Here is a 63,905-nt window from a genome sequence, read left to right on the forward strand (position 1 = left end):
GCTAGGAGCAAAGGCAAGGCCCGGCAGCGGCAGCCCTGGCACGACGAAGTGACAAAAGTCAGGGTAAATGGTCAAAAGCAAAGTAATTTTGTAAGATAAAAAGCAAAAGGCCAGAACATTTGTTGGAACTGGGTTTTTTTCCATCCTTAAAAAATACGATTTTGAGATCAGGTAGAATGAAAAGCAAAAAAAAAAAAAATAGAAGACTTTATCCCGTGTCTTCACACCCTGGCCTTGGCTTTCCAATAAAGAAACAAGATTTAGACATTTCTGAGGGAAACGAACCTGCTGTTCCCACAGGCCACCCACGACGGGCATTCAGCAACGTGAACGTGTATGACCCAAGCTGCCCTTGCATGAACTCCTGCGGTCACCCTGTCCTTCCCAAACACAGATGGGACAGGAGCCAGCACAAAGCAGGGAGGTTGGGCAAAGAGAACCAAGACTTATACACTTGACAAAGACTTAAAAGAAAAAAACAAACAAACAAAAAAACCCCAACCAAAACCGAAACACAGGTTACACACAGTTCCAAAATCTTCAGTGAGTTCCCTCTGTGCTCCCAGGGACAGGTGCTGCAGAAGACTGCGTATCTGCCCTTAGGGAACAGGTTTGCTGAGCGAGGTGGTGCCAGCTGTGCACAGCACGTTGCTGTTTATCTATGACTCAGCTTAAAACCAGATGTGCCCGAGTTAGCTTTGCAGCCACGAGCTGATGAGCAGAATTCTACTTTACATTCTGCGAAGGGGCTGCAGCTTTCACCCAGCTCAGGGCTGCCCTGGCTAAACTGCCAGCAGTGCGCACGAGACCCAAGTACCAAAAGGTTACTAGGACAACCAATGTGCAAACACTTTTTCAGCTAGTTTAATGATGATAATTATTCCCTGAGCTAAAATAATATGCTGCTGTGGGTGTAAAATTGTACTGCTTTCTTTGTGTGTGCTTTTAAGTGGCGAAGTCAGAAAAGAATCCCCCATTCCCGGGAATAAACCAAATAAAAATGATTAAAAGAATCCTAGCATATGTTAGTGTGCAAAAATAAAAACAGAGGAAGACTCCAAGCAGGTCAGTGACAGTGGAATATGTGTTTCCACAGGGAATTTAATTACTGAAGCTAAACTCAGCTATGTGCTTTTGCTCACAGCATTCTTGTGGAAGAGCTTCGGCTGACTTGAGAGCAGGCATTGACTGGGCAGACATATGTCAAGGTCTTCTCCGCTAAAAACAGATCTGCTAGAACCATGAATGGTAAAATATGTGGAAGACAAAAAATGCAAGGGCTAGGTCAGTATTACCTCCAACAGGTTACATACTGAAGCTCTTGTAATCTGAAGAATTGTAACACAGCCCAGTATAATGACACATTTATCTAAAAGACAAAAGTTTATGTATTTTGTGTTGTACTTGCTGTAAATTTATTACTTTTTTACAGTTGAAAATATAAATACAAGAACATTAAATAAATTTACAAGAAACAGTGCAAAGGCAATTAGCCAAATAGTTAAAGCATTCACAGAAATGCATTCCAGCTACTAGCATTCCAGTACCGTCTTTTATTGACATGCAGTTAAAACCTTGTGGATAAACACAACAAATACTTTAAGTTCTCATTTTAAAAGCATATTCAGAGTAGTCTTGGACATAGGTGACCAAAAGACCCCATGTGTTGCATATAGAACCACAGGAGGGTTTGAGTACTGAAGAGGTTCAATTGCTGAACTACAACAAAGCCCCAGACAGGAGGCATTTAACGGATGCATTTTGTTGAGAAGAGGGTTTCCAGGGCTCCCCAACAAGTGCTCTGGGAAAGCAAAACCCTTGCTTCCCTCCAGCGAGCATCTGCCTCAAAAAATTCCCTTTACAGGGTCTGGCACTCCGCAGTGCCAAAAGTATCCAACCTTTGCCCAAGAACACAAGGGAAAAAAAAAGGAATGGCCCCAGCTGCACACCTCTGTGAAGAAGAATAGGCAAAACCAGGGCTCATGCTAATTTCTGTTCATGAAAAATCTTTGCAATGTTGTATAGGCACTATTTTCTTTCATCTGTTGTGCATGAAGAGCCAAAATCCAGCTTTTTCAGAAAAATATCACAAAGTGAATGAAATTCTGCTTCAGGAATTACTTAGCAAGGGGCTCAGGATTTGGCTTGCCAACCAAGGGCCAAAGTACAAGCAGAAAAACTCATTAGAATAGCTCAAGAGCTGCCCCTTAAAAACCAGCCACACAATGAAACAGACAATTTCTCAGCTACTAAATACAGTAGCTAGCATGTATTCTCTGCATTTTTTCTTAAAAAAAAATAACACTTCTCTACTTTATCACTGCAAATGATAAATGGCAGTGTGTCAAATCTCTGGAACCACCTGCTGAAATCAATGGCAAAAACTCCCATTGACTATCTCAAGCCACTAATATAACTCAGTTGTATTTAATAACCTACTGGCTTCTTTATTCATCGCTCCCTCATTCACGGCACTCTATTTTATGATACCCAGTTTCTATCCTTCTGTGGTGTACTAAGAGGTCGCTAAAGGTTCAAGATGGATAGTGTTTGTATTTACAGTTCTGTATCTAGTGAATATATTTAAACCACTGTAAGTGATTTCACTTACTGAACAAATTAACTCTGGTATCATTCTATGTTGAAGTTAATTATTTCAATTAAAGACAGATGCAAACTTACAATAAAAGTCAAACCAAAATACCAATTATTTTTCTATACATACGAATATTTAAATTTATATTACAAGAAATAAATATAAAAGTATCATTAAGATGCTTAAAAGTTGGTATTTTTCTGCTTATTTACATCACTATAGAGTTTGCCACTACAACATACAAAAAGTTGAAGACAGTGTAGCTAACATTTTTAAAGATAACATCGTTTGTACTTACAAGTTGTAACTTCCTACAATTATACAATACTACTATGCATTACATCCAGATAAACTTAGTTGTAATGAAAAAAAAGTCTAAACAAAACTTTAAATGTAAAAACAGTAAAAAAAAAACTCTAATGAAGAATCAAAATGGAAATGTGCCAGCTGTAATTTGACATCCAAAATACCTTGTCAAAATAGTAGTGTCCTTTTCTTTTTTTTTTTGGTTAATAATTGTCCTTGTCAATCCATGGCTGCCTTGAAGTTCCAGTACCATATATTAAATAAAATCAGTTCTTGGTCTGCTCACATTATGTAAAACTGTTAAAGTAAATCTCTACTTCACACTGTAAAACAATGTGCTGTTTAAAAGGAAATCACATTTTCTCAATAAAAGTTAGGCTTCCCCTCTTTGAAGTCCTTCTGAGCGAGATACGGCTTTTTTGGCTGCCTGTATCATCCTTTTCTTGAAATACAAGTTGTTTGCCTGAAAAGTCATGGAGACACACATCACCATTCTGTACACTGAAAGAAACACCATTCTTCTCACTGGAAAGATGGCCTGTTGAAACAAAAAAAGTGCATCCCCTATCAGAAAGGTTCAGAATCAAGTCTCCCATGCTTTTTCAGTCACTGGGGGAGTTCATGCACTCTCGTTTTATCCCTGCAACAATTTAAAAATGTGGATTTTTCTGTACATGTTCTGTGTATGTGTCTTCTGTGTGAAATCAGTAAGAGATTTGAGAGATGTTAATATATTTATGCACGATAGGATTCCATATTTTAAGCAGTGAAGGACACAATGCTCAGAATGCAGACTTTGACTTGCCACAAATATCACTAGGTAAGATGCAAAATCCTTCTCATTCTAGTTTTGCTTCAACATGTTAGGTTTAAAAGGTTTCTCAGGTTTGCCATGCATCTGAAACAAAAGTGGGGAAAAGGCTATTTTTTTCCTTTGAAAGGCACTCAACTTGCAGTATTTATTTCTGGAGGACAATGAGAATATGCTCTAGGTCCAATTACAGGTCTGAGCCATATTTAGACTGAGAAACTTATGCATTGAGGTGAATATACAATGAGTACGTGTAATACCAAAGCTGACTGCAGCTATTAATGAAATGTTCCACAAATGCTCAATTCACTGAGTAGAATCTCCTACCTCTACGCACCATGTTCTAGATAATTTTTATGAGAATTGGGACTTATTTTTTTATTGTAAGCATTTGTGCAAATGCTTCTGGTTTTATTTTATTTTTTTCCAAAGCAGTCAAGTTTAAAAGATCTGCCAGGATCCTGGTATCATAAATATCATACCATTAGGAGTAAATTATAAGGAATACCACAATGGGAAAACCAAAACCAGAACTTTCTTTTAGGAGGGGATCATTTTGTTAAACACTGACAAATGAGTTCACAAACACAGATGCAGAGCTGTCATTTATCGTTTATATCAGAAACAGCATTAATAAAAAACATCCAAGGTTGCTATTTGTGTTAATATTTACAACACTTTGTCTACAAACATCATCATGATTCAGTAGATTTCAGTAAATCTACTGAAAAGACACAACAATGAACATGGAAACTGCTTGAGGTTTATGCTTTTGGGAGGAGGAAATACACTGGCGCGAAACCTCTAGGCAGTGAAAGATGACTGTATTACAGGGATCAAAATCTGATCCTCACTAGTACGCCTGGCTTCAGTCCATCAAATACCTCACCTATCCTGGAGCAGAATCCTGTTTTGGCTCTGTCCTCCCCTTTCACTCTCTTACTGCCTCAAGCTTCTGAACACTTCCAGAAGGGGAAGGGCCACGTTACAGAATGCTCCTCAATTATTTCTTGTTGGGGTCACCAGAGGCAGAAATATTTCGTGACATCTCTCCCCTGCACTTAATCCCTCCCGCAGATTCTGCTGCTTGAGTGACTGGGCTGGACTGCTCTTCTCTGTTCTGCTTGGGCCAGGCCCCCAAGCACGTAGGTTTAGTATCAGTCTACCCAAACTAATCTTTCACTTTAGGCAGATCGCATACCTTTCAGCAGTTACCCTACTGATTCAAGCAGATGTCAGTGTATCAGTTGCATCAAAGTCTCATTGGCAAACTTTTCTTTAGAATGAGAGACGGCATTTTTTAAATAAGACGTGAACGTGTATTTCTAGCTGATAAAGCTTACTACCAGTTTGAAAATCTAATGCATATAATTTAAACATCTCAGGATGGGAGTTTAAGGGAATGGGTTTGTGGTGATGGCTGTCAAAGATTACAAATTCTATGCCAAACTACTGAGCTGCCACTGGACCCTCAAAACGTAATCATTGGCCCAACAGATTACGCAAAACCTCTTAAATATAAAGTCTAATATTTAATTGTTAAGTTAAAAGGCCATCAAGCACTAAACCAGGTACAAATGTAAACAGGGTAAGATGAGCAGCTTTTTTAATCAATTCAAATCAGATAAAGACTGAAATGACAGAAAATCTCCATCCTTGCTGACACTGTAATTGTGCATATATAGTTGTTTAACCCCCTGCCTGACTACAACTGTTTTGTTTTAGAAGGAGCATGCAAAATAGCTGTGCCGTAACATTAGGGCAAAATCTGAGAAGAAAATAAAGCTATTCTATGAACAAAATCAGAAGGGTGGTTTCTGTTCCCCAGTGAGGAAATCTGCGGGTTCAGCCATGTGATACCTAATGGTAGTTTCCCAAACATGCAAACCTGTAAGATAAAAACCGAAAACAAGGAAATATTAGTATGCCATGAAAAAATGGAGAGACACAGTTCAAGCCACAGGCTGTATAGACACCCCAAACTCAACCATGGCAAGTCATTCAATCCTGTATCTGGAATAGCATTTCTGCAGAAGTAGTGAAGCCAAAACCATTAAGTGTTTACAGCTCAGTACATTTATGACACAGGTCTTAATTTCTGGAATGGTTTTTTTTTTTGGAGCTCACTTTTTACAATGAAGTATTGCAATGTTATTTTAAGTTCTAGCTGTGTGTCCTGGTTTGAGTGACACAGGACTAATTTATCTTCTAATACTTGGGAAAACTGCACTCTAGTGTCTGAATTTGTGAAAATATTTACTTAATAGCCAGCTATGGTGTGTGGGTTTCAAGGTCTCAGTGTTTTCAGGCTCACCAGATGCAGGGATGAGGAGTGAGACCCAAGCACTTGACCCAAGCTGGCCAACACGATTATTTTCTACCATGAATGTCACATTCAATATAAATTAGAAAGTTTGCTGCGAAGTGCTCTCTCCCCTTGATGGCAGCGATGCAGAGAACTTCTTGCCCTGGTGCCAGACCCCTGAGCCCTTCCCTTCCAAAGCCATAGTGCTTGCAGTGTCCAACATTTGCTGTCCGCTGCTGGGAGTGCACAGCTTCCGACTGATATAATTGGCTAAGTATAATCCTCGTATATTTATATTGCTATCAGGATCAATATTGGTTTGTTAGTGTTATTAATCATCTATTCTTATTCTATTAAATTTGTTCGTATTTCAACCCCTAGGTCTCCTTGTTTCTTCCCCATTCCCCTTCCTGGGTGTGTGGGGGGGCATGACAATAAACTGTTGTGTGTTTCTCAATCCATAACACTGTGAGAGCAGGGAAATCAGATACAGCAAATTAGAAGGTCCCATGTTCCTATCTAACACCAGTCAACTACCTTTTGGAGGCATTTGCCCAGCTCTTCTGAGATACAACTGCCCCATGTTTGGAAGATTTAAGTGTCAGGAATTGCCTCAAAGAGCTTTGCTGGGAGGACTAACTCTATCCAAGCGTAAGTTTAGCCTCTTCTTGTGGAAGTCCTAAAGACCCAGAAGAATTATTTAGTCAAACAAACTATGCAGGCAAGGTATCATACAACCCTTTTGATATGAATAGAGGATGTGGTACAGGGTTCACAGCATTCAAAACATACAATAAGGAGATGAGGTGGGTCATCTGAGGCATCTGTGTTTATGAGTGTAGAGGAACAAAGCTCTAGAAAAGTTCTTTCAACTGCTTTGTCTGAGAAGCTGTTGGCACAGGATATACAGACTCTCACACTGGAAAGATCTAATTATATGAATAAACTAGGACAGAACTGGAGCACATCACACAGAACTGGCATCACTCAATGGTTTAGACCATCAATTTTGCATCATGTTCTAAAATACTACCCAAATCAACAAAAACTTGTTCCAGAAAGCCACAACAGGACCATTCACTCAGTTGCTACAACAAACAAGTTCAATAAAACATTTCTGCTATCTTTTTTTCTGTTGAGAAAAGTAGCCAAAATGCTTTTGTAGCTGTGTATAAGCATGTCAAACGTTGCATGCAGAGGTGGCATCTTTCATCAGAGTAACTAACACAGCTGGAAAAAAAAACAAACCTCCGACAAGACACAGAGGGTTTTGTCCCTGAAAATTTCTCTCTCTTTGAAAGGTATTACTTCTACCTAAAAATATTGCCTTGCTTTGTATTTGATGACAGTGAGAGTTACTGGATTCTGGTTCTCAACTGACCTGTTAGATACAAAGTATGTTAATTATTGCATTGTGGGGTATGCAAACAGAGAGGTTTTCTAAAGAAATGACCAAAAAAAAAAAAAAGAAGTAATTTTACAAGCTCAATTTGGAAAGCTGTTCAGGGCGTGTCAAAATGCCATTTCCTGAAGTGTTGTGATTTCTTTACAATATGCAGCTAGTACATCCAAATGGACAGTAACCTATTTAAGGGTACAGCACATACGCATTCCATAGCTTTTACTCTGTACATCTGAGAGATTATCTGCTGAGATAATCCCACTGATTATCTGCTGTCTTCTGACAGCATATGCCAGGAAATGAGGACAACACAGTCTCTGTGAGAGACTCTGTAGAACTCTGTGAAGTTCTACAACTTCATACTAAACAATCTAGCTGATCGCATGACTTTTTAGCCTCAACTCTTGATCAACTGGGAAAAATACCTTAAGCACACAGGAGTAATGTCCTGTAAATTTTGCTCAATTTAGGCTTTCATACATTACAGGTTTGTAAGTTATTTTTCTCTTTGAAAAATTGACTCTCTTTACTGAGAGCTCAAATCAGCAGCATGACATGTGACCAGCAAAAGTGTGAAAAACTAAATATGTCCACTGGAAAAGGATAATTTTTTAGTAAGTACATTCAGTGGAGATTCATATCTAGTTTTCTCAACTCACAAATAAGCCACACCAATTTGCAAGTGAAATTGATTGGAGTGATACATACACCTGCATTTCAATTTCTCAGGAACAGAGCAGAGTGTAACAGTTCAGAGGACAGTACTGAGTTAGAACAGGAAGGATAGAGAATTTTACTTCTGAAGAATTGTTTCCTGCAACAAAGATGGACTCCTGTTAGGCAAAAAACATCCTTAAAAACCCCACAAGGGAAATAAAGACCTATAGAGAAATTCAGTTTCAATACTTACTCTGTAGCCAGCAGTGAGGCAGCCCTCTCAGCTGTGCTCTGTTCACTGAGGTGATTTTGTAAGTTACAGTCTCCATTTTCTCTTAATTCTCCTCTCATAAGCAGTTTCCATGTGAACATTCTATTAATGTTCTTTCTCATATTACTTCCTACGTGATTTCTTTCACACGTTCAAGCTATATTATTATTCTATATTTCTTTCTTCTTCAGGCAATGTTTGTTTTAATAATGTTTAAAATATGAACTGTTTTAAAACATGCCTGAAGTTTATTGTCATATATTCAGGTGACAAACAAAGTGTCACCAGCAGCTTCTGGTAAGTAATTGCTCTAACAACAAATATTACCTACTACTTGATATATAAATCAAGAGTTTCCACTGAGTAGGAGAAATGGATATTTTAAAAATTTGTCTGTAGTCCCCTATAACATTTGGGAGGACAGTCTGAAATATTCTGACCCTATACTTATGAATAGTATTTTGTCAGCACTTCATTTTACATAAGCATGAAAGAGCATAGCGCTTCTGTTTTAAGACATAAAAAAAAAAAGTTTGAGAAATACTATTTTGCATTATACATACCATTTCCATTTGCGTGTACTGAGTAATCATTATTCATTAGCAGTGTTGTAGAGTTAGTGGAGTTACTGTTTGATTGTAAGGAATTGGAAGAACTGGATACTCCTTGATTTACAGTCTGCTTCTTTAAACCATTAGTAGCAGTTCTACTCCAGTCTACAATAGATACATATTACAGAAAATATCACAACTCATAAAAGCAAAATACAAAACCAGATTCAATGATGCAATTGAATTAAAATAAAAACAAGGCTCTACCCACTCTCCTCACAGTATTCTAGACAGAATGGTATTCTCCTAAGCATTGTAATGATTCTTGATATTTAAAATTATTTAAATCTAGTTCATTTTTCTCTTGGCCCTTTTTAAAGACAAGCAGCCATAGTTTTATGACTGCAGACCAGATCAGAAAGATAACAAAAGTAGAGTGGTCCTCAAAGTGTATAAAAAGTATATGGCTTTATGAGAAGTTAACTACTGAATAACAAAATAACTTAAAATCATTTGTAGGGTTTTTTATTTAAAACTATGCTTCACCTTGTTTTTGTGGAAGTCATTGGTAAAACTACAGTTGACTCAGAAGATGGAACAAATCTTGCAGTTTCTAACTACGATCAAAAGTCTTCTGCAAAGACATGACTATACTGCAGTGGAAGAGATCAACTACAGTTAACAGCTTAATGCAACAGCATGTAGGCATGAAAGAATTGCATCAACTACCACCTTTAAAGAGGACAATTTTGGAGCTTTATTATACCTTGGAGAATACATTAGACCTGCAACTACAGCAACATGATTTATTGAATTTTTTATAAAAAGTATTACAAAGTACTAGGAACTTAACACTGAGTAGAAATATTCAGAAGTTTAAAAAAAAAATAAAATAATATTTACCAGAGTTTTCAGCCAGCCTGAATTTCCCACAACAGAGGTATCTTCTCCACTGTTTACGGACATTCTCCTTCGTTACACAATAGAAGATAAAAATGAAGAACCCTGCAAAGCAATAACATTAGAGAATGTTGCAAAATTTACTTTGCCACTTCTAATGAACAATGTTTTGGTTTTCTTTCATTTCTTTTAAATTTCTAATCAAAAGTAATGACGCAATTCTTTGGTGAAAATGTTTACAACTCTGAATCCTGAAGAGTACTTTTCCCTTACATAGGTGAGAAGAATCATACACACAAATGCAAGAAAAACACATATAACCAAATCCACAAAGTGCATAAAGTTTCCTTTTATCAAATAAGAAGTGAAAAATTCTGTGGATCATGAAATTTACTTAACGCTTTTGGAAAAGAATTCAGAGCAATGCCAACAGAGAGTATGATACAACACTGTCAGGCTCTGCAGCTGTTAGCACATGGTGTGACCCTGACCTATCTTTTATTAGCAGCTAACCTGTTACCACCACCTGTAACAGAACCAGTAATGCTACAAAATTTTGAGAGTTCATACAAAGAAAATAACTTATATCTAAAATAACAATAAATGGTACTCCCTTTACCACAAATTCAGAGCCAAGGATTTTCTAGAAGGGATAGGACTCATCCCTGTCTTTTGGCAGTGCCACATTACAGACTCATTGTCTGCTTCTCATTCAGTTCTAACTGACAGAGGGTGGGACCTAACTTTTCCTGCTTAAAAGTCCATCGTCATTGTCCCCCTTTAAGGAAAAGTGGCACTCAGTCTTGGCACAATTTTCTAGATCCAATGTGTCCCTGAGAACAGATGTTAGACTTACAATGAATAGAAAGTAACATGAAGGGAAACTAAATGATGTGACAGGTACAGATGTGCATCTGTGTTATGTTTGCTAGTGAAGCATGTAAAATCCCACTAGAAGAGATTACTCTTATCTTTCTTTGCATAAATATCTTTCTTAACTTTGGCTTTTAGGATGAATTTTTGAATGTAACTAAGTAACATCAAAATTTTCACAGCACCTAACTTAAAACTGGGTAAACGGGGAACTTACTTTCAAATAACAGATTACTCTGACCACACAGAATCAAGTCTTGTGTTAGTTGAATAAAATCCCATGCAAGACCTGGGAAGATGTGGGTTCAACCCCTCAAGTTACCAAAGAGTTGGGTATTCAAAAATCAACATAGCAAATAGGGAAAGGGGTATGTACACTGACCTGCAATTTCATTGCTTTAGTCTCTCTGGGAAGTCATGCAGCCAGAGGTTTGTTATTTGCCATTTAAGCAGAGGTTTGGATCCAAACTTCAGTAGGGCAATTCAGGTATACTTAGATAATTGCAGGCACCTATGCTACCTCATATTTATATGAAAGCTTTTGCAGCCTCTTAGACTCTGCTTTTGGATATTTCCAGTAGCATCCTGGTCTTTGCAAAGCTTCATGCCTTCATATCTACTTCCTGTATGTTCTACAGGCTATGCTTAAGAGTTAGACCACTAACTTTTAGGTGTTGCAGCCTTGCCTGTCTCAATGGCCCTTTGTTGAATGTCACACCTCACCCCTAAGCCTTAGGGGTAAGTGGAGAAATGATACAGTTTTCACTACATTAATTGCAATATTTGCGAACAGTTACGGTAACTGAGTATTTACAATTGATCTGTTGAGTAGAGAAATATAGTCACTTCCAGTAGTGTCTGGTTTGCATACATTTTAAAAATTGTAATACACTATACATATAAATAGTAGCTAGCTCTCCTATATCTTACTGTAACATAACTGTAACTTAAGATTACAGTAAAGCAGTATCATCTCTAATTTAATTAACATGTTAAAGTACGTATAAAAACTACATCTTTACTGCTGAATCAAGAAAATGCTGTTTCCAAATGTTTCGTCATTATATTGTACACAACAGTCTGTCACGTGAAGGATAAGCTTACCTTGCAAAGTGTTGAAAATGGTAAAGAGGTAAGTAAATACCTCATTTACAGTGAAGAAAGCAAATCCCCAAGTAATTCCCAACAAGAATGTGAGGCCAGCAACACTCCTAAGGTCTTGAATACTGGTTTTTCTTTGAGCACCAAGTTGTTTTTTCTTTTTGATACGACAGAGCTGGATCAGCACAACAATGAACATGCTGATATTGATCAGGAATATCAGGCAAAAGTATCCCACAGCAGTAATATAGAAGACAATTCTATTTTTAATCCAGCAGCTAGAACACAAGAACAGTTTATCAACCATTATCAGAAACAGAAATTAAATAAAATAAACATGAGATAAAGGTGTGGTTTGTTGCACGTGCAAACTATTTTTGCCTCTTTAGTAAAAAGTATTTTTTTCGCCGAAGGGTAAGAGCTTTCATATAGGCAATAACCACAAAACACATGACATACTGTAGAGCTATACCATTTCAAAGCTCTTCCATTCATTCCTTTCCTTCCCCACCTTTACTTTAAAGATAATCAATTTCATATGACCTCCCACCCACCCATCCCCCAAAAAGCACCTCCCTTTAACTCACAATTCATCAGGTCTGTTTATTGAAACCCTTCCAGTGGTTATAAGTCCATAATTATCTGGTGATACTGCCAGCACAATGGACACAACTACTGCTGGTAAACCTAAAAGATTATGAGCAAACACATAAGTGAAAATCATGACAAAGACAGTATTATGATGAATTGAAATTATTATATTTTTCTGTGAAATCTACAACTTGTTTCTGAAATTAAGTCTGTTGAATTCTGTTGACTACTAGCTGTCTGAAAGAATCGAAAAACTGGAGCATTCAAACTGCTCAGGAGTATAGCTTGCAAAGAAACAAGAGGAGTACTCCACAGCTACTTCCAAACTTTTCTGATTGAGACAACAAATACCATCATCAAACTGATTTAAAACATCAAATACAGGATACCTGATTTTCTTTCTTATATCTGTTTTAAGAAAACAATTCTATTGATTTTAGTGCCTTCACTCATGTTTACTCAAGTGATCAGAGAGGATAATCAGGTCCAGAATCTCTTCATCCTTTACATAGTTAGATCTATTTTGCTGCTTTTTTTGTAAGCAACTGTGCTACCCCAGAATGGAATATATATACTTCTTGGCATTTATTTCCAAACAGAACTGACTCCATCCATCTGGTAAATGGAAATGGAAGTATGCGCATTCAAAACTGGCTCTCCTCTACTTGCGCAAGGGAAATTCATTATCAATTTGCATTGCAGCAGCCTCAGTTCTGCAGTCGGGGGGGAGTTCCCTCCTTCAGAAAGGTGGACTATATAGGATAACGTTTACTGATAATGCTTAGTCACTGCAAGGTCATAACATTTAATGACTGCTTCCTTTTCATTTCTGAACTATGTCACATTCACTGAAATACTTGATAAGAAGATTTATCTATTTGGCATCCAAAAGAAAAAAAAACAACCAATAAAAAATACATACCCCAACCAACAATGCAAAATTTAAGAATGTATTTCCGTACATAGGTATTAAAGACTTTCACAAGGGCCAGGTACATGTGGAAAGCTTCTAGGCCCATCCAGGTGAAGGAAACCAAGAGGAAATAGTGAAGAAACACTGCAACTGCAATGCACAGGCCTCGTGTATCATACAGTGCAATCCATGAGTCAAGGAGGAAAACTAAGTTGAGCAGAAGTAATGCAGCACACAGCTGAATAAGGATTTTGGAGGGGTAGTCTCTCCGGATTTTCCTGAAAAAGCAAATTAGTGAGATGACATCGATTGTCCATGGCTTACTTCCTCTCTTCTAGTCCTTAGTGCACAAATGCCAAGAAAGAAAATTTGTGTATTTTCATTCATATATAATGCTTCATATAATAGATTTATACATGAAGAGAGTAACTTACAAAAGATTTCCAATTTAATGGTCTGTATGAATAAAGTTTGTTATAAGGTTACATAAATACAAACAATAACTTGGATTCTTAGAATTTAGCACCATGATTTTTTTTTTTACATTGTACGTTGGACTTCTCCTTGTTACAGTACTTCCCAAAACCAAAATGTGATGGTTCTTTATTCCTAAACTAGATTAGGCTTTTTACTGGGCTTCTAAAGCCTTGATAGAGACAAGCAAGTCCTTGATGACGGGATAATGAGAGAACGTGGGCTGAATAACTTCAAGGAGGATTTCCAAAACATAGCATGGAGGATTCAATAGCTAAGGCTCAAACATGAGAAATGTTCCATCAAAGAACAAAGAATATAAATGTGTTTAAAAATGCTATCATTCTGCACTGCTCTATATATGTTGTATCTTAAGCACATTCCTTCACACTTTTATTATGATAATCCAGTATAAAATATTTGAGTGCTACATTTTCACTTCTTACTGCATAAAGCCTCGTGGTTAATTCACTTGTCCACAAGTTTAACATTCCTGAAGACTGAATCAACACCTTCCTGGTAAACTAGACAAATTTGTGCATTATTAACGGTGACAGAATCCATAACTATTGGAAAGGACTTTGCAGTTAAGGCTACAAGCAATTGAAGAATAACGGGAGCTTAGTTGAACAGGTACTTACTCAAAGGCTATGTAGGTCACAAGAGTAACAGAAAGAAAAATTGCAGAGAGGCCACAGCCTATATAGGATATAAAAGTCAGTACCAATTCTTGTGTGGGATTCAAAGGAGTATTGCCATATAAGTTCTAAAAATGAAACAGAAATTAATTTTAGAAAACATGTTTATTAAATGGAAAAAGATCAAACAACCAAATGCACCTTTCCCTCTGCAATTGGGAAAAAAAAAAAGGAAACAGTTATTTTCATCATGGATCTTATAAAAGGTTAACTGAAAAACAGAAAAGCCAATCTAGTCCTGCAAGGAGCAGGGAGTTGGACTACATGATCCTTATGGGTCCCTTCCAACTTGAGATATTCTATGATTCTAATTGTGAAATCCCATTTGATTAAAAATTAAATTTATTTTATCCTAGGTTTTGTTTCCCACAACATAAACAACTGCCTAAATGTAAAACCTGCAGTTTAATAAGCACTTAAGGAATTTCTTACTTCAATGGAACTCATGGGCTCCCATTCAACAAGCAGCTTAAGCACGTGACTTAATTTTATGGTTATATGTACTAACACTGAAGTGAATAGAACCTCAGTAGTATTTCATAGGTGGGATGTGCTTACTGAATCCTCATTTGCTAAAGATAGCACATGCTTAAATATTTTCTTGAATCAGGGTAAAACTGTGTAATTTTTTAAATAATTACCATCAAAACTGCGAAGCTTGTGAGGTGGTTGCATGAACAGACTGTTTCATTTACCCTACTTTCTTTAACTATGCAACCTTCATATGACCAGCCTCCATGTCCACCTGTTAAAGAAAACAGCTTTGTTATAAAAGCCTTTATTTATATTAACATGAGTTAACATCGCTAAAACAGCATGATATCTTGGGTGGTCTCCATTACTTACCATTTTTATTGAAGTCCCAAAAAACGCATCTTACTGTTGAATTATCCTGTTCGGAAGGTGAAAAAAAAAATGTTTTACTAAACTATGAGTTTATGATAAAGTAATTTATGAATTATCTACAAAATGCAGACAAGCATAAATACTGTACACAGCAAGTATACTTGTTTTACATTAATGGAAAACAAATTTAGGTGCATAGAATGGATTAATATTGCAGTAGGCATGTCAAAATATGGTGAAGAAATTTGAAATCACTATACAGGAGCTAACTCTCATGCTTATGCTAAGATTCTGTTTCTGGCAGAACATTATGAACGATGTTTCATTGCCCTCCCACACTATACAAATTCTTGGGATTTCTAATACTTCCTGATTTGCTAAGTATCAAGAAAATGACCACACAGAAAAGGAAAAACTCTTTTTTATTTGCAAACGTTTGATCACTTTTATATTATTATGATGTTTAAGGTTTACATATAGATTTCCCACACACACATGAAAATCCTAAAAATAGTAGCAGTAATTCAGTATATTGCTATGAATACTAATACTCCTACAGTTATATCTCAAAACTCAGTATCGTATCAATACAAGTAAAGACTACACACTAAGCCAGATCTAGAAAAAAGCTTCAGGTACATTAGTGGAATCCCTACATTTTTCATTTCATAGTATTCCATTTTAATCCTTGATGCTCATTTAAGAAAGAGATACTGTATATGAGCCCTAATACTTCCAGATGACACAAGCTTGTGTTCCAGTTCAAGGAACAACATTCTCCCTAAGAAAAAAAGACTTATATTTCTTTCTGGCCATGCAGAAATGTCATGACTGCAGCAACTCCGTAGCAACTCCCACCATCAGGCTTTCATCTGAGAGTTTTTATTCTTTGAAGAATAAAAGACAAGGCAAGGTAGGAAAGATAAAAACTGCATGGATAATTGATAGAGCAAAATTACCTGAAATCATCTGGAAACAAAAATTTATACCACTGATAAATAAGCAAAGATGCGTGATTTTGAAAGTCCAGATGGAGAGACAAAATGTCCACACTACTAAAGCAGAACCAAACAATCTGTATTCTTAGTACAGTATTTCTTCTACAACAACTCCAACGGAGGCAACAAAATCATACTTTAAGTCTGCCAAAATGTGAATCATACCTGATTAGGTTTGATATTCTGTAAAGTGACAGTAACATTTGCCTTTAAGTTGCTAATTGTGAGGTTAGAAACACTTGACGATATAACATTGCTGATTAAAGTTGCATTCTTCAAGGACAGATCCTGAAACAACAAAAAATAATTAGATTTTGAAATCTTAAAGGAAACAATAGTAGAGTACAGCACCTGCAAACTCCGTTATTATGCGGAGTGAGCACTGGACAAAAACTTTTTAAATCAGGAAGTTTTGAAATGTGTTTTGTAGGAAAAAAAGTCCATTCATATTTTATTTTGCTCTTGGCTTGAGTTTAAAACCATAAGAACAGAGGACCAAAAAGATACCTGGAACACAGTAGTCTTCTTAAAGAAGTTGAATATAATTCTAGAAGCCCAGTCCAACTCTTCAGGAGGTAAATTTGTCAGCAATGAGGAAGGAAGTGTGATTGATCCAAGATTATTTAAGTCATGAATTGCATTAATACCTAGAGAGATCTGAAAAATAAATGCAATGTTTATGCTTCGTTTCAGTCACTAAAAAAAATTTAAATTGTGACATTTTCAGTTTAGAACTTCAAAATACATCTCTCTCTAATCACTGTCAGGAACTCACTGATGCTCTCTCATTCCTCTCCTGCTCCAATGAATAAATAACATTTGCAGCCCTGAAAAGGATGCGGCTCATTTCACATCTGCCTACCATTGAAAATAATCTGTCTTTACCCATTTGCTTACAGGGACTGAACACATCACTGTGGTGGATAATACTGATTTGAAAAAGGTGAAGAACAACAACCTATCTAAGTCTATGCAACTGTGTAGGGAGAGGAACATTTCACAGCACAGAAGCCTGCAAAGGCAAAGAATTCTTATACTCCATATGAAATACATCAGAATTCAGAAAAACTGTAAATAGCCGTTATTTGTCAATAGGTTTTTAAGTACAGTAAGTTAAGCAGAACCTAAGAACATAAACCCTAACTTTACGATCATCTGGCAAAAATGACAAAAATAAACTGGATAAGCTACAATTCAGGTATCTCAAGAGTTTAGTGATCTGACATTATAAAAAGAAGATCTGAACTTTCACCGAGTTTTCTGTGCTGTACTTATAGGACAGAGAGCTTTGTTTACTACAAAATCTCTAACATTTTTTTGTTGCACGTTAGTCACTTTACATACAAATATCATCATCTCAGAGTTCCTGAGAGATGAGAAACACCAGCAGAAATGAAGAAAGAAATTATCTGTGTATCCAAAGAATGGTTGTAATGGGAATAACAGTGTGAGCTCTCTACAGTGCCCTAACAATATGGTTTAACTCTTCTGTTTAGACCAATGATCTCCAAACTTTTCTGATCATGCATCCCCTAAAATTTTTTGAGCATGTACACCAAAATATATCTATCTGCTTGTAAGTTATATGCGTGTATTAGGTTACTAATATATTATGCACATTGTAAAACATACACAAAAATAGAAATTTTAAAAGGATGAGATAAAGTTTAAACATTATTTTTTAAGGTATATTTTTATTTATTAATCATTAAAAATATTTTCTTCCCGCACCCCAATAGACTGTCATGTGCATGCCCTAGGGTACTCTCCAGTCTGGAGATCACCAGTTTAGACAGCCACCTGTCCTGAATGAATTCCACAAAAGCATTCCTGTTGCTCTGGTTTGAACTAGACTATACTTGTTGAAAATTCTGTCTATTTGATTGCCAGTGCCATGAGATTTCCAGAAAATGACTACTTAGCAAATATCTGTTTTTCAGCACTAACACCTTCTAGTCATCTCACATTCATGCACCACATATTGCTAAGAAAATAGAAAAGAACTCAAATGTTAATATTTCATATCATTTTCAGTATCACAGAACAGTTCCAGTACTATTTCTGGGTCACCCTTCTCTGAGAGGACAGAATGTGCCAAAATTTGTCCAGAACTTTCTATCTCTCCTTGCTTAAGCCTCCAAGGCTGGTATTGTCCAAGTTATTTCCTCAACCAGAAGGGAGGTTTTAAGTGAGACAAAGTGGATCCAAACTTTCTAAGCACTCCTTTCTTGGCAAGACCAGCTAGCCATGAGTGACAAGTGTATGAATGTCATTATCCAAGCAACATACTTGCTCTTTCCTGGAATCCTCTGCAATTAATCTCCTTGTAACAGATTAAGCCATCTGGCAACACTCCTTGACAGATTTCAGCACTGTCAGGATGAGTGATTAAGTCACTCATGATTTAGGGTTTTTGAGGCAAAGTTATTCCACCAAGCAGTCTGTCCATTCAGTGTTCTGGCTGTACCCTCTCTAAAAGCTTATTAGTCGAACGCCAGTTTCTGCTAAGTCTGTTGCTTATTTGCACCGTAATAGAAAATGAAAGGAAAAACTATGGAGGACTTCAAAAACAAAGTATTTTTTTCTCTGAAACCAACACGAACAAAAGATCCTGAAACTGTGACAAAAACACAGAACAAACTCATGTCACATATAAATGCAAAACCATTAATACTTAACAATAAATGTTTGAGAATTTGCAATTATTTAGAATTATCATTGTTTAACCTGGAGATCAGCTGAGTCCTGGACAGCAAAAGACATTTCGTTGGAGCGGATACTATTGGTTTTGACAACTGCCAGAGCCAAGGAAGGGGAGGCAAAATCAGCAGACGTTTCTGCAAAGTTCAGTTTTAAGCCAATATAATCCACCAGTTTTATAATTCTGTTAAGAGAAAGAGATACTTAGTATTGCCAAACACATAAACCCCAAATTCTCAGGCAAGTTGTGGTTATGGAGCAGTGTGTAATATCAGCAGACTCTGCTCATGTTTTGTGGTGTCAACACAAAAAAATACACTGCTTTCCAATTTCCACATATTATAGTAGAGCTGGTAACACTAGAACAATACCCCTTCCATTTTTCGTAAGTACATTAAAGAACAAGAAGTATTCCTTTGGATTATGATTATAAAAAAATGAAACTTGCTGAAACCAATTTATTAAGACAGTCAATACAACACACCTTTAATCTATTGCCAGAATGACCTACCTGTTAGAAATTCGGGGTGGCAATGGTTGAGAAGCTGTCAGGACTTTGCTAACCTCACTAATCATCCTTTCTACATCTTTTGGCTCTACTTTTCCAGCTGCTAAATCATTTTCTATTTTGGATACGATTTGCTCAGCTGTGGTGCTATTAATGGTGGTATATACAGAAGTTGTGTATGTGGTAGTTGATAGTATCTTTCCTGTGACAAAAGAAAAGTTGTGCATTTATTTAAACATTGTGTTCAACAAATGAAGTAAGCTTTGAGAAGCAGAAAAACTAAGCAGTTCTCTTGACCAACAAACCTTATCATAACCTGTAAGGTCTCTAAACATGTTATGTGAGACAGAATCTCTTTTTCTCCCTATCAGCTACTTTGCAGATAGCAATACTTTAAATCTTATGAAAACATAAAGCAAGGTTTCAAATGGCCAGCATTAATTCCACTTTTTATTGATTACAAAGTTCCTCACATCAGACCATTAGTGATGTTAGATAATCTATTATTTTGTATTTTTAGCCACTGGATGCCCGAAAGTAGAATAAAATCAAGATAAGGTCAGCAATTTGAAAAGAAGCTTATAAAGATGTATATAATCTTCATAGGAAAATACATAGCCACTAAGAATATTCCTAATCAATAATATTTTAAGGAAGATCCAACATTGATTGGCGATATTTTAAATACTAGTTTAGGAAAAAAAAAAAAGCTACCTGGCTCTGTAACTAATTTTTTTCTGATAAGGAACCTGTTGGGAACTCAGCATATTACCTATGTATCATAGTTACCAACCAATGTGTAGGGTGAGGTATCACTCATCATGGCCAAAGACATCAGAATATATTTCAAAATAAGTATACACCTCGTGAGAGTTGTCTCAGGTTTTTCACAGTAATTGGAAGGTCACAGCTCAGATATATCATCTTGTTTAATAAAGTTTAAAAGCAAATACAGCATATCGCATTCAAATAAAAACATTAAAATGATCATTTTACTTGTCATATTTACCTGTGCTCCCATTAGGCAGGCTACCATGGCCATCAGCAGTAAAATGAGGATGAGAAGCTGAGACAGAATGGTTGATAGGACTAACAGTAGGGGTCAAAGTTATTGTGAAAGGAGTAAGGGGAAGAATAGGTGCTGCAGTAATGTTTTTGTTAAGAGAAACAGGTTCAGTCGAATCTGTAGCAGGATGAATTTGTGCAATAGATTTGGTGGTAGTCTCAAAGGGGGGAATTGCTATTGGAGGTTTGGGGGGAAGCTCAGAAGAGGAAACCGGAGAATGTTTAGTGAAACCTACAGAAGGAGAAATTATTGTAATAGGCTTGGTAAGATATGCAGCATCAGATTTAACTGAGAAAGCAGCATTAGTGACAGATTTTGTTGCAGGGGTGGAAATAGTGACAGATTTATTAGAAGCTATGGAAGGAAAAGTTGGCATGGTAGGTTGAGGAAGAGACCTAGAAGAGGGAAGTGTAGTGGTAACACTTTTGGAAGACGGGGAAGTTTCAGTAGTAGATGTGATAGAAGTTTCAGAGAGAGGATTTTTAGTGGGAGATGTGGAGAGAGTTTCAGAAGAAGAAATTTCTGTGAATGGTGGGATCAGCGGTCTAATTGTGGGACTATGTTTGGTAGAAAGCACAGTGGGGGAAATAAAAGTATTAGATTTGGGTAAAGTCTTTTTAGGGAGAGAAGGAGAATGAGGGAAAGGAACCCATATAGAATGAGGTGGCACTTGTATAGTACTGTAAAAAAAAAGAGCACAGAAATGTATGTTAAATTTAACATTGTTTATATTTTAAAGAAAGTTATTATAGAGGAATATATATGAATGATATGGATACTACTAATAATGTATATTTTTAAATCCATCAGATTGGATGTTTCATGCTCTAGTAACAAATATGAATTCCATAACATTTTGAGGGTTCTTACATTGTATTTTGCTGTATTTATTAACTAGTAAGTCCATAAATACTACTACTGCCTTTGCTGCCTATTCTGGAGATGACCAGATACTGAACACAAAAGGGGGAAAAAAAAAGGGGGGAAAAAAAGGGGGAAGATGAGCAGCACGGAGGAAAAAAAAAGCGGAATATCAGCACTTGGAGGCGTTTGCCGAGAGCCCTCGCTGAAGGAGAATGAGGGAAAGGAACCCATATAGAATGAGGTGGCACTTGTATAGTACTGTAAAAAAAAAGAGCACAGAAATGTATGTTAAATTTAACATTGTTTATATTTTAAAGAAAGTTATTATAGAGGAATATATATGAATGATATGGATACTACTAATAATGTATATTTTTAAATCCATCAGATTGGATGTTTCATGCTCTAGTAACAAATATGAATTCCATAACATTTTGAGGGTTCTTACATTGTATTTTGCTGTATTTATTAACTAGTAAGTCCATAAATACTACTACTGCCTTTGCTGCCTATTCTGGAGATGACCAGATACTGAACACAAAAGGGGGAAAAAAAAAGGGGGGAAAAAAAGGGGGGAAAAAAGGGGGGGAAAAAAGGGGGGAAAAAAAAGGGGGAAAAAAAAGGGGGAGGAAGAAGGAAAGGGAGGGGAAGAGGGAGGAATGGGGAGGGAACTATATAGGAAAATGCCTGTCAGATTGTTCTTGTGGAGTCTTTCTGGCTATTACACTGCAACTCAGAAGCTGACTCTTAATGAGTTAGGAAATTTAGGAAATAAACAAGTCAAATGTTGTATTTATACTTACTACATTTGTAATTCTTCAGCACTCAAGGAACAATACTTCAGTGATGAACAACAGCACCGTTCTGAGATGACAAAGAAGCATTAACCTAGTTTATCCTAAAGCATAAAAATTGCTAATACTGTTAAGTAGGATATTCAAATAAGCATGTCTTTTATGTTTTTTAAACAAAAGTGTATCTTGCATAACTGATTTTGAGTCTTTTTCTGAAATGACATTTGCGAAACAGATCTTCACCAGTCAGAATAGGGCAATACTCCCAGATATTTGCTCGATGCCTGACAAGTACAGATTTCTCTTTTTGTTATTGGAAACAAACCAAAATGCAAAGCTACATCTTTTGAAACAGAGACAAATGGTATGAGTCAGCACTCCATACTGTCATAGTATCACTAAGAAAGCTTGGCTACTTAATAAACTTTTCAATTCGGATTGCCATTTCGTAACACATTTATCTTCTCAAGTAATTTTACACCTAATAATTTCAAAGTCTGCTTTATTAATGTAGTCAGCAATTTTACACTGAAGTTTTTTTAAACATATCTTCCTCTTCCCCACCCAAAAATCAGAAGGCTGCATTTTGATGTATTTGTATTGTTCAACAAAAATTATTTTTATTTAAAAATAAGTAACAATCTTTTCTTTTAGCTACTTGGAGGTCACGTGTAAAGATATGATATTCAATCCGAAAGGGTAACTGTGATGAGACTGTGTTTAAAGCATAACTTACCAAGTTGACTTATTTCTGCTTTGTCTGTTAAACTGCTTATATTCTCTCTCTCAGCCAGCTTCATTATGAAATTGCAGTGTATACTATAATGAGAAGAAAAATCTTTAGACTCAAGAAACAGATCTGCCTTATCTTCACAATGCATGAAACTAACATCAAACGCTAAGTGAAAGCATATTAGCACAAATGCTAAGTGTGAAAGCAAGTTTTTCCTACGCTCTTTCAGATTTGGGGATATTTTTAATGCGCATAGAAAATTATATCAGGCTAGATAGAAGAGTCATAGATCAGTTTGAGGCAGCTTATTTTCTCTTTTCTCTATATACAGTGTCGATTCTTAAATGGGGTCTTCCCTAATTAATGTTAGCCATTAAAGAGTCGATAATTTTGTAAAGATAGTAATGTAATCTCCAGTGTTACTATAAACAAACTCCAGAGAGGAACTATCAAGTGTCCTAGGTAGCTATGTCAGTGTATATGAAATCTCCATCACCTGGGGAAAGCCGGTGTTCTCTCTTTTGAGTTTAGAGAGAACTTAAAACGACCTGCTTAAGCATGTAACTACACATTCACAATTACGGTTCGATTATGTGAAACCCTGCCAAAATAAGCAAACCTACAGTAAGAATTCTTCACCTTCAGCACACTCAAACACACAGGTGAATGAAAAGGCAACATATAAAAGATCGTGAAGTTTCTTTCCAGCTAACAAGAATGAAAACAGTACCCTAAGTACTGCCAGTACATGACATGACGGTGTGATCTGACTTTCTGCCTATTACCATTTGAGCATTTTGGAGTCTTCTTCCATCCTAATCCAGGAAGATAACCCCCAAATTCAAGTATTTGGGGAAATGAAGTTCCACATTTTGTTTTAGAAAATGGCGTTTCCAAACTGATCAGTTTAAAGGACCAGCAATTTAGGGGTGAGTAGCAGTTAAATTGACATTTATTTTCTACATTCCAAGGTTTCCAGGAGCAGCCTTGCCATTCTTATTCACCCATGGCTTCCAAACTCTGAACTGGTTACATTCTCAGGCTTCCCCTACCCTGAGGATGGCTGGTTTCCCAAGCCAAAGAACAGCAACTTGGGATTTCTGAAGCAATTGCCTCATAAAGATTGCATTGAATTCACAAGCTCTGTGAGTTTGACAGTCCCAAATCCCACAGCCTTAGTGGTTAAGTTGCTATGTGACTCAGCTAATACAAAGATGCAGAAGAAATATGGCAGGCAAGCCTGTGCTTCAAAAGATTAATGAAAAGCAATAGAGTTTGTTTTTAAAAAATAAAAATCACTAATGCTAGGAGAATAATGGGATCAGAATGTCTTTGTCAGTTTACATATATTTCTCCAGCCTGTTTCTCAAACTTAACTTCCTAGAAAGTTTGTTTTTTCTTCTGTTTCATAGCTATTCATACTTGATATATCACAAGACAATATATGAGCTTTCAAATATATGAGCATTTAAAAAATTAACAACAAACCTCTGGTTTTCTGCACTGCATTCCATAACAGAGGACTGTAATGACAAGTGAAAATAGAAAAAGATTGTTTTGTCAGGAGGAAACAGGACTAATACCAACATAATGACATTATCAGAAATAAGTTGAAAAAGTTTTCTGAACAGTAACAATAATTGGTAATCTTACCTCACTTACTGCTTGCAAGGTTTTGTTGAACTCTGAAATTCTTTAAAAAAAAAGTTACCATTATGGAGGATTTCTAGTTATGTTTCTAAAGGCAGTTACAACAATATAATGAAAAGTACAAGCAACCACTGAGAAAAAAAATATTTTTCTAGTTGATCAGTGGTTTTTTTTAAAATCATGCCACTTCTAACATTGTAAAACCACTTTCCAAAGGATTGCACATTTTAAAAGTTGCCTTTTATTAGTGACTCCATAAACGAAGGTTAAACTTCTGTCATCACATATTTTAACATCAATCCACTTCTTTAAAAGTTATTGAAAAGAGCAAAAGATAAATCTTAATGTTGTCTTTTGGCAAGCAAGCATTTGGAACAGAATTCTAAATTATACTCAGAGTCACAGCAATAGAATGAGTAAGAAATACGGATTTCATCTACAAACAAGACCTGTTGGCCAATTACATCTTTTTGATTTTCAGGGTAAGTTTTGGGAATAGCGGTAAATATTCACTCATTTAAACCTCTCCTTATAAAGACTGTGAAAGAAGAAACTACACCAAAATAAAAATACAGGTGTGACTCCAAGAATATGTATTAAAAAGCATGCAGCTATGAAAGTTCTCTTAGTATTTTCCTACGAGACAGACTGAAGCCCTGAAATTATAAAAACTATTTATTCAGGAAGAGCAGCAGCAGACTGGCATTCTCAACAATCCACAGCTCATGTTTCTCAGGTGGTATTATTATTACTACTATCATCAGCATATAAACAACAAGGTCTTTGGGTCTTGTTGAGCCCCAGGGAAACTGGATGACCTAAAAGGAAATCAGCAAATGTACCATTTCTTAAAACAAACTCCACTGGTGCATAAAACAAAACTAAGACTACTCTAACCAATATGAACTTTATGTTAAAGAACAATAATTTAAAACTCCTGAAATTGTTAATTTATGAAGTGCAGGAATAATGCAAAGTGAAGAGTCTGCTAACTACATGGAAGGTCTGGCTTCATTTTTTTCAAATATAACAAAGATTTCAATCCTTATTCAAAATTACTTACCTCAGTTCTTGTGCGGTAGCTGCTGGAATTGCAATTAATTTTGTAACTTGATTGTTCCTGGTTATGTTATTAATCTGTTAGAAACACAGATTCCACGGCTAAGTAAAACTACTAATTTTTAGCCTTAAAAGACATATGTTCATTTCAAACATTTTAACAGTCTGAAATTCCACAGATAAGAAGCACATTTTCTCATTAAGACACTTTAACAAATATTTACCATGACATTGTTGTCATAGCTTTTGGAAGGAACGGGCTCATCTAGCACAGACCAAATAACAGGATCTGATTTGTGAAAGATATGGGCAAGTGGATAGTGACTTCATTCTATCTCATGTTGGAAAAAGAGGAATTTGGCTTAGTGTGCAACAAAGACAGATTAGACCAGCCACTAAACAAACTTTCTAACTGTAAGTGCAGCAATGGGACAAGCTCTATAACAGACATAAGTAACAGTAACTTAGAATCCTGGGAGTAAGAAGTCAAGAACTGAGGTAAAAGACATGGTAGGAATGATCTAAATATGTATGATCTAGCCTTAGGGCTTGGGGATAAACTGAAGTTTATCTAACCCTTTATAGATCCGCATTCGTATGTTATTCTGGTTGCCACCATTATTGGTTATTTTTGCATGCACGCAGCGAGCACCATGATGAAAACATCAACAAACATATATGGTATTGACATTACCTAAGAAATATTCTGCTAAAAAGTAAGAGTTCCAAGAGACACGAAGCCTGTTTTTCTAGTAGCTCTAGGCATAATGTTAATACACTAGGATGGTTTCAGTAGGCATTATGACCACTGAAACACAACACAATGTGGAGGTGACTTTTGCCAGAGACCTACCCCTGCCCAAACTCAACGCTCACTGTGCACCTGTGCAGTAGCTCTCTGCAGTGATTTTGCTGACTACTGTCATGCTTGCAGAGACTGGCGTTTGAATTCTCAGACTGAGTACAGACAGCAATGTGTAGGAGAAAGATACAAGGTCCTTTACAGACTCATGTCCTTTTTTCCCTCCCTTCACTTTTCTATCTATAACTACTAAACATTCTCATCTTCATCATATTATTTCAATATTGAATAATCTATACTGTCCTTGCTTTGCATGACATCGTTCTCTTAAACCTCTATTGTGTTGTGTAAGTGCACACGCTCCTGTCACCTAGGCCTATTGCAAAATTAATAACTGATTAACCACATGCCAAAAACCATAAAACGATACCCTGTTTATGAGAGTCTCAACATGAATTACTCCCAGGGTGCAATCCAACTTAATTTATGCCCACACTGTTGCCATCTAATGGTGCTCACTTTCTAAAGTAAAGTGCCTAAATTAATTTCCAAAGGAAGATCCTGTATTCAGATTCTTAATTAGGCAGATAATTAATTAGATCCAGATTCTTAACTAGGCAGTTCCTCTCTCCAGACTTGCCAGGGCTTCCCCCTCCTTTCAGTGGCCACATCAAGAATATAGGTCCTTACTGTAGGAAGTTTACTTAGCCGGAGTTCTAAAATACAGCTGCAAAGCAGCTCTGAGAGAGAGCGAGAGAGAAGATCCATTCACTGCAAATATTAACTTGTACTGCAAACTGTATTTGAAATAAAATAAAACTATAAAAAACATAAGAATTATGTCAGTGTATCAGTATTTTAAGTGCAGACAAAGAAACCCATTTCAACCTTCCTTACAATAAACTTTTAAAAAAGAGACTTACTATTTCTACATTTAGTGACGTGTTACTTTCTTCACTTGCCTGAAGTTTTACCTTGCCCACATAGAACACTAAAAACAAAAGGCAAAAAGGTTAAGAAAATCAACACTAAACCACATGACACAAATTTTTTTGAGAATTTAAAAATTCACTGTCTTATGTTACAACCAAAGGGAAATAAGAACACACTAGCTTTTCTAATCATTCACTATTTTTGCAAATGTTCTTCCATCTCTTCACTTACTATTTCCACAAATGAACTGGTCCAATAACTTCATTATTTTCTGTATGTTTATTTTTGCTGGCTGTCTCTATATTCCTTTTGTTTCTTTTTGTTTGTTTGTTTTCCAAAATAGAAAAACTGCACTGCACATTACTATTAATATAACTCCAACTCCCATAACAAGAATAAAATGTGTGGGTAAAGGCAAAGTGATACTCTGAAAATTATTCCCTCGGGGATTAAAGAACTTTCAAGATACCATAATTCAGAGCATCATTCAACAGTCCTTGAGAGCTGGTAGGCCCATTTTGGAGACAAAAAGGAACTTCTATGACACTTCTTTTCCTGCAGCCACATATTCAGCACAGACTATAGAGAAAGACCTGTACAAGAATGCATACATGACAATCGTCTAGCGGTTTACTGTGTCAACCACTAGGGAAACTTTGGGAGGGGGAGGTGTGAAGCAGATAATTATTCTGCCTCTTTCTAATCTATAAAATACTCAGCATATGGCTATTTCCCAGAAGTGACTTCATTTTCTTAAGCATTTGTCACAGAAGCCATTTATCAAAGTGTTTTGGAAGGCAGCAACACGTATCATTTTACATTTTTATTAACACACATAAAGGGAACATCACTGCTATTTCCATTTTCCTTTGTTTGTCTGTTCTGTGACATTACATTTTTAAAATACTTCCAGGCTTTTACAATAATTTTCCTGAACACTGTTTCAACTTCTGTTCCTGATACAGTTGGGCACAATATGGCAGATATTAGCGTCTACCATAGCTTACTCGTTTTGTCAGGCTTGTAATTATTATCTGCAACTGTGTATCCTCTGATAAGAAACCAAAGATCAAAAGGACAATAGACTAAAAATTACTTTTAAATTAAAAAACCCCACATTTTATTTTTTTTAGAAGTCATACAAAATCTCTCCAAATTCGCAAGAAAATTTATTACAGAGCTAGCTTTTACATAGCAGCTAAAAGTTGCCCCATTACCCAGAACAGAAAACAGTTGGACATGTTTTTCATAAGAAAAAAGGGAAAAAGAAAACCACTAACCTGAAAAATTACAGACAGGTGTTATGTTGCATAAAATGGTTTCTCCTGCTATAGTTTTATTTGGGAAAAAAGAAATCTAGTGAGTAAAAAAGTTGAACTTAAACCCAGTACTGACAAACATGGATATTTACAATCATTTCAATGCTTTAAATGGAAAGGCCTCTACATTTTAAAAATATTCCACATACTGTCTAGCCTTCAATTTTCTAGGGCACTTACCATAACATTTTCCAAGACATAGTATTCAGAGTGAGACATGCTGGTTTTGATTAATTAATTTTGTATAATTTTCTGTAACAATTTCCACAGAAGACCTACATGCAAGTGGTCTCTTTTTTTAAAAAAAAATCCAAATAAAACAGAAATCAGCATACCATAAATAAGCTCTTCAGATATCACAGTATTCAATCACTAGGTAGCACATTACCTGCTTCTGAAGATCCTACTACAGCTACTTACAATAGCATGAAACTAAAACTGTTCTACCTGATAGAATTCAAACTATGATGACACCAAACATGTACACTCTCATGTAGTAGAACATGTTTTTAGTTAGTTACAATAAGCTTTTGGCTGCTCCCATATTTTTAATACTACCTACACAGCAAAGAAGTAACCCTGATCCCAAATTAAGGATACTGTAAACAGATGGCTCTGTTGTATAAAATCAAAATAAAGGACCAAAAAGATATTTGCATCCAAGACAAAACTCCTACACTTGTTCAGAAAAATGTGGCAGCACAGCTTTCCTTACTTAAGCAGATAGATTGGCCTCCATTAACGGAAAAAGAAATGCTATTTTCTCTGCTGCTATCATTAGCTAGTACCAAATGAGAAGGTAATTCTTTTTTTTTTTTTCACTTTTTCTGTGGTACAAACATTTGCCTGTTATAGCTTAACACTTTATCAATTTTATCATCATCAACAAACAGCCATCAGAGGGTATGGATTGTGAGCCGGTGGCAATATCCAATTTATCAGAAAAAAATTATTTTTCAGACATCAATTTAGATTCAAATAAATTTTCCTTCCCTTTTGTGTTGCCAGTTGTCAGGGAAATAGTTATGAAAATTGTATTAGCACTTTTTAAAAAAAACAACAATCCTTAAAGAAACATAATGTTCATAAATAACTGAATTTGTCAAAATTATTAACTACATAAAGAACACTTACAAAAAACCAACACAAAATCCAGGAGTGACACAAAAGCAAAGAGTAACATCAACCTCTTTTTCTTTCCAGAGTACCCATTTGTTTGCCACCTAGCCTTGCCTAGGGTCTCTGCATGCCACCAAGATGCACAAAATAGATAAGCAATGTGGAGGGTAAAAGCCTGATCAAAAACCATTAGTCCTTCCAGCCCCCAAAGATCATCAGATAACATAGCTGCAAACTTCCTGCAGGTCACATTCATACAGTCAAATTATACTAGCCAGTATGACTCCAAGCCAGTTCTTCTACCACTTGCATTAACTCACTGCAAACACATTCTTATTGGTCTACCAGGCTCCTACATGGATAATAACAAAAATTAATTTAGCCTTCTGCTATAGACTGGACCTGTCCTGAGAACATCATGACTGCATTCAGTCTTCTTCACTCTACTAAAAAGCATGAGGATTTTTTTTTTTTTAAAAGTAAACATGGTCCCTGAGATTGTGTTTCTTCCATCTTTGCGGTAACTTGCTGCTCTGACTTACAAAATAACCAAACTCTGCTATATGTGGCGATCTAGGCAAGCATTGCAGATTTAGACCTTCTACCAGACTGGAAATGAACACAAAGTAAACCAGACTGCTAATATGACACACCATAATACCAAGAAAAAGATCCTATTAAAAATATTTGGGAGCATATTTCCTGAACTCACACACACTTAAATTTTGAGGATCATAAAAGAAGATTAGTGGTGATACATTAATCCTACCTGGTGTTACGGCAGAATAATAATCAGTGATGTTAAGAGCTTCTGTTAAAAAAAATTAAAAAGTTATAAAATTAAGTATTCACATTTTAACTTCAGAAGCCTATGAAACACGTCACAAAAATAAGTTTCCTAATTTCTACTTTAGACTCTGTCTTCCCAGGAGAAGTGTAAACACATGACCGTTTATAAGGGAATTAAGTTACTTTTTTTTTACTGCATAAATGAAAATGCAGCATTCAGAGTGAGATCCATCCAATCAAATGTTTATGTCCCCATATGAGCCAGTCACTCTAGGCTCCCTATTATTCAGTGGAGAAAGTGGTGCGTTGAAGGGTTGATTCCCATTTAACTTATTCTACATGGGCATTTCATGTTCTAAAAATGTATCTTTCTCTCCATCAACTATGAAGAATAGCAGGATGTCTAGCTCATATACAAACATGTAGGAATCTGTACTGATATGGGATGAACCTCCTTGTTTTCAAATGCAAGCATCAGGAAAAAAAGGGGTAGCAAGTCCTTCTGATTGAGTCTTTACTGATACTGTTTGACAAACTCATTGCAAGAACACATATCATGTAAGTTTCTTTAAAGAATGGGGTATACATTTTAGTTCTGCAACTTTAAATAGTATCAGAAAGTATAGAAAACATTATATCTATTGATATAAAAAAATACATAATTGCTAAAAATAAATATGCCCGATTTGGGATTTGGTAAGTAATGTAATATTTTGAATAAAAAAGAATGGTTAACAGCTCAGTGTCAGTTAAATGTGCTTCAAAACCCTACCCATGCAGACTTAAAATACAGATTGGAGATAAATACAAATTTTCAGATCATGTAAGAAAACAATTTGAACTAAACAAATCCCAGTTATAAAAAAAAGCAAACTTTCATGAATGCAACAAACATCACCCTTTAGACCTTTCTCTCTTCATGCTAATTCTCACCTGCAGTTTGTGTAGGCTCCTCTGAAGTCATATCTGAGGAAAAAAAAATAATAACAGTAAAAACAAAAAAATAATTAAAAAAATCTAAATCTAACTAAATCTAAATAAGAGAAACATTAATAAAATCTTGCCTGAAGGATTAATAGGATAGGTGATAAAAGTAACAATAGAAGATTCTGGAAAAAAAAGACAAAAGAAGTAAAAACTGTATTAATATATTATTTTATTTCTGTGAATTTCAAAGGAAAAAGATCAAGTACACAAAACTTTGAACAGGAACTGAATATTATTTATCTAAGTTCCACTTAAAGAAAAATTGCAATGCTTGTTAAGAATGTTCACATTATTTCAAAAATCTGAGTATCTGAATATGAACAGCTGGTATGAGTTCCTTCAGATAAGTTCCTTTTATTGGTTTCATTCTTTCAGAAAATGCAGGTGAATTTGGCATATCCAATAGCAATAACTGCTTAGCCCCAAGGATCTTTTCCTGCAGGAACTCAGAACACTCATCAGCAGAGACGACACAGAGTTTGGCAAACTGTCTCTCCAAAAAATCTATTTGTGCCAGTAACCATACATAGAGTAAGGATGAAATTTTTTTCAGCCAAATCAAAAGAAAAAAAAAAGAAAATTACATTAAGGCAATAGAAGAAAATTTAACAATTGCTCAGGAAGGACATGGTTAGTAAGCGTATTTTAGGTGTCAGTGCAGGAATACAAAGCGGTTTGTATCACTCCAATATGACAACTTAGTGACATTTTTAAAATGGGTCAGAGCGGCTTCATAACAGAAGAACATTAAGCTTTCCAAATTTCTTTACTAAAAGGCATCCCTGTCATTAGTAGAAGCAGTATCTTAAGTATAATAATGAAAAGTTGGTGGCTCTGCATACAGTTGCATAACAAGAAAAAAAAGCAATCCACTTCATGACATGGAAGGGGAAAGCGAGCTTTGCTTTCTGATATATTTATTTCGACGAGCCATTTTGAACCTTTTCAAAAGTGCCCTCTTAATTCCATATGCAGAGTAAAAGCTAAGCATATTTGGTTCTTAAGTAACAATGCTGATGACAACTGATTTTCTAAGGCAAGTAACAAGCAGCCAAAATATGAGGAATCAGAGTGAAAACTAAGTGCTGACTTCATCTGTATTAGTTGGCTTGGTATAAACTACAACAAATAGAACAAATATTGAATTGGCTGCAGTTGCTAAAGATGAACCATTCCCAGAGAAAGACTATCTGTAACGAACAAAAGCATGTGTACTTGTGTCTCTATTACTTCTTTTCTCCAGAGCACAATATGTCAGTATACATTAAGAAAGAAAGCAACTGGCTTTCACACAGCTATTTCTGTGTGTCTACATTCCTCGTCTTTTTTAAAAAAGGCTATCATAGATGATATTTATCACCTCTGGTCCCAGAAGTTATTAGAGTCTTGTGTGTGTGTGCGTGTGCTTCTGCATAGTATACCACACCGTATGAAATGACATGCACATCTGCTAGGGTGGGAGGAGATGTAAAGGAGCTCTCTCACTACAGTGCTCCTCCTCTGCCATCTCTGCAAGCCGTTCACTGTTTAGGCTACTGGGCGAAAGGTTTTTGATCAAGCAACTTGCACCTACTTCATCCTCAAGCATCACTGCCACAAACCACGAATGATCCTATAAGGTAAGCTATTTCATTACAAAGTAGAATGAAGAAGTTAATTTTTTCTTAAAAAAATATACAAACAAAATATTAAATGTTGGAACTCATTTATATTACAACTTTTCTACATTACCTCAGATAAAAGCAAAAGATTTATCTAACAAGAAATAGCAAACATGCAATAATCAGTAAAGTCCTAATTTTCTTACCAGAAATAGTCGTTGCACCCGATTCTCCTGAATTTGCAGCTTTTGTTTCAGACAGAAAAAAAAACAAGAGGGGAAAAAGGGACCATAATGAAGTTTCAGACACATATATAAAACCATGCTCGGCAGACTTTCATTATATTATCAAGAGTTTACTGCATTCACCAGAAGAGGGCAACGCCTGCTTATCAGAAGAACACTTCCAGGTTGTCAAAAAAGACAGCTGTAACTATCTTTTATAAAAACAATAACAGTTTTTATGAATTCAAATAGAATGCAACTGAAGACGATTTTTTTCAACAAATAATGGGCAGTTTGCATTGTATAATGTTAAGAAAACAAAAATCATTGACCCAAGATACATGCCATGCTAGTCTGATAGCCGCATGCCTACCCTGAGCGTCTTGCTAATTCTGGGAATGGGAATCAAGCCTACATAACAAGATGGCTGTACTTGTGTATGAAGGACTCTCACACTTTGTATAACACTGAGACTTGCCATTTAAAATGTATCCCATACATATCTGTTCTCTTTTTTATCCTTCAAAAAGCAGGGTTACAAAAAGCTAATTCAAGTTTGAACCTCTGATCTTGATAGGAGCCAGCCAACTATTTATATAGCAAACACTAGCCACTAAATCTTTGATGTTGTTACAGTCAGTATTTTGATCAAAAAGAAATTAGGAAATTTGATATCTGGTTCACATAGCAACTTCAAAGATATCCCTTTCATTCACTGAGTGAGGTTTTTGACAGTGCCACAGACAAGTCAAGTCACAGTTATCACAGAAATACAATCTAAAGAAAGCTGGCTGCAAATATGAAGCACTATTTAAAAATATATGCTTAAGGTATTTCAACATCTTCTCTCAAAACTCAAAATTCATCCTATTATGTTACTTACAATGCACTAATTATACTGTAAAGCCTTTCCTATTATTGTAGAAGAATTAAGTCAGAGATACCAAAAGTCTCTGCAGAAAAACAGATTTTTTTGGTTAGACATAGTAAACAAGGAGTTCCTGAAACTCTAATCACTCACATGATTCCTTGCTCAGACTATTTTGCTTGCCTTACTGAAAACTAGTAATACCTTCTTTCCAAAGGATAAATGTAAATATAATTTCTTCAATGAAAGGAGAATCGGAGTCAGCTCAGTGACCTTATTTTCATTTTCTTTGGAAATTTACTGATGCTATTTGCACCATGAAATATGCTGATAAGCCACAGGATGAAATGGATAATTAATTTGCAAATATTTACATATTCTTAACTATCTCCATAAATTAAAAAGTAAAAGCAGCAGCAATCTTCCTATGCACTTTCTAACATACAAGAACAATGGGGAAAAAATTACATAGAACCAACATATACCTGTTTCCCGTCTTCTGCCAGGCAACGTAGCAGTAGTTTCAACTACAAAGGAAGAAGAGTTTTTTAGGAGCAGAAGTTTTTATATGTATTTGTACACATGCATATATACACACACTTTTTTAAACACAACCTCATTTTAGATGTGCTACTCACCTCAAGTCAAGCTGGTTTGCAAAACTACTTTGCACCCACTGAGAAATGTGTGTCAAGTCTTTTTGAAAGCTAGAAGCTGAACTCTTGCATTCAATTTTTTATTCAGTTTATCCCTTTTACACTTATGGAAGACACAGATTAGGCTGTGAGCTTTCCCACTGCCCTTCCATTGCCAATGTCTTCAGAAACCCTTTCAAAGCATTTGCTTGAGTGAAAACGAAGCAGACTAAATAGCAGCAACCAAAAATGTAGCTGATGATACACACAACTGCTTTCACACAGCTATCTTTGCACAAATGTGGAAAAGAAATGCTGATGAATTATTAAAATGAAATTTTATTAACACAAAGAGAAGCAGAGAAATTACCCCACCCCCCACCCCCCCACCCCAAAAAAAAAAAAGGCAGGGGGCAGGAGAGTTGGGTAAGACAGGGATACTTTATTCATATTTACAAATTACATGGGATGTACTTTGAAAATACATCTACTTCATGATGTGCATATACATCATGTAGATGCTCACATGCCCAAGAGTTGCACCATCAAAGAACATCTAAACAAAGAACAGATGGATCAGGTGCCAGAAATGAAGCGGCTCAGGTGGACCTGAACTGGGAGTGAAAAGGTGAGCTATTTCTAGCTCAAAGGACCCATGAAACATGCCCCTAGGGACACCTAGGGAGTGATGCAACATACAGACGGGTTCTTAATCATGGTGTTGATCTGACAATTGAAGCTAATGCACAGGCTACCCATGAATGTGAAACGCATGCCATCATCAAGAAAGGCAAGTGACTAAAGTCTCCCTGGAAGAGAACAAGGTGGCTTGGCTATCAATATAAGGAGGCACAGCAAATTTATTACATCAGACCACCACTTGAAACCTGCAACTAAGGCGAGTGCTATGTGATTCCCATAGTGGAGGCAATCAGCAGGTGGCTAGAAATGTACCCTGCAGCCTATGCTACCACCCAAAACATCATCCTGGGCCTTGAAAAACAAGTGGCAACACAGCACAACATACAGTTAAGGCACTGTGACCTAATTCAGCACCCTTGATGGCTGAGACCCCGGCTGTTGGGGCAAGGAGGAACAGATATTACTGAACTTGGTGGCAGACTCTAGCCACAGCCAACATGCTGGCCCACAGGGTTGCAGAGGAAGAGAGACTTTCTTTGGATTGCCAGAGCTGGTGGGACAGTTTCTTCACAGTTAGTGCCTTGATATCTGGCCAATCCATCATCACCAAGGTTTTGGCGTATTACACTGGTGCATACTGCCACATTGCCCATGTGCAATGGATGTCATCCAGATCTTTGCAGACCTGGTTGTCATGTAGGTTGCAGTAGACCACCTCCACCACTGCTAATTCCCTCAGGTACTAGACAACTTCCTTCTTCCATCAGTGCTGGTCCACTTGCATCAGTCGTACATAAGACCATCCTCAGACTCTGAATCCAGTAATCCAAGCTCAAATCTCTGTGGGACCTCCAGTAACCAACCAGTTGGGGGTGACATGCAGAAAAGTACTCTGAGGCAGCAAATTCCTGGGTAGCAAGGTGTGTGGGACAATTTGGTCAGGTGCCTAGAGCAGTTTTCACCTTTAATGGCCTGAGAGTTTCCACCTGAACAGGCATGGAAACTTGTTGAAGGAAGGATGTCTTGCTTACACCAAAGACAGACGGAGACTTTTGGTGCTGTGTTGGGGTCTGGCCTATGCCTACCAGGCCCGTGCCCAACACCCTGAAAGGAGCAAGACGGTCTCTAGATCTAAGGACATACAAATGGATGCTGTGGCTAAACCAGAGACACAACGCTAACCATAAAAGTCACTCCTGCAGCCAAGAGGAAACAATAGAAGTGGCAGTTGACCCAAGTCAGTGAAGGAGGAAGAAGCTCCTCTGGAGAGGATGCAGGAAGAAGACCTAGAAGAGACAGCCTGTTCTGCAGCAGGAGAGCCAGAAGAACAGGAGGGGGAAGTGACAGAAATCATAAAAGAGACAGAAACCACCCAGTCCCTACTACTGAGCAAGCTGCAAGATATGCACAAAGATTATAGCTGCCAGCCAGGTGGGCAGATTGCTGCCCGGTTGCTCCAGTGCTGGGATACTGGGGCCAACGATCAGGACTACATGAGAGCTTGATGAGATGTAAAGAAATGTCAGTTCAGTTTTGTTGAACGTCAGACTGACCTGAAGCAGTAGTTAGATATAACTGTTCTGTATTATTTAAACAGTAAATAGTTTTTTAAGGTACAATGGGGTTAATAAAAATAATTGAGTCAATTCCACATAAAGTAAAGTGGACTTTCACTTAGAGAAGAAAGTATTTTTCCACATGTAGGCAAACTGGCTTTCCTACCACAGGAAGCGAATTCCACCTCCAAAAATTTACCTGCCGCTGCTCCCATCTTACTAAGTCATTAGCACTTTGTGCAAAACACCTCATCTCCAACCAAAGAGCCCTGAAGGAAATGAAATTCTCAAAAGGAACCCACCTCTTGAAGTACGAAGCATCTCACAGAAAAGACCACCACACTGCTGCTTCTGCCCACTAAAACAATACAAAAATCTGCCTGGGGAGTCTGACTTTAAGATCTTTCCTACATACTCTTGAGGAGTCAGTGTAGACATAGTCACCGTAGACAAACTGCATTTCCCATCCTCCATATCCCTTCAGCTCGCTTTGTGAATTTTTGAGAATACAAGTAGTATCCTGAGGTAGGTAAGAAAATTGTTCACTAACATGTTTAGTACTGTAGGTTAGTAAGAAGATAGTGAACTCTAAAATTCCAGATGCTTTTGATTACAAATCCAGCAGTACAGGGAGCAAAATAAACTAAACACAAGCCATAAATATGGAGCTAGCAAAAGCAGGAAGTGATGATGGCATGCATAATCTAAGCAGCATTTTCTTCTGGACACAAATATAAATATGACTTTTCTTAGAGCACAATATTCACATGCCTACAGTTGCAAGAAATTACCCGTGAGAATGAAACTTGTCACTGATCAAAGTGCAGCATTAAGATCACTAACCAAGTCTTTCATCAGAATCACCTTCGCACACAGAAAGGGGGACAGAGGAGAGGCTGTCATACATTATTTAATTTCACTTACATTTGTCAACCCTCCCCCTCATATCAACAATATTTAAGAACTAGAAAAGAAAATGAACAGGGTTTATTTGGAGAAGGATTAAAGTCCAATCTATAATATCCCTAAAGTTGACATGTAAAAAGGAAAGTAAAATAACAGAAGGTGTGTGCTAGTTACAAGCTAACAGAAAATTTATTTCCCTTAGATTGTTTACTACCAAAAAGAGCAAGAAAATCTTTATGTATATGAAACCTCATTATATTTGCTCCATGCATTTTTATTTGTGACACTGTTAGTTTAGGACCATCAAGTCAACATACGTAATATCCTATTCCAAACCAAGACATTACATAGTCTAGTAATACTTTTCTATATTTTCTCTAATAGAGAACATTCCTGAGGATCCAAACAGCAAATAAACAGTCAAATGACATTATTCAGTATTATTCTTTGCTTTTGCTGCAAGGGAGACAGACTAGGTCCCCACAAGAACTGTTTTTTTTCTGAAGGAAAAGTCAACTCCATTAAATGAGATAAGCATCAGTTTCTGTTACTAACATGCATTGCTAGAAACAAAAGCAGCAGGTCCTTTACCATCTTCATATCACTTTGTACTGTTCTGACACAAATAGCTAGCTAAGTCAAGACTTGAGAATCTCATCTGTGTAGGCAGAGGAAACTGTTCCACTGGTATGAAACCTGTCTAGCAACTCTTGCCTTTGCTCCCTACCACAGCTGCAAAAAGCCTACCTGGGAACCAGTATTTGCATTGTGACAACCTTCATTTCCCATAATGATGTTGTGTGACAATGGAAACCAGTGTAACTTTAGCACCTCCTGTCTGGTAGGAGACTAAATCCATTACTAACAGTACTTAAATCTAGGTCCACAAACTGATACAGGTCTGAGAGAAACCATTGCGTGGCCCTGTCTACAAAACAGCCTTACACTCACAGTATTCCTTAGCACGAGAGATCTTAACTATCAGTCTACTGATAGGATGGGATGGCCTCCACATGTCCCACTGAAGCTGTTCCACCAAGCAAAGCAGAATTCAAAAATCAAGCCAAAGGGAAGAAAGGAAGAAGGAAGCTTTCTAACACAGTGGTGAAGATGGGATGGATGGTTCTGGTCCCTACACCAAAGGCATTGTCACTCATAGCATGCCTTTTTTTCAGTAACTTAGACAACAGGATACAGAAAAAGCCCTTAAAGCATGAACAGTGTACAATGTTCTATCTCCAACTAGAAGAATGAAAAATATCCTTTTCTTTTCCAAACCTCCAATGTAACTTATGATCAGCGCACTCTTTCTTAAAGTTTTTGGAAAGGCAACACCCTTTCTGATTCACCTGTCTTCAGGCAAACCTCTCAGCCAGAAGCAGTTCAGTTTTTCCAGGGTGGAGGAGTGAGAAGCAGCTAGAACCTGGCTGCAGATAACAACATTGTACAAGAGCTAAGTTACTGGCAGCTGCTTCTTCCTCCCCTATCTCAGGGGAACAGCGTTGCTGCTGACTAATACTGTTTTACCTAACACTTCATGATCGCCTTTAAAACTTTTGCAGAAAGCATCCTTTGAGCAAGCCTGAGACAGCAACTGGAGTGCTCTCTTAGGAGAAGGAGAAAAAGAGTCTGAACTGTAGTGAACTAGAGCCTTCACATGGACACCCACCCTGCCCAGTCTTTGCAGTGTGGAGGGGCAGGGTATCGGTACAGCAAGAAGGGTCGTGCCTGCTGGCCTCTGTCTCTCAGGAAACACAGTGAGAGAATGCAAGGGGCAGCTGCTTTCTAGTCAGGTCCAGATGTGAAATAGGCACTGAACACTTAAGGAGCAGCTACAGCCCTGGAAATCTGTAGAAGCACGGACAACATTACTGGCAGAAAAACATACATTTATGGACTTACGTGTGCTGGGGCTGAGATAACAGGTTTATGAAATGCAGCACCTAAAATTTTACTTATATTAATTGAAAAATATGCCAAAATGAGAAAGGTTTGTATTATCACCCAGGACTATTCTTTCAAACTAAAGGTACCCTTGACCATGTCAGCTCTCACAAATAGATCAAGAGCAGAACCCGAATGGAAGAATCCCAAGGGACACCTTGGTGGCTATGCAATATGCTCTTCCCATGCCGCAGTACTTGTCTGACACTACATAATGGCATTAGATAACTACGGCTGTGTATTGCTGATAAGATCAGTTTTGACTTACAAATACACACAAAAATACCAGAAGATTAATAAAAATTAGATTTTCTAAATAAGATGTGATAGCAAACAGTGCTAAAAGTTTTTTCACCAAAAATTCAAAAATTCAGGCAGGGGAATTGATTTACATTAAAAATTCCCATCAGAAATGTCAAAGTGGAAGTTTTAATTCCAAATAGATACATAATACAACTTTCTGGCTGAAACACAATTAATTAAAACCATTTTACATGAAAAAGTCAATTCCACACTGTATTTTTAAGGCTATACAAATTCCCTTCTAAACATTCTCACGGTCAACAGTTATCAGTATGTATTACACACCAGGTACCAGTACTGTGCAGCAACTACCATTGATTTGTATTCAGTGTTACTAGCATAGAACCATATGAAAATGTCTGGTATTAATGCAGTTCATAGGACTTGCTCATGAACAAAACAAGAGTAGCCCAAACAGCAAAACTTCAAAATAGTACTGTTCTAAAATCCATTTACTTACAGAAATAGGCACAACATTCAATTCTGATATTCAATTCTGATATTGAAATTAAATCCATATTTTCTATTAAGAGATTGGGTCCCTTCAACATTTGACAAACCTTTCAGTTGGATGAACATTCTGCCAAAATGAACCATGCTGTCACACAAAGCATTAATAACAGTAACATGTAAAAATCATAGAATCCTCCTCAATTGTTCCACTGTAGACATTTAGCCCATATGGACTTCTTATGTAAGTTAGATTTTGAGGCACACTGTAAATGTTTATAGGATAAAACTAAGTGCAATTTTAATTTTATGTTTTGGTGCCTCTCATGACACCTTATGTCTGATCTGACTTAGCCGTGGGACCATGGAAGAAAGGATGAATTATCACTGGCTATTGGACAGAAGCAAATGTAAGAAAATGATGAAAGTGCTTGTTCACATCAGGCTCTGTCACTTTGGCCAGTTCATTTTAGTATCCTTAACAGAAAATTTAGGTGCAATATTTTTAATGAAGGTTTGATTTCACATGAGTTTTTAGGAAATTAGGTTATAAATACAGTTTTTATCTGTTTGTATAAAGTTTCATTTGTATAAAGCAGTACATTAGGTACTGACGTGAATCAAATCACTTCTTCTCTAGCAGGCTCATTTCCAAAAAGCTACGTCCTTTGATATCACAGAAGAGGGAGGCAACAAGAGCAAAGAAAGGGAAGGTTAAACATGTATTCTGTTAATAGGTACAAAGTAGACTGGTACATGACTCATCAAATAGGCACTCCAGAGTAAGGTATTTTTTTCCCCGTCACATTTACTTCCTTTAAGAGCTTCTCGAGGTTTCTGTAGTAGTCTGTCCTTACAGTTTTAGAAAGAAAATAGTAATGGGGCAAATAATTTATTTTTTCATCTTCAGCTGTCATGATCCACTCAGCAAATGTAACAATATGACCCAAAGTTTGGTACCCAACAGACTGAGATGCAGACTGGATGAGTGCAAGAGTGGCCGCTACTTTTCCACCTTCTGCCTGAGGACGTAAAGCCTTGGGACTCCACCCCCCATTCCAGGAAAGCAGATGCTGTCATCATAAGCGCACACAGCTCAGGAAATCATTAAAAGGGATTACATGAGCCTAAATCATGCCTCCTATTGCCCACACCTGCAAACTAAAACAACTGCCCACACTGAAGTTTTCCTCTTCCTTGAGCATGCAAAGGCAAAACAGTCACATAGGGCACCGATCACTTCCCATTTCTCCCATCAACATTAAACCGCCTTGTTCCCACAAGCCTGGAAACCTCCTCCTGCATCACCAGTAGCAGGCTCAGCAATACTGGGAGTGAAAAGGGTACATGGAAAAGAGGAGGCAACACCTTAATCTTGAATGTTGGACAGGACAGTTTAGAAAAATCTAAAATTCCACATTATAAACATTGTGTTTTGTTTATGCAAAATATGCAACCAAAAGCAACAGGGACTGCACTCCTGCTAAAAGTTAGAGCACCAATACCACAAATGAGATGACAGTGCTTTACTGTCAGTGATACTATTTACAGTTATGCTATAAAACATCTGTTTTATTTACTCACTGAAATTTGTAAAAGATATCCCATCATCTCTGTGCTCCTTGGATAAATGCACAGTGTAACAGTTTGGATATTTATATTTGGATTAAGAATGTTACTGTTTAATGTGTAACTGAAATGATTAATGTTTAAACAGTACATTTCTTCCAGTTGTCAAGTTATTATTAAAGGCAACTTGCAAATATCCCATGTAAAAATGACAACTGAAGAGCTGGTGCTCACAGATGACTGAAGTTTCTTTTCAAGCATCTAGCATTTTAAACTCACCTATTTTCTTGTGTCTTAGTATTCTCTTAAATGACCAACAGCTTTGTATTACATAGTGAAATTTCTTCTTGGATTATGCAGAGACAATAATCACTCATATTGTCCACATTAAAGTATGTAGCTAAACAGGAATCATTCATCAAGGAACAAGATAAAGAAATTTTCCAAAGTTGGCATTTGGAACACGGAGCACATCTTTCTTCACTTACATATTTTTAAATACCAGGAGATGATCTTTAAAGTGAGATACAATCAATCTGTGGCACTCTTTCTCCATATCACAGCTGTTAGGCTACTTCTCATTCTCAGCAAAAGGGGAATTATCAAAGGAACCTGAGGAATGTAAGTGGAAGGTTGGTGACGCACAATGTGTGGGGCCTCCTTCCCTCTTTGGCCCTACCTCCAGTATTTACACCTGATCAGCATGCAATGGCTACACCGAGCAGAGAACCAGAAGACTGTGTGACTGGAAGAAGCAAGAGTGGCATTTTAACGCAGATCTAAAGGTTTTCTATTACTAAGTTCCATTAGTCCATGAAATGCAATCAGCCCTCACAACAAACTGGGAATCAGTCAGATATGTCCTTTCTTGCAAACCTTCAGATGCATAAAATACATAGCTACTGCAAAGGTAATCCTACCCACACATGCTTACCTTTAAGTGCTAAGCATGCGTGTAAATCTTACCAGAATCGGGATTCTGGTCCTTATTAGACCATATATAGTTAAGAAAAAACTAAATACATTTTTGGTAATCTGGATAATTATTATAAAAATAAATAATAGAACCAAAAGAAAAAGAATCTAAATAGTTAACAAAAGGAAAGGTGGGAAAAGGAGGCAAGGAAACATAATCAAATAATGTGATGTTAAGTAAATCTAGATTTATTAATGGAGTGCATCACTGCCTATAAGACACAAATTACATATGGCTTACACCGGACAAAGATTTTGAGTGGTTAAGCAAAGGAGAAATAACAGAAATCATGGTAAGTTTTGAACATTTTACAAATCGTTGTTTTATGTACGTGCAAAATGCCAACCAGGTCATAAAAAAAATGCTGAAACTTGTCCTCCGGCACAATTATGACTGTAATGAAACACTTCCTTTTCACCTTTTGTGCCTACACAGGTGGCATAGCCCTTTCCCAAGCTTTAGCCCTTTGCCAATTACGTTCTTTGAGCATGCAAAACCAGATCTTTCTGAAGACTTACTACTCAAAATCCTTCTCTTTTAACAAAAACAGAGAAGCCCCCAAAATCAGGTAATTTTTACACAGGTGTACAGAGGAACTTACAGAAAGAAATCAGATTGTAAGACTAGTACATCAGTTAAAATTGCCTGATGTTGACTATTATATGCTCCTACTGTCAATGCTTTGTTTTCATTAAATCATTGGACAGATATTTGCTAACTATGTGCCTTTCACAGGCTGACTTGGAGGGGGAACGCAATCAGCTAAAATGCACCTTTTCCTGAAAACAGGCAAATAAACTGTTAAAAAAATTCCAGTGAACTTTTCTGCAAAAAGCTGTTACTCTTCCAAGTTATCTAGAGGAGAAAACTTTTATTTGGCAGTAGAGATGGTCTCTGTACTGAAACAAACCTCTGTCAGCATAATTAAAACTCAATTTGAGTAAGTAACAGAGCTTTGGAAACCATACATTTTACACACTCGCTAGAGAGCTCTTGCAGTTAGACAAAGGATTCCACAAGCCCCTAAATCACTAATTCTAAAATCATTAATCACTTGGGGCTGGAGTTGGGCATTGCCTAACCAAGCTGCCCTGTGATGCTCAAGGATGCTCTAGATTCAGGGCAGAAAGCTCTGGAACTAAAACCAAGAAGGTTGTCCTTGCTGTGCCTTGGTGAAAGATAACCAGATGCTCCACGCTGACCTGGATTTACCCACTATCTAGACAGATCTCTCTCAGACTTTCTTTGTATTGAACTTTTGTCTGGCAGCCAGAATGCTCCCTCTTTCAGCCCTAGAACCGTGTTCCTTCAAACAGAGTCAAACATGAGCAAAAGACAGACATCTTTTCTTGAGCTCGTCTCCCAAATCACACAGCTCAACAGAGAAGATGTGCTCCCAACTACAGCATCAAGCCAGCAGAGGCATTTCATTCATTACGACCCAGCGTTAGAGGCATTCTCCACGAGTCCTGGTTTGTCAGACAGATTTCTTTATCTCCCAGAAAATGAAATCTGGTCTCCGTATTTTAATGCCCTTACTAAGACACTTTTCATCTACCCAGACAGGCAGTGATTATAACATTACATAGCTAAATGATATTATTTAGTCTGCACAAAATAGATAGGTACAGTTTTTAAGGATAAAGGTGATGAAGACCACAATTAATTTTCACTGAAGCAACTACGATATATAAGAATTTTACAAATCAATTGAGCTAGTCACTTCAAAATCCCTGAAGGTCTTAGGGGGTAATACCATTTCCTATGGTTGATAAATTGGATCCTACCGAAGCTTGATTCAAGTTTGTCTTTCTTGTCAACAGATATGATAGCAAAAGCTAGAAAGAAGACTATTCTCTTGCTTTAACTCCATTTCAACTATATTAAAACTCAAGTTTCTCTGAAAATAAAATCTTGGTTTGGTCTGGTTTAAAGCTTTTTGTGGTTCTTTTTCAGGGTAGAGAGGAATTTTGAGAAATGTGTGAGAAACCATTTGGTCATTTTAATAAAGGAAAACATTACTGATACAGAAACAAGAAAAAAATCAGAGCCTCCAGTAATCTTTACAGATGCAGACCATACCTGTGAAAGATGGTGTAATGTGCCAGTGAAGCAGTGAAAAGTTGACTTGTTGATGTTCTGGCCCAGTGAGTGTGCAAAATGAGGACCAGCAATGCTTTCCTCTATAATTACTCCCCAAATAGAAGGCGTGTAAATTAATTATTTTAAGATGACATTGATAGAAAGCTCTAATACTCCAGTAAGTTTCGGTTGGATGCATCCTGCTGTCATTACCATTATATGGACAGTAGACAGACACAAAAGTTGAAGCAATTTGAAAGTCTTTAAAGGACTGCTGCTATGGTTTTTACATTTGGATAAAAGCTGGTGAAAGCTGCAAATCCCCACATGACCTTATTAAGCATTTAGCTAGAAATGACCAACAGACAAAGACTTTGTAAAATCTGGAACAGAAATGTTAGACATGTTCAGATCAACTTTTGACCAAAATTCTATTACAAAAACAGGGTGCAATGGTACTTACCACATGGCAACGAGTCATCCTCTTCTACTGTCTTATTATAGACCCAATCCTCCTTTCTCCAGCGTATAACACCACTATCTTCACAGTCCCAAGATTGCTTTATATTTGCTTTATCCCACATTCTGAACATGTACAGCTCCCCAGTCATACCCAGGTGAGGTGACACAGCTGTACCTGGCAGCTTTGAACAGCCAAGTAAGAACTGCCCTTTTCCAGGGAGGTTAACTTTCCCGGTTATTTTTTTGTTTACTTCTTTTGTGCCATTTATAAATACCTTCATCTCCTCATCTTCACTTTTCCATTGGATACATATGTGGTTCCAACTGTTGTCATGAAGTCTTGCTGTTGTATTTATTTGATTTCCGAACAACCATATCCTCAGTTTACCATGATCTCCTGTAAGTCCAAGATCATATTTATTTGCAGAGAGATTGCTGTGAGATGTCTCTTGATTGTATACATATGCTGTCCAGGGACTATTTGAGGAATACAGCTTGAGGTGCACACAGACAATGAATTCTTTCAAGGGACGCAGAGAAATTCTTGGTGACATAATCCAAGGATCTTCACATGCAGTCTTAAAGATGGCTTTATATTGTCCTAGGAAACCCTCCTGATCTAAATAAAGAAAAGGTGACTTGTAAAATGGCTTTGTTTTTAAAAGGATTATCTATATGAATATTATTCTTCTATATAGTACTGTTCCTAGGCATTTACCTAGGAGTTTTCAAAATAACACATTAAGAAACAACCTTGTATCCTTCTCTTTTGCTTTTTTTTGTGGCAGGGAAGCAGTAAATTTGGAGGCAGTTAATAAATCCTAGGTGGTCATTAAAGCTTTGAAGTAAAACTCATGCACAAAATGAAGGATGACCATGTAGCTCTCTAAGGCAGCACTTAAACGACAACTGGGAGGCAAAAAGAGTATCACAGATCGTGGTTCCTATTCCCAGGACTGCATAGGTATTTTGCATTTAATAGATGCTGGATAAAATACAGAAACAGAGCTAGAAGAAGGGACTACAGTCCTTACTGCCTTCTCATGTCCCAGACATGCATGCTGCTTCTCTGAACAAGATCATGCTTCTCCGTGCCATTTTTTTCCAACCCTGAGATTCTTAAATCCTCTGCTGCATGCTGGCAGAGTTTCAGCAGGAAAGGTAGAAAACAGCCATGTTCTAGAAGACAATGAGTTTAGGTAACTTTCAGGAAATGTGTTTTGGAGTCACTGGTTTATTTTAAATTAAATCCCATCCATCCCCATTTACTGCTCTCTATCAGGGCATTTACTTGCAGACACATCTGGTCTGTGAATCTCAAATCTACTAAGGCATTGAGATGATGGCAACCTGGAGTTCAGTTGTGACAGTGAATAGAATTTTAGGTGCTAACAGTAAATTTACTGGTGAAAACAAAGTGTCAGGCTCTGTCAATGCTGGTAAAGCCAGTAGTGCCAGAGAACGCCCCAAACACTGGAACTTGATCATAACTTTTAAGTTCTTACAGGTGCTTCATTTCCTCCACTGTCCCACTAGAGGAAAGTACAGGCGTTTGTGGCTGTAGATGTAAGCTCTTTGGAGCTGACTCTTATTTTGTGGAAAAATGCACATTTCAATTGCACAATCATTATCAAGATTGCTTGCTTTATGGTACACCCATCAGCAACAAAATAAATCCAAACTAAGAAAAAACTCCTATGGGACATGAAGTGGAACTACAGAAAAATGAAACAGCCTGATAGATGCTCAGCCAGAGCAAGAGAACACATTACTGACACCTTTAAGGCAGCATTTATTTATCAATATATGCAGAGCTTTTATGTACTGTCTAAAAGAGGTATGTGATTAATCATGATTGATCAGAGCTGGACAGCAGGAAAAGATCAGTCAATATAGGAAGAAAGCTTTTTCATTAGCTCCCCAGTGAAAAGACAAATTTCCAGGCAACTTGGATCAAGGTGGGGTTTTTTTTTCCAAGGTAGGTTACACTCATAGTGCTAGCTAGCTGTCAAGATCACAGCTAGCTCTTCTGTGACCTTCTCAACCAACCACAGCACCAGCTTTCATGAGGCCAATTCTCAATCAGGAATGTGTTCAACTTTTCTGCCTCTTGACCACAGGGCTCTCAAATTTCTTTTTCAAAGCAACAAATGAAAAACAGGAGGAAGTTCCTAACTTCCAAGTGCAGCTTGATAGGTACAAGCTACCAGAAAAAGTTTGAAACACAAGATATACCAATCCAGTTTCATGAAAAGTCATTGATAACTGTTCTTGTTGCCTACTATAGCTTTGAGACTCCCTTTGTGATGCTAATTAGCAGAAACTTGTAGGTATCTTTCACAACCCTGAATCATTCCTGAAGTTCAACATATATCATGAAAGTGCCATACAAGGCTATAAACCAAACACAAAACTCCCAGGGTACAGGCTGAAGTTGGTGAAAATCCTAACTATCAGACAGTGGACTTTGAATGGCAAGGTAATAGAATGGTTCTACAGCAATGGAGAAGAAAAGCATACTTGATCCAACAGCAAGCAGTAGAACTACTTCCTTCCTGCCCAACCATAAAGCATGAATTGACTCATTTAGTTTGGCCATTTGTCAGAGCCTAACAGGCAAAATCTGGGATACTCAGCTAAGAACAGATCAGCACGGAAAACCAGTTTTTTAAAACATGACTTAAAACCTGGTGTGAGGAAGATTGGGAGGGAGGTGAAAGTGTCACAGAAGTGAAGATTTTTAGATACGAGTTCAAATGTACCTACCCTTTTTAGTAAAAGGATGACTACAATTAAAATAGATCTGCTACCTTCCAGTTTGGACAGATCATGAGGAAATTGATTTTGTAAAGGAAACAGCTAGCTAGATATACAGTTATATGCCAACATCTGTGATACAGTCCCTCCAAAGAAAAAGAATTGTTCGTCTTTCATTATTAAGTAGGAATTATGCTGAAGGTTTCAAAAGATTTGAGGCAGCTGCTGTTCCTCAGAGACTGTATGTCAGAAATATATTTGCATGACTCATATACCCTCCAAAATTCCTGTAAGCAATCTTGAGCATGCAGAGATGGGCAAAGTGACCGGTTAAGGAAGTTCCCTGACACAGCTTCAAAACTTGAAGTCACTGTTAACTTTACAGATTGGAAGACTGGAAGTCCATTCCTGAGCAAAAATGTTAATCAAAACTTGAAGTACCGTCAGCATTCTTCATATTGGAAGTAAACAAATTCTGAGAGGCTTGATTTCATGTTAAGCATTAAATCAGTATTTATGTGCCAAGACCGAATTTATTAAAGGGCTGCAAAATCCTGTTACATTTAAGGGAGTTGACACTACAAAGTTGTCAAGGGAGCTGGTAGTGGACATAAACTTGAAGGTGGAAACAGTCTTAAGGCAGGTAACCAAGAGAAATGATGCAAAATGAGCTCAATCCTGCTGATGATTCTCCTAGTCTGCTTTGTATCATTCAAAAAGACTTCCATTGATCACTATGCAAGGCTGGACAAATTAATTTAAACTAATAAAAGAGTTTACTTAGAGAGGTCTACCCTTCTGGAAACTGGAAAGTCTGGCCCAATTTGCTCCAAACAGTTAAAAAAAAAAGTGCCAAAAAGAGGTGCCAAAGTTAAGAGAATAGATACCAATACTATCTGAATTGTTACAAGAAAGGCTTGGAAATTTTTATATGGTCAGTCCACTCAAAGAATGCTGAAAAAGCACAAAGGAAATCATAACCATAGTCAGAAAATGCACTTCGCTGTTCGAAGTGGAGCCCATGCAGTACAGTGTCAAATTAGTTAGAAATTAATTATCAACATCATCTTGGCTAAGTTTGTCTGATATGTGGGTGGATACAATGTAAGTAGGAGGTGACATTACTTTAAAGTTTTTGGAAGTTTTGTTAATCATTGCTTATCTTCTCTAGTACTGGTACTAGTGGGCGGTGGCCCACCCTTGACCGTAGAACAGAGGAGCTGGAACTGGCTGTGCTCTGACACTGGCATTCCTGGCTTACAATTAGTTCCTTTGGGTCCGGATGATACAAATCACATTCAGAAACCTCGGCATGAACATACCTTCATCATCACAGCACATAAAAGGTAGCATAGTAGAAAGAATGCTCCAAATATCTCCAGAGTAGGAAAAATAAGCAAAAATCACCATTTGGAGTCAAGGAAACTCCAAGCAATAATAATTCTGGGCTGACGTTTCAATGTCATTCACTATATTCAGGCACTTAACCTCTTTCAGAAATGCAAATTGTTTCTTCTTAATATATTTATCTCTAATAGATGCGAGAACTGGTGTTTTTTCCCTCACTAAAACTAAGAGCATCCACTTAATAAGCATGTGTTCTTAAGCCCTAAAAGAAATCCTGAAATGCATGGACATACTTCCAAATATTTAAAATAAACTTTCTGACAATAAGGTAATGCAAACATAAACCAAAAATGTAATCTCTCTTTTTTCAAGCATTTTCAGATAGTAATAATCGACAACTTTACAAGAGACAGCCAACCATAGGTAGTAAGAATTAGACATACAGAAGCAGATTCTCTCAGTAGATAAGCACCAGTGTTATTTTGCTTACATTACTAATAGCTACTGTATCAGTATAGTTGAGGATTAATACAGTTGTGTATTCTCTTGAATAAAAATAGTCACAAGTTTATGTGTCTGCACAACCTGGCTTTTAACCAGTAACAATTGTCATTCATTTCTATAGAAGTGTTTGCCACCTGTAACATATTTGCCTTGCTACAGTCCATTAAAATGACATCACAAGAATCTTGTATCCTAATGTATTCCATCTAGAGCTCATAACTGTTCTTTATAAAAAGTTTAAAACTCTAAACTCTGTACATGTGGGTCACTTGATTCTGCTGAATGTTGTGGAAATCTAAAGCTAAGAACTGTTTCCTCAAAATGAATTTCATCCATCCTTTTCATTCACAGTTGTATTTGGATATGTGGGGATAAACTATGCCAAATTATCCAGAGTGTCCTAGACATCGGAAAGAACATAGTCATTTCTTTTCTTTTCATATTTCCCGGAGAACAAACATACTTTGGCACCTGAGATGAGGAGAGAACTGAGCAGAGATGCTGCTGACAGTGCTAAAAACCTAAAAAAACCAAAACCCACCAACAAACAAACAAAAAAAGGTGGAACCATAAATAAACCCTTGCATCAGTTTAGCTTTTCTTGAAGGACTGCTAAACTTGCAAGTGATACATAGGCGAAAGACAAAATCCCTTTTCCTCAGAACTCTAGATGCAGTTGAATGTTCCTTAGAGAAATTCTTGTATGACATCTGCCCATCTACTCAGCAGTGCTGTCCTTTTTACTGTTCAAAATACATGAGGTTAAAACTTCACCATCTTAGTAACAGTTTTATCACCTGAATCTCCAATTCTGTCTCAATAAAATCTTAATTTTATGAAAATTAGTACATTTGGAGAATTAGAACCAGAATTAATCTAGTCTGTAAACCTGTGAGATTTCATTGCTAGTACAATATCATTAAGCAGGCATACTTACTATGTACATTTGAACTGCAAGAAACTGACCTTCTAGAGTAAAACAACAAGCCACAACACAGGAACCAGTTTCTAAAACTAGCCGTTAAGTACCTGGCAAAAAACACTTCTAATTATTTAATATTCCATGCACATTACTAACATGATAAATGTGTTACATGCTATTGACATAAGGATGTTTTACAAATGACAAGATCTATTATCTATATCAGTTGAGGTCCAGAGTAGTGAGACTTGTATCTGCCAGCTTACAGAATAATTCTGCCAACACAGCAGTGCTGATTCTACCATACCTCATACAAAAGCATCACAATGTCACTTACCCAATTTGTACATGAACCTTATGAATTTATTTTTCATTTACCTTTATATAAAGAGCATAGACTGTCAAATACATATACATCATTTCTGTTACATGTTTTGGAGCTTACTACTTTGTCCTAGCCATATTTAGATCCACAACCAAGAGCAATACAGGAGATGTTCTATGCACTAAGCAGAGTGAAGCTCAAAGGATCTTGTGGTGTTTGTGTAAGAGCAGTGTAAAAGATTTAAGAACACATTCTGAAAATAGTGACACTTCTAGTTCAAAAAAAATGAAAAGAAAGTAATTTGTCTTGTTATTATGTACTGTGTTTACATTCTCTCCTCATCCACAGCAAAAAAAGTTACCAATGATGATTTTTTATGAAAACAAATACTTCAAACATAGAGTTTATCCAAACTTTATCCAAAGGGCTGAGCACCAACTGTTTCATTTCTTGTTAATGGCAATTTTTCCTCTTGATTTCAAGAGAGCAGAAACTTGCCTGTTCTGAATATATTCAAAAGTCCTATTCATCAAAACTAATTCTTTTTTTTTTTTTTTGAGTACTAACACTATATAAATCAGGAAAAAGCTGTCTTACCTTTGCTTGCTGTAGCCAGGAACAAATGAAGTAGAAGGACTGTTAGAACAATCCTGAATCTCAAGAAAATGTCCTGTATTCTGCCAACACAGCAGTGCTGTTTTCCCCAGGCAACCATTCTAGGAGAAAAAATAAATAAATAAACCACAGTGACAAGAAAAAGTGCAGGTGTGCAGATATTTTGACAAATTATGTTTCCAACCCAAGAGCATAAATCTTTTCAACCCTGTTATACTATTGGGTATACGTCGTATAGAAATGCACAAATACGCTGTATATTGCCAAGTCACCAAGAAAGAAAGAGCTGTTTGGTGAAAGGAAAAAAAACAAAACCAAACAAACCCCATTCAAGCTCTAATTCTCCAAAGGCTCACAAATACATCAGAGCATGGCCATGAGTCCTTGCACAAATAAGGCTTTCAACATTTGAAAAACAAACAAAGAACAACAACAACAAAAAAAACCTACACACACAAAAAAACCCAACCAAAAGCAACCAGAGAGCAAGCTTGGAGAGCTTATCCAAATGCTTTGTTAATCTCAGTAAGTATATAGAAAGCATCTCTTTAGTCCCCTACCCACAGGTTCTATCAACCGACACATTAAAAAGAACATTGGGAACTCCTAAGGAAGAAGGAAGGGTTTGATTCCCGATCCTCATCTCATTCTCAAGGCAAGAAGCTACTGCAAAAAAATTAGAAATGCCACAAGTAACTGTGGGCAGCAAGTTCATGGAGAGTTACCATGAAAACCTGCTTTTGTTCACATTTCTTCCTAATTATGTGGCCCAATATAAATGATAGGACATGGTGGTGGAAGAACGTGCTTCCTACTATAAAAGATAATGTTCTATGAAATGATACACTTTTTTTAAAGAGATCTTCTCAAAAAAGGTAGATCATCTGAATATTTTGCATGCTGAAAGAAACATTAAGTGAAACATTCATGTGCTTTTTGCATGCATTATTTCTTAAATAAGAAGGTTTAGAGATACATAGTTAGAAGTGATTCTATAATTGATTATTGAAACAAATGCAAAGCAGTAAACTTTATGTATTGTTTATCCTTAATGTATCAGCTTTATGGTAGACCTGAGCCTTCTGCATAACACCAGAAGTTTAACTTTGCCATCACAAGTTTGGTGCATGTGTGAGTGTATTGGTATCAGGCTGCAATAGGTTCCCTTCTTTTCAGGGACTGTAAATTTTGAACTCTTTCAGGAGTTGTAGATTCATGTTAAGATTAGAGCTAAAATGTATTTTTTGCAAGCGTTCACATTAATGTAAATATTTATTAGGATAAAATGGTTACTATGGGCTGAAGTCTCCCAGATAAGCACTAGAGGAATAAACTGAGAAACAGTGAAGTTGCTAGGTAATTGACATTTTGGAAATCGATTAAATGCACTTGCAAATAAATTACACACATATAATAACGTAACATAGAACACATAAAGCAAAGGCTTTTTAAAAATTAGAGCATTGCAACATTGTTGCAATACAGTGTTTTCAATAATTACACAGTATGAGATTTCTAGCAGAAAAATAAGACCATACTGACTGCACTGAAACAGACCAATCTGGATGATGACACATACTGCTTCCACTTTGCAGATTCTAGATGCTACACTTAAAATTGAAATGCACTAAGGAAGTAACAGTCAAATTGTGGCAATATCATGAATGACATCTACATGGGTGCTGCAGATGTCAACCAGCAGGAAGAAAGGCTATTGATAAAAGGAACACAAAAATCAAGCATACTAAAGCTGAGAGAAAATAAATGGTATGTTAAAACAATGGACATGGCTAATACACACAATCCTATGCAGGAAAAGACCAAAACCAAGATGGTTTTGGAAGGCAGAAAGATGGTATTTCTTGTTAAAAAAGCAAGAAATGTCAAAGGTGGGCTAGCTTTCTAAAGAGTCTCACAGGAAACATGTCCAAACTTGTCTTCAGCTTGCTTCTCTTGAATCCCGAAAAATCATGTATTAATAAAGTTTTTCAGTCAGTAAACTAAGTAGCAGAATTACATTAATTATGCTAAGAAGCCGATAATGAAAACTGCCACCCTGAAATACAACTGACAATTTCAAGGACTGCATCTTCAATATAATTCACTAGGATTAAGAGAGATGCCCATCCAAAAGCTATGTTTCCTTTCTTTGCTTACTCATGCTGCCCATTCTAGTCTCAAATTAGGTCACTTCCAAACAAAACCAAGCTGCACATCTATTCCTCCATTTTATGGGGAAATCTCTTCTTTTGTATGGTAAACCATCTATCCATAGTGATGTACTTAGACAACTAATCAAACACAAATTCCAGCATCCCTTGTCTCTACTACCTCAACATCAAGAGTTGAATCGTGAACGGAATGGAACCCAAAAATACTCAGCGGCACCCACAGGTTTAGCCATGGATGCTGGTAAGTACTGAAGCAAACTGCTTGCTCTATGTCACATATAATACTGCTTCAGAACGCTCCTACACTCCCTGCATTTAGTTTCCTTCTGAAGCCTCAGTTCTGCAAACAGATACACATGAAATGAGCTGACTAGGACAAAGGTTTACTCCCGTACCATCAAGTGTGCCTTGTATTTGGTCTGGTAGACCTCATTAGACAATCATGTTAGTGCCCCATCCACCAGAAATAACAACTGCATTCCAAGATCCTATATTTGAGGGCAGGAGCCAAGAAATTCCTGGTTCTGACTCCAGCTCTGCCTTAGTGCTATATAGCCCTGACAAGTTTCGATACACCTTCCTCTAACTCAGGCTTTCCAGAGTGACCTTTGCTAATATTTGTCCAGTGTTTAAATGAAAGGCTGTAATAAATACTTTCAGCACATTTAGGTTTTTATCCCCTCTGGGTTTTTTGACACGGTTCTCCCTTCCTGAGATGGACCTGGCAAAGACAAATGGGGGACAGAGGCACATCTTCTTGTTGAGAGAATACAGTCACATCAAGAACTCTGAAGCTATTCAAAGCTATAAATGCAGATTAATGGTCCCAGGGACAGCAATAAAATCCAGACAGCAGGAAAGTGAGTAAATGTATCAAGTGAAATCCTGACATGGTCACAGCAAAATTGACTTTTTGCAAGACTTTGGATAGTTATGTTTGCTCAAGATTTGCTCCAATGTCCAGATAAAAAATACAATTAAAAGAGTTAAACAATGCTGTTTAGATACTACCAAAGAAAAAGATGCTGCTAGCTTTGATTGATAGATTTTTTTTAAGATTTTTTAAAGAAAAGGCAAGATGTAAAATACGATTTCACCATATCTATTGAAATAAGGATCATATGATACATGCCAAAACATTTGGACATTATGTTTTTTGTAAATCTATTTAAGTCCTTCTTTGTATTGGAATTCTAAAGCTCTACTCTCAGTAATGATCCTGAAAAGTAATGTAATTGTAAATATATAGTTGTAGACATTACAGAATTAGGCATAAGTGATTTTTTCATTCGTTATTCATTTTGTTCATTTGTTCAAATGAACATTTTCATTGCTCACTATAATAGATGAGTACAGCATGACTCAGAGAGCTCAGTGTGAATCTGCAGTTTTTGCAGTAGGATGAAAAATTTTCACTTCTAAATCAAGCAGATCTAATCAAGTTCAACAGCTACTGGGCACAACTACTGAGCCACCCAAGTGTGGGAAAGAATTCTACGCACAGACTGCAGGTAAGGATATAACTGGATGTCTTTACTTTCTCACTTACTATTCTCAAATAACAAAGAAGTCACTTTTATTTACAAAGAGCTAACTGCCTGAAGTAAAAAAGAATATAAGCAATTAATTTTCTTCATGGTCAGATAATAAAATGGAAATCAAAAAAACAGAAAGTAAGGGCTCAGGCATAAATCTGTTCCCTCCTTTTTGCCTTCCATGAAGAGTGCTCCATTTTGACCAGTGACAATCTTGTAGCACTAGCACCCTGATTTCAGAACATTTCATACCATGTCATTAATTTGCAAGCGCGACTAGGATTGATACAACTTTTCTTAAAACAAATGAACAAACATACTTTGAAAAAATAGATAGTTATTTTGTATGTTGTGTTATACATGCTGCAATTCTGTATTAATATCACATTCTCTGGAAATTTAAGAGGTTATGGAAATGAAGACAGGAAGACGGTATAAAGAGGAGGCTGTATTCTTATAATTTGTATTAAGTAACTTACATCATGCTATTTTACTATTTTTTGATGGAATTGTCCTTAAACACAATGGGAGTTTCACCTGCCTAAAAAGCACAGAGTTTCTGCAGAAGATTTCAGTAGAAATCTAACAGGTTGACCAAGATAAACACTGTGACAGGGAGCCTGCTGCAGAAGGACAGGCAGAATAGACGGATGAAGGTCAGTAAGCCAACAGCAACTTACAAGGGCAAGCAAAGAAAACTGTTAAAACCAAGGCCTGTAAAGCTTTTACCATGTTTACTCTGCTGTACCCAGCTTTGTACCTCTGAAAGATGAGTAGCATTATTTGAAGCTGATGTTTCTAAAGCCCTTCAGCTAGCTAGTCAGTCACAGGTATCCACAGTGCAAGGACTCTGAGGTGCCCCAGGAAACTGGGCTTGTGTTACAAACACAACTGGGAGGCAGAGGAGATGGAGTCCGTGTCTCTGCAGGCAGCCTCAAGGGGGACTGCATGTTGCAGCTCCACTCAAAGTGCAGTGTGAGAAACCTGGACTGCTTTCCAAGTGTGCACCCACAGGTGACATATGAAGAGATACAGGGCTTACCCTAAACCACTGCTTGCCTTGTATTACAGCAGGTATCTTGTCAACAGGCTTAAAACCAAAGAAAGTGCAAAACATAAATACAGCTGTTCTGCGCTGTAGCTTTGTTGAATCACTTTTTAAAAAATACAGTCAAATTTTACAACTCCTGTTGAATATATCTATTTCCTGGCAGTCTTTAACACTTAAAAAACTATTAGTTCTTTTATGCCAAGTTTTAGCCAGAGCAGGTTCTCACTGCCAATGCATAAACTGTTGGTAACAGGAACTTATGTTGGAAATCATGACCCGAAGCAATCAACCTTTTACTTCTAACTACTGCTGTACTTCAAGCTGTTTTGTTCAAGTCACACTTATTTCATCTTTGGGGCTCATTCTGTCTCCTTTTGTAGTTATCCCCTATTAAAATCTTGGATTTTAATAAAAATATTTCCCAAATTTATAGAATTTACTGCTGAGGAGGAGGGTAACAATGAATGGTAAGCTCCTGGCTGTTGTTCGATGACAGTCTGTATTATTCAAATCTATACCAGGTGACAAAAGGCAGAAAAGACCAAGAGAAACACCATGTTGCCCAGGTATGAAAACTTGTCGATACCTTTAATTACTTTCATAATTGTAATATTGTAGACTTCTTCCATCAACCCCTTATATTTTCCAGACTGGAACCAAAATGTAGTAAAGTTTTTATGTTATTTTTAAATTTTGGCTGAAGCAAGTTAGATGTAATAGGGAGGACGCTTATGTTGGAAAGTCTTATGTCACTGTGAATTTTGGCACATACAGTATTCACTGACTTAACAGCAGAAGTAGGACCATGGATTTTAAAATGTTGTTCCATGGGGTTTTTTAAATGTGTTTTTTCAGAAGACAGCAATAGGATTATTACTGTTCGATAATAGCTTGTTTCTCAGTAATTTTCTCCAGTGTTTATCAAAAGCTGTAAAAGTAGGCATACTGTGTTCTACAAAATTTAGTCACTTTATGTAAAACAACTTTTCTAAGACTACAATGATAATGTGTGGAGCCAGTTCAACGAGCTATCAAATATGTCCTCCTGACATAAATCTTCACTGTTTTCAAAGATGTTAAGTATTTTGCTTTTTAATAAGTTGGCTTACAGAGACAACAAGCCACTTAGTTACAGACACCCGTCTTCTGCAAAACTCATAGCTTATTGGTTCAGTTCTTAACAGAAATAGACAGGAGGACAAACTCTCCCAGAAATCCATTGCTTTGTTTAGTCTTTCAACTGCTGCAGGATACTGGTATTAGAAAGAACTTTTTTTTTTTATTTTGTACTTTTACAAATGCCAAGCTGGGTAAGCCAAGGTCTGCCCTCAGTTCACCCAATGGATCTCCCCTTAGATTAGTGTAAAAGTGTAAGCTTAATCATTAAGATTTATGTAAGTGGATTCATGAGTGTAATACGTTATTGGATGGTTCTCCATTACAGGCCTCAGTGCCAAAAAGCACTTTTAGTACTTAATTCTCTCTTACAGTAACTTGTATCACTGTATCTAGTGCAAGTTTTTGTTCCCTCTTATCCAGTTTGGCAATGTTTCACCTCCTCATATCCAGCAGTCACCTGGGAGATGAGCAAGAGGCTTCTTTCCAGCTCTTATAAAAGTTCTACACTATCCAGGAAATCCTCTTCTGCACTGTGTATTCCCTCGAGAGAACAGTATTACCCACGCACTCTATTAAATCTTCTAGAGCAAATGAAAAAGCCCTTCAGTCACAATACCTGAGCAGGTTTCCACTTCAAAGAGTTTGCAAAGTACTGATGAAGCCTAAGAAGCACAGTTGTAATAAAGTAGTTATGTATTACTTCGGCTACAGGCAGGTTGTTTACATTTTCATTAATAATCCTTTGGGGTATGGAGGTGTATAGGTTGGAGGCGGGGTTGGGGGTGGGATAATAAAAGAAGTGTTCCATGGAGTAGAAGACTGAAAGTACAACAAAGACTACATTTAAGTTGGCACACAGAAAAAGATTAAAGGAATGCTAGACATGCACCTTGAGCCATATAAAAGGAATAAGGAAGGGTGTACAAAGATGTAAGCATAGAAAAGTAGACAAATAAAAAGTTTTGCAAAACCTCTATGTTCAGTAACAGGACTTGAATTTGATTCAGAGAGAAAGAGGGAAGGACAAAGACTTTTCTAAAGCTGGAATATTCAAACCAGTGAACAATGTAAGCCGGCTGGAAGGAATAATGTGAGGGTCAGACATGCCAGAAAGACGACTGTTCAGCTCATGCTTTCAATTTTCCTACTTTTCAAAAATGACCTGAAAGTCTATTTCATCTTACTGTTGGGGGGGGGGGGCGGGCAGCGAGGAAATAGTTGTTTCTGCTCAGTTTACACTTTCCTTCCCCACTTTCCTTTCCATGTTCTCTTGGCTTGAACAGCAGCACCACCACCCCCCAAAGTCTTGAAAAAGAAATAATATTGTGATTTCATCCTAAGCCTTACTTTATGGACTTAACAGGTCTCGCGGATCTTGCACTTGGAGCTGTTAAAATTTCTCTGGAAGCTAAGAAGCACAATACTTGGTGGAGTTTTTTGTTTGTTTGAGTTTTCGTTTAAACAGTCTCTCAAACTGTTTTAATCAACAGCCCAATAACCAAAATTAATAATTTGTACCAAAGAAATAAAGCTCGCCAGTTTTGAAAGATGGATGCACTGAAGCAAGCATCTTCCAGAGCCCCATTACAACTCTGATTAGCAATACGGCATCACTACCTTATACAGCCTAAGGAAATACAGTCACTTTGGCACCTCAGTCTTCACATGGGGTAATACTTGGGGGTCCTCTATTAAGGGGTTATGCCAGAATAGCGTTCTGAGCCTGTTTTAGCACTGCTCCTCCATAGGGTACAATGCAAGTCTATGAAGCACAGGGTAAAGGAGATGGCACCGTGGCCAGGACGAGCCCCATAATCAGTTGTCAGGGAAAGATGGGGAAGCGAAGTTCCGACTGGAGTGCACGTTACACTAATACAACTGAAATAAGTTACTCAATAGCAATCATTCTTAAATACTTGAAAGTGGTCACACAAGAGAGTAGATGACTTCAAAGCCACTTCAGAAAAATTTATTTAAACCAGCATAATTTCTGTGTGCAGCCCCCATGAAGATATCAGTTCAGAAAATTTACTTTGTTCAACTACATTCTACATGGCTTCTTTCACCATCACCACCTCTATAAAAAAAAGTGATTAGCCTTCTTACAAATAAACCAACTTAACCACAATGCTGACTTGCTGAAACATAGATAAGGGGAAAAAACAAACAAACAAACAAGACAGCACTTTTTAATTCATGTTATGTGAATACTTGGACTATGCTATGAATAAGTAATGATGGAACAAAGTCCACCAGACTTCAAAATGTGAAGTGAAAAGTATTATCTGAAACTCAGTCAGTCAGCTTACGTCCATAATTAATTTGGTGGAAAAGAAACAAAGATATTAAAAGTCTGGTCGGGAAATCAGAAATTAAATGTGGATTTTGGCAACATTCACAATAAGACATGCCCAGATGTCTAATAAATCCAGGCAGAGAGCCACAGTGATTTTTTCCTCTAAAGAATAAAAGGGATTTTTAAGAGAATGTTCAAAACACTAAAAGCATAAGTAAAAAGATGGTGGGTTTTATTACCTGCTCACAATAATGTTTCCATAATCAGCATACTCACATCACTCATTTTCTTACTAGTTCTGCCTTTTCTAAATGTGTCACATCTTGCCAAATATGACAACTTCTGGCAAACCTACTGAGTGATCTCTTAGGCCTTAACTCTTCAATGATTCCTTTAAGGAAAACCATAAATTAGAACATACATAGTGCTTAATTTATGAGTGACTGCTGTTTTTTGGCAACTAAGGCATCACCTGAGGTACTCATGTCATGCAAATCTCAGGAAACAGAAATAATGTGATAAACTGTAGTGATTTCTTCTAAATTCTATGGAGTGAAAAAGTATATTAAATAGATTGGGGAACATTATAAACTATTTCTTTTCTATACAATGTCTCATCTAGTACAGTTTTCTTTTAAAGCAAACAGAACAAAGAACAAAATCACTGTATTAATAAGGCACTAGCTGAAAAGCAGCTGTTGTGTCAAACAATAATTAGATTTCTGGGCTACAGTGTTCATCAATAAAAGAAAAACAGAAAATGCTGAGGCTGGGATTTTAACTGCCAAATAAACTTCTAAAATCTTGTATCAGTTCCACTACATATTACCTACAATAAAACTGTCCTGAAGCCAATATAAGTAACACTCACAGGTTGAGCACCTGTGGTATACAAGATGTTCAGCTCACAGCTGGAGACAAATCCATGTGACTCATGCAGGGAGGAGTTTGAGATCCATTTTTTTGTCTTTGATTTAACATCAACTACAAAGGATCCTTTGTCCACTCTGAACAACAATAAATTTCAAAGATATTTTGGCACAAAATGAATGCAAGACTCCCAAATAATTGAGTCCTATTAATTACTGTATAGCTACACAAGCCTATCTTTTCATAGAGAAAGTACAGATCCTTTCTAAATTGTAATTCCACCAGGAATTTATGACTGGAAAGAATAAGACCCTTATAACCATGAATATCTATCTAATAAACATGAAATTATTCACTCTGCTCCTTTCTTGTTCACAAGCTGAGTAGCACCTACCAGTGTCCTGCAACAAATCAATATTCTCTAAATCCATGCATCTGAAAAAACAGCAAAGCTTTTAATTGAACCTAAATACAATAATACTACTAAACTTACCAATTTATCAGAAAGCTAACATTTCAGGCCAAATAGCATGCCTTATTCATGCCAATTCTTCTGTTGAAGTCAATGAGATTAATTGTATGAGGTACCCTAATTTTGGCCTTCCAATAATCTAACCTACTATTCCACTGAAAACATAAAATTCCAAACTCAAGTGTAGCGATCAGTTTTAAAGCTATACTGTGTTTGCCAAGGCCACTGATCATGTTACATATTAAGAACTAAAAATTGTCCAAATTTAACAACAGTTATTCTCTCATGAATTCCAAAACTTTCTCAATCTGCCAGCATTCTACAGTTATTAGTGGAAGACCTGACTAAAAGCATTCACAGCACATAAAGTGTATAAACTGAGCAATTAACTTGAGAATGGGAATTTAGTCCTTTATCTCTCTCCAGCTGTCTCTAATTTGAGCCAACCTCTTGATGTATTAGAAATAGAAGTTTAACATTAAATTTGGAAAGCACTGAAGAGAAAAAATGTGCTCCCAAACTCCATCTAATGTATAGAATTACCTTAAGATACTAAAGCAATACTAATAGAGATACTAATAACATTTGTTCACTTGGTGTCTGACTGCCACAGCAAAAATATAATACTACTATCTTGCAGTGTAAGTAGAAAATTTTGTGGCCTCGATTCACATCTGAGCAAACTCTTTACACGCAATATCTTTCCTGCATCTTCTTTCAATGCATGTCACTTTAGAGATTGTCTTTATCAATAAGTTCTAAGCGTGCTTCCTCAGTGAAGACAAGTACTTGGAGACCCTCCTAAGCACAGAAGTGTTTTCTCTTCTTTAGTTTAATTCAACAAACACATTTCCAGTCACCCGGCAGAAGACCAAATCCTGCTTGTTTCCCCCATGCAAACAGTGACAGAAGTATACTTTCCAGCTTAGGAAGGAACGGGTAAAGCCATAAGCTTAAAGCTTAAGAACAGGAATATCAACTTGTGCAGCTCTCTTATGATGATGATGTACAGTGTTAGCCATGCAAGCAAAATATATTTTGAGCAGAGACACATAATGCCAGCTTTAACTTTTCAACACAAATGTCAGGGCTAAATACCCAAATAGTTTGCTTTGGGATGAAATAACACTTAGATCTGCATGCCTGAGGTTGTAAACTCTACCTTGGCTCATGCTGAAGCTCATTCTACCACATTTTCAGCATTACAGTAACTGATTTCATGTAAGTCAAAACCAGCCTGGGCTTGTACAATCACACGTTTAATTTGCTGGGTAGGCATGCCTTTAGAAGCCTAGTGAATTAGTTTACAAACATTTCTTCAACATTTCCACATAAATCAATGCAAGACAATCACACAGTAGAAGTAACAGAGTTCAGTACTCTGAACTCTGTTACTTTTTAATAAATAAATAATAAATACTACCCATGAATGATAAAACCTATATATTTGCAAAGCAAAGAAAAAATAAATGCAGCCAGGAAAGGATGCTTCCAGTATGCTGATCTTTCCTCACTTGGCCAGTGTAAAGGGACAAGGCAAAAAAACGACAAAAAAACCCTCAAAACAATTATTGTGCACAACAGGTGACCCTGAAATCATTTCACTTTCGGTGATACAGGTTCCCTTGCAGAATGTATGAGAAACAAGCGGCAAAACCTTTCGAGCGGAATATATTCTCAGTACCCATTCCCACAGAAAACGTGTGTGACAGCAAAACCTGACCCAGCCTACAAGTGCAGTCCCAACGGGACGCTGCCCCAGCTCTTTATTGTAAACCACATTCAAACCCTACTGACGCGACCCTCAAAATCACTCATTTTTTAAGCCGATTTAAATACGTTACTGATTTTCCATCACCGCTAATCAGGCGCTTAAAATAAGGCTGGAAACCAGAAGGAAACCTTTCCGCCGGCAGCAGCACGAAACGTACCTCGTAAGAAAAAGCAGTCACCCCACAAGACTAACTCAAGGAACGTGTCCCCCGCAGCCCCTTCCCGCGGCCTCACACCCCGCACCGGCCCGGCCGCCAGGCCCAACGGCCACCAACAGCCACCAACAGCCGCCAACAGCCACCCCAGCGCGCGGC

General features: G+C 37.0%; 1 protein-coding gene across 1 annotated transcript; it reads right to left on the reverse strand.

Annotated features, from left to right (window-relative positions):
- Positions 1-3,011: 3,011 nt before the first annotated feature.
- Positions 3,012-52,404, reverse strand: GPR64 (G protein-coupled receptor 64). Its single transcript, XM_009884757.1, has 28 exons — positions 52,287-52,404; positions 45,836-46,453; positions 43,045-43,059; positions 33,424-33,462; positions 31,694-31,738; positions 31,563-31,595; positions 30,610-30,651; positions 28,683-28,730; positions 27,393-27,460; positions 25,672-25,745; positions 24,612-24,651; positions 24,447-24,481; positions 22,962-23,044; positions 22,235-22,295; positions 20,511-21,247; positions 19,505-19,703; positions 19,021-19,177; positions 16,801-16,950; positions 16,459-16,581; positions 15,296-15,341; positions 15,091-15,194; positions 14,393-14,517; positions 13,287-13,555; positions 12,361-12,460; positions 11,777-12,051; positions 9,803-9,904; positions 8,912-9,064; positions 3,012-3,440 (listed from the first exon to the last, which is right to left on the reverse strand). The coding sequence occupies exons 1-28, from the start codon at positions 52,402-52,404 to the stop codon at positions 3,256-3,258; spliced, it is 4,044 nt and encodes a 1,347-aa protein (XP_009883059.1). The 3' UTR covers positions 3,012-3,255.
- Positions 52,405-63,905: the final 11,501 nt, after the last annotated feature.

This window comes from Charadrius vociferus, unplaced genomic scaffold, assembly GCF_000708025.1.
Source record: "Charadrius vociferus isolate BGI_N301 unplaced genomic scaffold, ASM70802v2 scaffold200, whole genome shotgun sequence".
In the NCBI taxonomy this organism is placed as follows: domain Eukaryota; kingdom Metazoa; phylum Chordata; class Aves; order Charadriiformes; family Charadriidae; genus Charadrius; species Charadrius vociferus.

Bases quoted from the DNA above. Each gene is read 5' to 3' on its own strand.
- GPR64 (XM_009884757.1), bottom strand. From the start codon at position 52,404: ATGGTTGCCTGGGGAAAACAGCACTGCTGTGTTGGCAGAATACAGGAC. The intron at 15,195-15,295 runs GTAAGTAATGGA...TTTCTTTAACAG, and splicing joins TTGGGACTTCAATAAAAATG to GTGGACATGGAGGCTGGTCA. The intron at 14,518-15,090 runs GTAATTATTTAA...TTTCATTTTTAG, and splicing joins CAAGCTTCGCAGTTTTGATG to AACTTATATGGCAATACTCC.